General features: G+C 35.8%; 7 protein-coding genes across 9 annotated transcripts; 4 read left to right on the top strand and 3 right to left on the bottom strand.

The window, feature by feature from the left end:
• Window positions 1–37,351: 37,351 nt before the first annotated feature.
• Window positions 37,352–39,682, bottom strand: LOC112275032 (uncharacterized). 2 transcript variants are annotated; one of them, XM_024504962.3, is made up of 6 exons: window positions 39,265–39,682; window positions 39,102–39,167; window positions 38,371–38,986; window positions 38,099–38,133; window positions 37,850–37,877; window positions 37,352–37,637 (listed from the first exon to the last, which is right to left on the bottom strand). In XM_024504962.3, the coding sequence occupies exons 1-6, from the start codon at window positions 39,541–39,543 to the stop codon at window positions 37,540–37,542; spliced, it is 1,122 nt and encodes a 373-aa protein (XP_024360730.1). In that variant the 5' UTR covers window positions 39,544–39,682; the 3' UTR covers window positions 37,352–37,539. The 2 variants fall into 2 exon arrangements, with proteins under 2 accessions (XP_024360730.1, XP_024360732.1); XM_024504964.3 differs by lacking the exon at window positions 39,102–39,167.
• Window positions 39,683–41,081: 1,399 nt separating this feature from the next.
• Window positions 41,082–45,648, top strand: LOC112275033 (mitochondrial import receptor subunit TOM40-1). The gene is made up of 11 exons (XM_024504965.3): window positions 41,082–41,340; window positions 41,920–42,001; window positions 42,551–42,650; window positions 42,836–42,934; window positions 43,266–43,316; window positions 43,515–43,580; window positions 43,857–43,958; window positions 44,176–44,244; window positions 44,435–44,518; window positions 44,724–44,819; window positions 45,074–45,648. The coding sequence occupies exons 1-11, from the start codon at window positions 41,226–41,228 to the stop codon at window positions 45,128–45,130; spliced, it is 921 nt and encodes a 306-aa protein (XP_024360733.1). The 5' UTR covers window positions 41,082–41,225; the 3' UTR covers window positions 45,131–45,648.
• Window positions 45,649–45,837: 189 nt separating this feature from the next.
• On the bottom strand, window positions 45,838–48,768 carry LOC112275034 (uncharacterized). Its single transcript, XM_024504966.3, has 10 exons — window positions 48,426–48,768; window positions 48,140–48,348; window positions 47,965–48,022; window positions 47,801–47,860; window positions 47,511–47,579; window positions 47,100–47,201; window positions 46,798–46,875; window positions 46,637–46,681; window positions 46,321–46,383; window positions 45,838–46,183 (listed from the first exon to the last, which is right to left on the bottom strand). Exons 1-10 carry the CDS (start codon window positions 48,504–48,506, stop codon window positions 46,055–46,057), a joined length of 894 nt encoding a protein of 297 aa, XP_024360734.1. The 5' UTR covers window positions 48,507–48,768; the 3' UTR covers window positions 45,838–46,054.
• A 2,929-nt stretch (window positions 48,769–51,697) lies between these two features.
• Window positions 51,698–52,641, top strand: LOC149987418 (uncharacterized). Its single transcript, XM_090244240.1, has 3 exons — window positions 51,698–51,844; window positions 52,098–52,160; window positions 52,298–52,641. Exons 1-3 carry the CDS (start codon window positions 51,722–51,724, stop codon window positions 52,424–52,426), a joined length of 315 nt encoding a protein of 104 aa, XP_090100366.1. The 5' UTR covers window positions 51,698–51,721; the 3' UTR covers window positions 52,427–52,641.
• Window positions 52,642–53,251: 610 nt separating this feature from the next.
• LOC149987417 (uncharacterized) lies at window positions 53,252–54,195 on the top strand. The gene is made up of 3 exons (XM_090244239.1): window positions 53,252–53,398; window positions 53,652–53,714; window positions 53,852–54,195. Exons 1-3 carry the CDS (start codon window positions 53,276–53,278, stop codon window positions 53,978–53,980), a joined length of 315 nt encoding a protein of 104 aa, XP_090100365.1. The 5' UTR covers window positions 53,252–53,275; the 3' UTR covers window positions 53,981–54,195.
• A 191-nt stretch (window positions 54,196–54,386) lies between these two features.
• Window positions 54,387–58,953, bottom strand: LOC149987416 (mitochondrial import receptor subunit TOM40-1-like). The gene is made up of 11 exons (XM_090244238.1): window positions 58,695–58,953; window positions 58,034–58,115; window positions 57,385–57,484; window positions 57,101–57,199; window positions 56,719–56,769; window positions 56,455–56,520; window positions 56,077–56,178; window positions 55,791–55,859; window positions 55,517–55,600; window positions 55,216–55,311; window positions 54,387–54,961 (listed from the first exon to the last, which is right to left on the bottom strand). Exons 1-11 carry the CDS (start codon window positions 58,807–58,809, stop codon window positions 54,905–54,907), a joined length of 921 nt encoding a protein of 306 aa, XP_090100364.1. The 5' UTR covers window positions 58,810–58,953; the 3' UTR covers window positions 54,387–54,904.
• A 1,394-nt stretch (window positions 58,954–60,347) lies between these two features.
• On the top strand, window positions 60,348–62,683 carry LOC149987415 (uncharacterized). 2 transcript variants are annotated; one of them, XM_090244236.1, is made up of 6 exons: window positions 60,348–60,770; window positions 60,868–60,933; window positions 61,049–61,664; window positions 61,902–61,936; window positions 62,158–62,185; window positions 62,398–62,683. In XM_090244236.1, the coding sequence occupies exons 1-6, from the start codon at window positions 60,492–60,494 to the stop codon at window positions 62,493–62,495; spliced, it is 1,122 nt and encodes a 373-aa protein (XP_090100362.1). In that variant the 5' UTR covers window positions 60,348–60,491; the 3' UTR covers window positions 62,496–62,683. The 2 variants fall into 2 exon arrangements, with proteins under 2 accessions (XP_090100362.1, XP_090100363.1); XM_090244237.1 differs by lacking the exon at window positions 60,868–60,933.
• The last annotated feature ends 7,966 nt before the right edge of the window (window positions 62,684–70,649 follow it).

The raw sequence follows: 70,649 nt of genomic DNA, 5'->3' as shown, positions 1-70,649 counted from the left end.
TTTGTAAAGAATACTTGTGTAGGATAGAGATACATGGGTGCAAATAAATCATCTACAAACTCTAATGTAGATAATATGAATTTTGGATTTTTGAACTTGTTTAGTAATAGATTTGTAAGTATTAAAAGGATTAAAGATTTAGATTCTATAAATAAAAAAAAGTGAAGAAAGAAGAAACAAATTTAAAAAGAAAGGATTTAATTTCAAATATTTAAGCCATAGTTGGAGTAATAAAAGAAAGAGGTTTAAAAGATAATTTGATAAATTTTTTAGAGAATTTAGCTATTAATATGGATAGAGATGCTACAATAGAAATACATTTAAGAAGGATTTATGAAGAATTAAAAACGATAGTTACAAATTATAGACTTGCTACTAACTATGGATTAAAATATGAGGCTAAAATATAAGTTAAGTATAAAATTGTGATAAAAAAGGTAAAACATGTAGCTACTCAATTATCAATTGATACTATAGAACATATCAAACATGCAATTAAGGAACCAAGTTTAAAAGAGAGGTATAGAATTAGACATCAATTTATTCAAGAATCATTAGCAAATGTAAAGATTGGAGGGAATGATTTCTTAACATCAATGGAAGAAAATATATTTTAAAAAATACTTATTGGATATGATAAGGCATTAGTCTTAATTCCTATCAAGATTAGATGTGTAGATTCTAATATTATAGTGCCTATAGTAATGTTTATAGTACCACATATTCCATGTAATTTAAAACTTATACTTGTGTTTAAAGCTTTGCCTCCAAAATTGATAGAATTATTAAAGGAGAAGATAAAAATAGATATTTTAGAATCTTAAATTGATCCCTATTCTAATAGATGGTTTATAATATTCAAAAAATTAAAAAATTAAAAGTTTATTCAAGATATGCAACCTATAAATAAAGATGTTAGGGACCATATAAGACAAAGATTCAAGACCAAGAAATAGAGTTAGCTAGACATTAGAATAACAACTGGATACAAGGCAAGAAGGTCCTAACTAGACCACAAGAAGTGAGTTATCAAGATTGACGATCTCCTCATCCTCAACTCCTATATATACTAGGTCCTAAGAAGCTTCTTGAGAAGTTTCTATGAGACTTGAAAACAAAGCAAGCCTAAGATCCTAAATCATCTAAAGCCTCTTAGAACCTCCTATGATCTTCTAGAACTTTCTTAGAATCTATTGGAAGCTTTTGAAACCTTTTGGAACCTCTTAAAACCTTCAAGCATCTTCTTAGAACCAACTCGTACCTTTTAGAACCTTTTAAAATCTTCTAGAACCTTCTTCAGTCGTATGTCCGTGACATCACTTCCTTTGTTAGCTTTGAGGTCTCTAAAAAGCAATGTTGCAGCAAGCTAATATATGCACAAGAAGTTGAAGATCTATAGCATGGTGTCCACTATGTATTCTAATTATTTTTCACGAGATAAATGGTTCATAGGCCCTTGTAGCCATCGATAGTACCCTAAGCCTTCTACTTGTGACCAAGCATGAATTTTGGTATCTTCATTATGGAATTGTCTTGCAAACACTCCTTCTAAACGTCCTTCATAGGTAGGTTCTATCTCAAATCCAATTACCAGTGACCTATTATTAGATATCTTTCAATGTCTTTGTGGTTCAGGTAGCTCCTTATCTCAAGATCATCTCCACGAGCTACTTGGTTGACATAGTATGATCGGCAAGGCATCTATCTTTTAACTATCTATATCATATAAAGTAGACAAGACCAAAAGAATACAAACAAACTATAATCGTGAAATTAAACTACTGACTTATACTATTCTAAACATTTGATAACAATTGCTTCTTCAAAGGTTGCCTCCTTCCCTTCTTTATAAGGCCAAGAAGTAAGAATTTTCATGGTGAAGCTATCTTATCAAGCTACTATTTTTCATTTTACCTCTTTTGGACTGGATAGATGTCATTAATAGAACCTTCAAACCTTCATTTTTGCATTTATAAGATTGCTAGCATCTTCATTTGCATCTTTTCTTTTAAAAGCTCCATAAATTTAGGTAGATGTGCTTTAGGCACCAAAATTGGTCTTAAATTCCAAAGAATATGTGGAACTGTAAATATAATCATTGATGCCACAATACTTGGATCGACACATCCAATTTCTGAAGGTTCAAAAATAAAAGCCTTTCTATGTGTACTTAATATATTTCTAAATTCTATTTCTTGAACAGGTAATAGAAAATTTGTAGATCCTATTTTCAACTCATTGAGTGTGTTCTTGGTAAACTTATGGCCAATTTGTTTGGGATCCCATAAGCCCTTCTCCTTCAAAACTTGTTGAACTTGATGATTAGAATCACTAAGTAATACTATAGCTACAGGTTTTATTTTCTTCTCCACAGTCTTGTACCTAGTTTCAACTTTGACTTCATAATCTTGAAATGCTTGTATAGTTGAGTAGAGCTCTCTTGAATATATGTAGAATAAGTAGTTATTTGCTGAATTGTAGATATTTAGTTTATTGTGTAAACATAGATAGATGACTGTTGAAAAGGTAGTTCAATAGGTAAAATGGATGAATAGTTAGGAAAAGCAGTTTTCATTAGAGATGTAGCAGTTGGTATCTCGTGGTAGCATAAGGAGGATGGGAGAGAGGAAGTAAGGGCCAGACTGTGATAGTGTGAGCCGGGGTAAGCTTGATGCTACCTCTTTTCTTTTGTTTGTTATTTTCTTTGAATAAGAAGATTAAGAGTTTCTGAATATTGTGAAAGTGAATTATGGAATGGAAGTATGATTGTTATTAAATGAGAAGAAGAAAGATTGAATGCTGAAATCTGATTGTAGTTCAACAGAGAGAATGAGTCTGTGTTTGTGTGAAACATTGTAATGTGAAGGCAGTTAATGGTGAAGAACTCCAGAATTTGGATTATAGTATGATTATGTCCTGTCATTTAGGATAGTGCGAGATTACATGTTATTGTTATCAGTGATGGTGGAGTATTATTAGGAAGTGGAAAGCATTGTAGTGTTTCCTAGATGTTTTAAGTAGTGCGGAATACAGTTAATTGTGTGACCCTAATGTGTAAGCTCATGCGGTATTCTTTCCCTGTGTTCGAATTTCCCTATACAGTTTTACTCTGATTAGATTAATTAGAGGAAGTAAAATGACAATCACATTTTGGCGCTGCTGCCGGGGAAATTGATAATAGCATGGAGTGTTAGGTATTAACTGCCGGTTGAAGTAGATGGGAAATAGGTAGCAGTCCAAGAAGAATATAATGAAAGAGTATGATTATTAAGAATGAGAACTTAACAGTAAAGAAAATACGACAATCAAGAGAAAGAATAGAGAGATTGCAAGTAAGAAATTTATTGCAAAACAAGCAATAAAGAAAGTTAAAAAGGAATCATAGACAAAGCTAGATTATGCCATGGTTGCATGCCTATCGTCATATTTGAGCATACCCAAAAGCTAATCGACATCTAATATTTCAGAAGTATATATCGTTAGAGAAATTGCCAAGAGCACTTGCAAAAAATTTGATCAATAGGCCAGGGTTTCTTTTGAGACCGTTAACTAAGAGTGGGGGAATCACAAAAGAGTTGGCTACTCCATTGGGTACGTTTCTAATAGCGGAAACTGCCAATTCCGTCAAAACTGGTTCCATAGAGTGGCATAAATTATTGGTCAATAAGGGCCAATTCAGTGTATTTCAAAATCCGTCATTCTCACCTCTTATTCAACTAATAAACTTGTTCAAGGATAATAATAGTAAATTGAGCAGGGTGGAAAGTTCGGAAAATATATTTGGGAGAGACGCAGACTATATTAACAAACGATTAAGTGTCACATTGTCAAATTCAATGACGACGACAGCTCCAGCGGTTCCCATAGCAGTACAAATGGGTACTGTGAGTGATTGCACAACTAGCGTGGCTCCATTACCTACCTTTAGAGGCTTTTCGAGTGTGGATCCAGATCAACATTTGTTGCAGTTTTTCACAACATGTGTCGCCAATAATGGGAGAACCGAGGATATTTGGTTACGATGGTTGCCAGCAACCTTAAAGGATACGACGTTTGAATGGTATAATCGTCAACCAGTTGGTCAATTTTCGAACTGGGAAGCATTGAAGAATGCATTTTTGACCCATTTTCGACCAATTGGTTTTGAAGACCGTCTTCGAGGAAGGTTAATGAACAACAAAATGATCCTAGGAGAGGCGGTGGAATCGTACTATGGCCGAGTGGCTGATATACTTTGTAAGTGGCCGAACCACCAAATGCCAGAGGCATTTATATTATCTATATTAATAAATGATTTGCACCCACCAGAGCTAAAAATGTTTGTAAAAGAAGCTCAACCAGTTACGGTATCTGCATCCCTTGATAGAGCCAAGGTTTGGGAGGAATGCCATTATGATCAGTTTTTAACTGCGAGTACCACGATGATACCAGTTCAAAGCAATTATCAATATCCGGCTTTGAATGGATTAGTGGGTAGTTATCCACAGATGATCAAAACAGTGGCCCATTCAAGTGCCAATACTCAGGAGCCATTAATGTTATCCCATTGCAAGCTTTACCACCACAAGTCACAACAGCGTATACTCCATATTTTCCATACCAAACACAAGAATCAACTTTGGCAGAAAAACAAATAATACCAGCTTCAAAAGATTCCAATGAAGCCTTGTTATTGAACTTGATGAAGAAAATGAGAAATGGCCGTTAATATGGCCAAAGATAAGGAGAAGAGGCAAAAGCCAACCAATACTACGACCAATGTATGGTGCAGTAATTGTCAGGGCCACGGTCATTTGGTAACGAAATGCCCGTCACCTTCACAAGTGTTGGGTAAATGTACATTTTGTGGAGGCAAGCACTTAACTGCTAATTGTTGGAATTTGCAAAGACAACAACAATTCAGTAATCCGACCATGATTCCACCAACTCCATGAAATGTCAATCAAGTTCAAATAGAAAATACGTTTGGATGGCATGGAAATCGATCTAACCGACAAAATTGAGTAGTCAATCATTTTCAGAATTCCACTTATAATCAGGGGTTTGTATCAAATCCTCAGAACTATGGTAAGGAGCAGCATGGGTATCAGCCATATGCTCCATCGATGCTATTGAACCAAGTACAACCGAGACAACCAGGATCATTTTCTCAACCTACATGGAACAAACCTAGTAGGTATATACCGATAGAGACACCCAATATGCCTGATGGGGGTACAAAAAGGCCATTGCATTGTTTCCGTTGTAGATAGATTGGTCATTATACCAATGAATGTCCCAATCCAAGAGCTAGTGACGATTATGCACCAGTTTGTGGGAATTGCAAGCAGTCAGGGCATACGTATCAACAATGTAATGCTCCATTCAATTTCAATAATCGAGATCAGCAGATCCAGAGTCCAGAAAAAATGGAGGGAATAAATCGAGGTGCTCAAGACTCTCCAGTAAATTGGGTGGAATGTGTCCATACTATTCTTACTAGGAGTCAGCAAAAAGAGAAAGGCCCAATTAAACATTTGGAAGATCCTAAAGCGAAGGACCAATCACACCTAATTATGGATCCATCTCATTCAGGTCTTGACACTGAAAAAGTCCTGAGCCCTGATTTGGTTGCAAAGCCCAATGAGGTCCCAATTATGGAGTCTTTAGTTTCGTCTCGGACCGGTCTGTTTCCACCGCAGTTCCAAGAAGCATCATACCCGTTGAAAGATCTCCTAGGGAAAGGTAGTCCTAAGGAAGCTCAAGCTACTGTTCCAATTCCAAGGCCAGGGTGGCAGAATAATTTACCTCACGGAGTTAAACTCAAACCCATGAAACGGAAGAGGGCATTGGGAATTACCCTAAATATGGAACCCTACGACATTTTAAAGGATTTGGACGCTATTCGACCTTCAATTTCTATGAAGCAACTTCTAGCAGTCGCACTAGAGTGTCGTTCTACCTTGAATTCATCTCTAACAAGACATCGGTATCGTAATATGGAAGTTTGTGAAGTTATTTTGAACCCTGATCCAGGCGCACCAACCATTGATGTTTCGATTGATGGTGTTCTGATCTCTGGCATCCAGGTAGATGGAGGTTCCAACGTCAATTTAATGAACGCTGATACAATGGATGCTTTAGATCTGGAACAATTAGTCCCCACGACATTGGTATTACGGATGACAGATCATAGCCGAGTTAAGCCAATGGATATTTTACGGAGTGTTCAAACTATAATTGCAGGTATTGCATATGAAATTGACTACATTGTCTTTCGCTTACAATGTTCGACTTTATCGTATCCTATTTTATTGGGACGACCTTGGTTGTATCAAGCAAAGGCCAAGAACGATTGGGGTCGGGGTACTTTAACAATTAGTAAGGGTGTAGATAAAATGGTGTTACAAATGTACTCAGTACGCTATCACGGGGAGTCTCAGTTGCGAGTATCTGAATTGACTTCGGATGAAGAGCTGTCACGGACATACATATAATTACCTATATGAATAGATAAAAGTATGTAAAAGTAGGTTAATTGTGTAATATCTTCTAGAGAAGCTTCTTAGAAGCTTCATAGACGCTGCTTTGACTTTATAGGAGTCTATTGTTGACTTTTAGGTTAGAAACTTGGTCAACAAGTTAGCCATGTGCCACGCATGTTGGAAGCTTAAAGAACAAGCTAACTACGTGGTCCATCCATAGAAAACTTGCCTTGCAAGCAAAGGCATGTGGCCTAGAAAGTCAACATATATTGGAGGTCTTATAGAACATCGCCACGTGGCTTCTAGTTAGATAGTATATATAGAGGCAAGAGTGAAGCCCTCTTCACTCTTGTCAACTCCTTTCTTGCTTCTAGTCTAGATTCAAGAGTCTTTAGTTTCTTGTCTTGTGGCAATAGCCATTCCAGTTTCCTTTTAATATACCTACTTGTTTATATTTTGACTTATTATATCGAGATAGCCTTTTTGTGTATATTTTCTCTCATCGAGTCTTTGTCCTTGACAGATTGACAAGAGTACACTTACAATATCAGAGCTTTGTCTTTTCTTGATTAAGAGTGGATTACCCCTTTTTCTTGATAAGACATAAGCGCATTAGAAGTTGCGGATTACCCTCTTTTAAACTGATATTGTTCTTAGTATTTTCTTTGTTATCAATTCCTCTTTTCTATTTGTTTTGAGCGTTGTTAGACATCTTCTCTTTTCTAAGTGCTACTATGGCAGAGCTTGTTGAAATGAAGAGTGCAATGGCACAGATGCAAGAACAATTGAGGGAGTTAATGCTTGCGATGCATCAACTCAATTTACCACCACAAGAAGCAACAAGAATGGTAGGAAGTGAAGATATAGAGATGATTGGGGCTGCTTCAACATCTGCACTAAACCATGTCCCTTCTCCCAGAATGGAACACCCTTCGAGTGTTAGAGAACCGAGAGTTGCCTTGCCCGAGAAGTTTGATGGTACCAGATCCAAGTTTCGAGGATTCATCAATCAGGTCCAACTAGTGATTGAACTTCAACCCCAGAGCTATCCAACTCTAGGGTCACAAGTAAGATTCATTGGTACACTTCTTTCAGGTTCAGCATTGTCATGGTTTTCATCTTTTCTTGAACGACGAGATCCAATATTGGATAATCTGGAGGCTTTTTTGGCGGAGTTTCGATCCATGTTTGGAGAACATGATGCAATTCGTGTTGCAACCAACAAGATCCGTATTTTGCGACAAGGCAATCGATCAGTAACATTATATGCTTCGCAATTTCGACAACTTGCAACTGATATCAAGTGGGATGATGCCGCACTTGTGAGTCAATTTCTCTACGGATTACAATATGAGGTAAAGAAATTGATGCTTAATTTACCTGATCCTCAAACATTGAGTCAAGCAATTGACTTTGCTGTGAAGTGCGACAATCGACTTTTTGAATTTCGATCCGAGAGTCGCACAAGTGGGCCTCAACGTTACTACAATTCAATGGCAACACCGACGTCTCCTCAACACATACCTTCGGAAGTAGAGGATATGCAAATTGATGCGGTACGTTTCAAACCTCTTACTGAGCAAGAAAAGTCTCGTCGTCGACAAGAAGGATTGTGCTTATATTATGGAGAACCTAAGCACACTGCTCAACATTGTCCAAAGAAGCGACGTAACTACAAAATGAGGAGTACGGCTGTCAAAGAAGACAGTATGTCAGAAAACGAGTACGTCCAGCTACAATAGGGACCGTGCGGCTGGAATCGTGTACAACTTCTAATAAAGGTCCTATCCTCTCCTCAAAACCATCTCCTTGTTTTATAATAGATGTGCGTTTAGGACCTAATAATTACAAAGCCTCTGCCTTGGTAGATTCAGGAGCCTCATCTTGTTTTTTAGATGAAGAATTTGCTAGATGTCATAGAATATCATTAATACAAAAAACTAAACCTGTACACGTAGAAGTCATAGATGGTCGTCCGTTGTCTTCTGGAGATGTAACTCACGAAACACTTCCTGTAGATGTATTAATAAATGGTCATAGTAGTTGCGTAATTTTTAATATAATTAGATCTCCCTCTAATCCAGTAATTTTAGGCTTATCATGGTTAGAAAAGTATAATCCTCGAATAGATTGGATTTCTCGTAAACTTGATTTTCCTCAGAGCATTAGTAACAGTTCTATTAACCAAGTAAAAAACCATGAGTCTAGTATAGTAAAACTCACACCTATAGGTGCAAAAGCATTTATACACGCAGCAAAAGAAGGATCAACTTTTGCTATTTATGCTGCACCTATTTCTGAAAGCGTAAAGACTTCAAGTGGCATTCCAAGTCAATATCAGGATTATCAAGACGTTTTTGAGAAAAAGAATGCAGATATTCTTCCTGAGCATCGCCCATACGATTGTTCAATCGATCTCAAGGAAGGAACTCAGCCACCATTTGGACCAATTTACAGTTTATCGCAAGATGAGTTGGCTGAACTCAAGACATATATTGACGAGAATTTAACAAAGAATTTCATACGCCATTCAAAATCTCCAGCAGGAGCTCCAATTTTATTCGTAAAGAAAAAAGATGGATCTTTACGAATGTGTGTTGACTATCGAGGACTCAACAAGATCACAATCAAGAACAGGTATCCATTACCTTTGATATCAGGACTCCTTGACCAGTTAAATCAAGCTAAGATCTATACAAAAATAGATCTAAGAGGAGCATATAATCTAGTACGGATCAAAGAAGGAGATGAATGGAAGACTGCGTTTCGAACTAGGTACGGGCATTTTGAATATAATGTCATGCCTTTTGGACTCACGAATGCACCAGCTGCTTTTCAACATCTCATGAATGATGTATTTCGTGAATTCTTAGACAATTTTGTCGTCTGCTACCTAGACGATATCCTGATTTATTCTAAGAATGTTGAAGAACATGAAATACATGTTCGTCAAGTATTACAAAAACTCAGAGATGCAGGATTGTACGCCAAGATGGAAAAGTGTGTATTTCACACTACTCAAGTTGACTTTTTAGGATACATCATTTCAAATGATGGTCTTATGATGGATTCTAAGAAAGTCCAAACAATCATGGATTGGAAGATCCCAAAGACTGTGAGAGATGTCCAATGTTTCTTGGGATTTGCCAATTACTATCGGATCTTCATCAAAGACTTCTCACGAGTTGCAGCTCCACTTACACGCTTGACTAGTAAAGATAAATTCCAATGGAATCAAGAAGCGGAAGCAGCATTTGAAGCCTTGAAGACATCGTTTGTCTCTGCACCAGTCTTATATCGTGTTGATTTTTCCAAGGCATTTTTTATGGAAACAGACGCATCGGATTTTGCCTTGGGTGCAGTTTTATCACAAATGGGAACAGATGACAAACTTCATCCGATAGCTTTTCATTCAAGAAAATTCTCAGCAGCCGAGATCAATTATGAGATCCACGATAAAGAACTTCTTGCAATCGTGGATTCCTTTCAAGAATGGCGTCATTATCTAGAAGGTGCTTCTAGTCCAGTCACTGTGTATACAGATCACAAGAACCTCGAGTATTTCATGTCAGCACGCGTGTTGAATCGTCGTCAAGCTCGTTGGAGTATGTCTTTGTCAAGATTCGACTTCATTATCACTTATCGGCCAGGAAAACAACAAGGTTTGTCCGATGCCCTGTCTAGACGTTCTTATTTTGCACCAAAAGAAGGAGATGCAGCTTTTGAGCAACAAAGAACGGTCCTCTTGAAACCGGAGCAATTTCATCTCCGAGCAGTGAAATCAACATTGATTGTTGATTCAACTTTTCTCAAGCAAATCCAGTCCAGTATGTCCTCAGACCCTCTTGTTCATGATATCGAGAATAATTCTTCCAAGTCTCATGATTCTTCTAAGTTCGAGTTCAAGAATAATCTATTATATTTTGAAGGACGCCTATATGTTCCAGAAGGAAAAGCACGTTTGCGTGTTCTTCAAGCACGTCATGACTTTCCAGCAGCAGGGCACTTTGGATATAATAAGACTCTGGAACTCATATCAAGAGATTTTTGGTGGCCACAAATGTGGAAGTCAGTCAAAGACTTTGTACAATCATGTGATATTTGTTCAAGATCAAAAATTCCTCGACATCGACCTTACGGACTTCTTCAGCCATTACCTATACCAGAACAACCATGGTCTTCTGTTTCTATGGATTTCATCACAGATCTTCCAAACTCAAGATCTTATGATTCTATATTTGTGATAGTAGATCGTTTCACCAAGATGGCACATTTTATGCCATGTACAAAATCTATCACAGGTGAAGAAACAGCTAAGCTTTTCATTGATAATATCTATCGTTATCATGGATTACCTAAAGATATCATATCGGATAGGGGAACTCAATTTGTGTCGAGATTCTGGAGGACTCTTTTCAAGATTTTAAAAGTGGACATAAAGCTATCTTCAGCTTTCTATCCTCAAACTGATGGACAAACAGAGCGCATAAACCAAGTCTTGGAACAGTATTTAAGGTGTACCATCAACTACCAACAAGATGATTGGACAAACCTTCTGCCATTGGCAGAGTTTGCTTATAATAATACGGTACATTCCTCCACGCAACAAACACCTTTCTTTGCCAATTATGGCTATCATCCACGACTTGATACTTTTGATTTTTCAAAAGTTGATAATCCTGCAGCAGAAGATATGGTAAATTGATTGTCAGAGTTACATGCAATAATGAAGGCGCAGTTGAAGAAAGCTCAAGAACGACAAAAGATAAATGCAGATGTATATCGTAAAGAGCAACCACAACTCAACGTGGGTGATAAGGTATGGCTACTTCGTCGCAATATCAAGACCACTCGACCTTGTGACAAATTGGACTATCGTAGGCTTGGCCCCTTTTCTGTTTCTGAACAGATCAACCCAGTTGCATATCGGTTACATCTACCGGAGTCAATGAAGATCCATCCTGTATTCCACGTGTCTCTTCTTGAACCATATAAGACAGTGGATATACAAGGAAGAAGACAAATGCCACCGCCTCCTATAGAAGTAGATAATAATGAAGAATTTGAGGTGGAAGAGATATTAGACTCAAGGCGGCGCCGAAATAAGCTGGAATATCTTGTTCATTGGTGCGGATATGATATTAGTGAGCGCACATGGGAGCCATCCAGGAATCTAGCAAATGCATCAGCTAAAGTCAAAGTTTTTCATCAACGACATCCATCAAAACCAAGATGAAAACCTCTCTTATAAAAGAGACAAGATTGAGGCAAGATAACATTCAGTTTCCTATCCTTGTTTGTAACTTCTTTGCATTTTGTGACGCTAATTAGATGGAGAGCCAACAATCAGCGGATTCAACTCAAGAACCTTCGTTTGCTGACTTACCGGATGAGACATTGCGATTGTCACAACCTTCAAGACGACGCAACTGAAATGAAGACCCTCAAGAACGACATGTTCTTCCTCGAATAGATGGTGAGATACAACGCGTTTGGTATCACGACCTTGGAAGAGATTCTCGATGTTTGGTGATATTATTGGAGATAGGAACGACTCCTGATGGTCTTTCAAATGTATTATTTGAAGGAAGTTATGAAGGCCTCAACAGTGATCAAATAACAGGGTGGTCTTCTCGCCCTGGAATGGGACACTATCGATGGCTAAGAGGACCCATCAACTATCTTCGAAGAGAACAAAGATCAGAGTATGTAGCAAATACAATTCGCCGCATATTAGATTTTCTCAATATATAATCACCGCTCCTCGTGGAACTCGTCCCTAGAAGGGGGGGTAATGTCACGGACATACATATAATTACCTATATGAATAGATAAAAGTATGTAAAATTAGGTTAATTGTGTAATATCTTCTAGAGAAGCTTCTTAGAAGCTTCATAGACGCTGCTTTGACTTTATAGGAGTCTATTGTTGACTTTTAGGTTAGAAACTTGGTCAACAAGTTAGCCATGTGCCACGCATGTTGGAAGCTTAAAGAACAAGCTAACTACGTGGTCCATCCATAGAAAACTTGCCTTGCAAGCAAAGGCATGTGGCCTAGAAAGTCAACATATATTGGAGGTCTTATAGAACATCGCCACGTGGCTTCTAGTTAGATAGTATATATAGAGGCAAGAGTGAAGCCCTCTTCACTCTTGTCAACTCCTTTCTTGCTTCTAGTCTAGATTCAAGAGTCTTTAGTTTCTTGTCTTGTGGCAATAGCCATTCCAGTTTCCTTTTAATATACCTACTTGTTTATATTTTGACTTATTATATCGAGATAGCCTTTTTGTGTATATTTTCTCTCATCGAGTCTTTGTCCTTGACAAGAGCTTAGTTTCGAGGATGACACAGAAGTACCGAGTACGGAGGCCAAGGTGGAGGCAGCACAGCACCTTGAGGTGGTGTACCAATGTGGAGGTCCGGGGGAGTACTTGATATACCCGAAGGATTCGGAAAACTCTGCTTATGTTAGTATTGACTAGAAACCTCGGTACGATGTGCACCATGTTAGTGCCTTTGAGACGGGATTCGTTACTTCGCATATGTCGGACATACCGAGTAACTTTAAATCACTGCGAGAATTGAAACAGAGTATTGTTGCTGAACCTGTATGTCAAACTATTAACTTAGTGACCACGGCCGAACCTCGGCTAATTAAGGTCTACGAAGGTATTAAGGAATAAGAGTTGACCTGTTGGATAGACTTTTTCTTATATCATAAATCCGCTTTTGCTTGGACTTATGATGATCTACAAGGTATCCCCGCTGATGTCTGTGAACATCGTATCATATTGGAAGAAAACGCTAAACCGGTACGCCAAAGGCAACATCACCTTAATCCTAAATATTTCCTTATGGTGAAGGAAGAATTGGACAAGCTGCTTGCTGTGGATTTCATTTACCCAGTACCGAATAGTGAGTGGGTTTCTCCAATTGTGATGGTGCCGAAAAAGAACTGAAAAATTTGAATTTGTCAAGATTTCCGAAAACTTAATGCAGCCACCAAGAAAGATTACTTTTCGTTACCATTCACAGATAGTATATTGGACACTGTTGTTGGTCACGAATGCTATTCGTTTCTCGATGGTTTCTCCGGGTATAATCAAGTTCAAATTGCAAAAGAAGACCAACTCAAGACAACCTTTACTACGGATTGGGACACATTTGCTTATCGCGTGATGCCTTTTGGATTATGTAACGCCCCAGCCACGTTCCAATGCGTGATGACTCAGGCTTTTTAAGACTATCTCCGGATGTTTATGGAGATCTTTTTAGATGACTTTTGTACATTCAGTACCAAACAAGATCATCTTCATTGTTTAGTCAAATATTTAGCTCAATGTACCAAATTTGGGATATCGTTGAATTCGGAGAAGTACCAATTTGGTGTTCTGTCCGGAAAATTATTGGGCCATATTGTTTCCAGTCGTGGTATTGCTACGGATCCTGACAAAGTGTAGCATATCATGAACTTGCCCAGACCGGAGACAGTCTCCGGTGTTCGAGGGTTCGTTGGTCATATCAGTTATCATCGATGATTTATAAGTTCGTTTGCGGTTATTTGTCAACCTTTAACGAACTTACTGAAGAAACCTCCATCCGATGGTACTAGTCCCCTCTGGACCAAAGAGTGTACCATAGCCTTCGAGGTCTTAAAGTCAAAATTGGTCTCTGCACCAATATTGGTGGCTCCTTGTTGGACAAAGCCATTTCATGTGTATGTTGATGCATCCAATGCTGCTATTGGCTTGGTGTTAAACCAGAAGGATGATAAGGGATTAGATCATCCCATATATTATGCCAATCGACAATTGGTGGCTGCCAAACGCAACTATACTACTACTAAACGAGAGGCGTTGGATATGATATACTCGGTTGATGAAATTGGAGGAATTGGATGAAATACGGGCTGTCGCTCTATTCCACATGGAAGCCACTCAAAAATGGAGGAAGAGTTACTATGATAGTAAACTGCGGCCGAAGTGTTTTATGCCCAATGATTTGATATTGCTGTATGATAGTCGATTCAATCATTTTTTGGGAAAATTTTAAGTTCGCTGGCATGGGCCATATCGCGTAATTGAAGGATTTTCCAATGGGTCTATTCAATTGGAGGATTTCACGGGCCATCGTTTCAGTACCCGCATGAATGAGAATCATTTACGATTATATAATACCTAAAACCCGGGACGGGTTTTATTTCATTTGAGGGGAGGAGACTTCAAATGGACTCAGGAGGGACGTAATTATGGTATAAGGCGTAGAGGCGACTAGAAGGATATTTAGTTATCACTATTGTGTCAGATGCGAAGGAAGTGAGAAATGGACAGCATGGGTACCATGTTGTCATTCTCATCACTAGGTAATAGAATAGGAGTGGGGCTCCTATTAAGGGTTATTCTATGGTGTTATATTTTGTTGTTGCTTATTTGTGTTTCATTTTAGTGTTTCCGGCATATTGGAGAGTCGCATTGATGGTTAGGACCTGTAAGCGTTTGAGTCATGGCGATTGAAAGTACCAAGAGAGTTGTAGATAGAGATGAAAGTGGCCGAAATGTGAGAGCTAAACGCATAGCAAAACCACCGGTTGTGATAATCGTTACTAATATGGAGCCGATGAAGTTAGAAATCTGTTGGACGCGGAGAAAAATAAGGGATTTTCAGACTGCGAAGCTGTTCCAGTTTTTGTACCATTCAAAGCGTTTACCATCAATCAATGTGTCATTAGTGGAGGAATACATTGAGAATTACGTCCCCGAGGATGGATCCAGGTGTCGTTCAAGGGCGAATTATTGGGATTGATGAAATAATCTTGGAAAAGGTGTTGTTTCTTCCCATTGGAGAGATGGCAGTAGGGACTGATGAGTCAAGCGATTTCAGCCTAGGTTGATATTTCAAGGGAAGAATGTCATCCTTTGAAAGGAGCCAAGGATGGCGGACTCAGGAGGCGATTACATCAGAATATGTGGAATAGTTGCGGTTCGTGCTGAGGATTGTACTGACACCCCACATATGTGTCAAAACGATTATTATATGCAGCAGTAGGGGCGTTTGAAGGGATGGTGTTCAACTGGGCGGCTTACGTAGCTACTCGTATTCATGCAAAGATAGGAGCCAAGTTCAAATTGAGGAAGTTCACATCCTTGCTTTGTTCAAATTATGTGTATGTTGTCATCGCGCACACATTGCATCAACCACCGTCAGAAGAGGAAAACCCTATACCAGTGTCAGCACCTTTGCAGAGAGAACGAAATTTGTTGGCACAGAATCACAATGCAGTGGATGTAATACACGAAATTGGAGAATCAAGTCGTACAGTGGTTCAAGTGGTAGTTCTGTTTATCGAAGCGGGACGAGTTCCAAGTGGTGTTGCGGTGGAAGAGGAGAATCAAGTCCCATTATTGATAGATATCAACCAATTGGTGTTTCCAGAAGGTCGATTACCTAAAGGAGTATCTCTTAAAAATACCATATTGAAACACATTTTGCAAATACATTGTATGGTACGAGCATTGGATGTAAAAGATAGAAATAAACGGGATTGAGAGGACAGTAAAAAGAGGATATCAGATCAAAATAAAAAAATTAGGGAGCAAGAACTGAGGATTCAAGAAATTGAAGAAGCCAAGTTGGTCCTGGAGCGGAAATTAGTTCTCCAATATGAGGCTTGGACAAAGAAAAAAGAACAGATTTCAAGGATTGTGGAAGGACAACGGGACGAATTGATTCAGAATAGGAAGTCATGGGATTTAGAACGGGAGAAGTTCAAATGCCAGTTGCAAGTGGAAGTGGACAAGACAGAGTTATTGGAGACAGAGAAAGCGTTATTGTGTGACCAATTGAGATGTGAAACGGAGAAAATGAGGTCTGAAATTGAAGTTTTACAAAATGAGGTGTCAAAATTGACGGAAGAGTTAACTGTGAGGAGCCAATCTCAAGTGTCGATTGAAGATGTCCCAGAAGGGATGAGTCCGCAGCAACATCAGTTGGAACTTCGCGATGCCCAGATCCTGAAACTAGAAGCTCAGGTCCGTGAATGGGGAGAATACAATGAAGATCTTTCAGCTCAGTTGAGAAAGGAGTCGCTTGAAATATTGAAAGAAGATGAAGATGTACCACTAAAGCCAGAATCGGTGGAACCAATAACGGATAATGTAGTAATTGATCAATTGGGTATATCAGATAAATAGAAATTTTGGAGAAGTTTTTTTTTAGTTATGTATCGGTTCTATGTTTGCGAGGACGCTGCACAGGTTGGAGTCGGGCTATGTAGAATAAGTAGTTATTTGCTGAATTGTAGATACTTAGTTTATAGTGTAAACATGGATAGATGACTATTGAAAAGGTAGTTCAATAGGTAAAATGGATGAATACTTAGGAAAAGCAGTTTTTATTAGAGATATAGCAGTTGGTATCTCGTGGTAGCATAAGGAGGATGGGAGAGAGGAAGTAAGGGCCAGACTGTGATAGTATGAGCCGGGGTAAGCTTGATGCTACCTCTTTTCTTTTGTTTGTTATTTTCTTTGAATAAGAAGATTAAGAGTTTCTGAATATTGTGAAAGTGAATTATGGAATGGAAGTATGATTGTTATTAAATGGGAAGAAGAAAGATTGAATGCTGAAATCTGATTGTAGTTCAGCAGAGAGAATGAGTCTGTGTTTGTGTGAAACATTGTAATGTGAAGGCAGTTAATGGTGAAGAACTCCAGAATTTGGATTATAGTATGATTATGTCCTGTCATTTAGGATAGTGCGGGATTACATGTTGTTGTTATCAATGATGGTGGAGTATTATTAGGAAGTGGAAAGTATTGTAGTATTTCCTGGGTATTTTAAGTAATGCGGAATACAGTTAATTGTATGATCCTAACGTGTAAGCTCATGCGGTATTCTTTCTTTGTGTTCGAATTCCCCTATACAAGTTTACTCTGATTAGATTAGTTAGAGTAAGTAAAATGACAATCACAATATACTTGCACCACTTGATCTTCATTTCCTTGTTCAACCTCTAAAAGTTCTTCCATAAAATCTTCTAAACCAGTTTTCCTATATATACCTACTATCTTATCATCTCCATCAAGCACATCCACTCTTTGTAGGACTTTTTAAAATTTTTGCACAACTTTTTTTTCTCACTTTGGTAGATCATTAAGTTGTGTATAGATAGAAAATCTATTCTTAGATAATTTTACAACACCTATATAAAAAGTACTTTTTTTTTATGCAAGAGTACCTTCTTTGATGTACCACTACATTCTCGTTCTATAGTGGTACCCTGCAAAAATCCATAAACTCTTCACTAACCCTTCGTAATAAATCACTTTCTAAATAAGCTTGATTGCGCTCATGGTTTGTAGGTACTGTTAGAAATTGCATTGCCCTTTTCCATCTTGATTTCTAATATGGGCCCATATTGATCCGTCATCTAAAACCTTGGTCTCCATCTTCACAGCTGTAATATATGGTTGACTAAGAATCACTGAGTATGAAGTAGTGTCTTGAATAAAAAAAAATTGTTCTATTGTCACATCTCCAATTTTCACCTTCACATTGGGGCAAGCACTATAAAGATCTCCTCGTGTATTATTTGCTGCCCAAATCACCCATCCATGGTTAATATCAATGAACCACCTTCCACATTTATAGACTTCTTTTGACATGATATTAATTTCAGATCCATGGTCAATGAGAGCAATTACTAGTTCTACCAAGTCTTCTATTTTTACTAAAGTCTCTCTGGTGGCTCTTGCCTAATGTCCCTTGGTATAGTGTCCAAGGCCTTTATCATCATCCTTGTATTCATCCAAATCAAATTATCCCTTTTTATTGATACAACATTCTATCAATTCATGTTCCTCTTCTTCAATCAAGATTATATCCAAATCATTGGATACAGCAAATTTTCCTGTCAATTATCTCTTTTGCTTAATGGTATCGATGATGATTTCATGAAACTCTCTCTTTGCAATGCCTAAAATTTCTCGTAGAGTAAATTTAATTTTAGCATTCAATACTCTTTCTTCCAAGACTTCTTTCAAATTTGTAACTGCCTCAATATATGATTATAGCTTATAAGTAACATGCTTACTCTTTCCTTTGTCTTTATTAACTTCCATCCATTCTTCCCATTTCTCTTTTGGTAGTAGTGGTTTTCTAAGGTGCGATATCAATGGCCCAGCCTTGGATGGTCTATTAGCATGTGGTATAGGTATTTCTTTATTTTGTGTTGTTTTCGCATGCCTTTGAGATCTCCTCTTGTTGGTTGGCTCTTCAAAATTTTCTTTTATTTCATTTCTTCCCTTTTTACCTCCATTAGGACTTCATGTTGAGACTTTGCCAAATAAACATGTACAAAGATAGTATCTACAGGATCATCCTATCCTATAGCATTTCTAATTATTGTTATTATATTAAGTAATTCTTACCTTGTTATTTTTCTTTTATTCATACTAATAATAGTATAATTATATAGATTCCCTATATTTATATGCTTATCCAAAATATTCTCTTTTTTCCTTATAGCCTCAATGCCATAAGTAATAGCCTCTCTTGATGCCATAGCCTGTTGAGATAAACGCTCTTTCAAAACCTTCTTCATTTCTCCCTTTCCAAAATTGATTTTGAAAAACTCATCTATATCTTGCAATGCAATTTTTCCATATTTCCAAAAAGTTACTTTCTATCATAGAATATCAGCAAAATCTCCATACTCCCTTTGAGGATGCTCCATACTATCGCACCAAATACATCTTTGTATATATCCTGGCTTTGATATAGATTTGCTCTCAGATAATCCTTCTTTCTCCTCTAGTTTTGCCAGTTTGATTTGTAAGTCTCTCATTCCTTTTACCAATTCATCAATTGCATCTTTCTGCAATACAATTGTAGACATAGGAATTGGAATAGTACTTACTAGTATAGCAGGTTCTGGCAATTGCCTACAAGGTAATGTAGTTGGTGGAGGTCTAATCTCTTGCCTTACTACCACCTTATCCCTTCGGTACTCTCTTTTAGCAAGTATGTCCATTAGCTTCAGAGACTTTCTTCCAATCAGTAGTAAGTCTATTGTCCTTTGTATTATCTTCCAATTATAATTCCAACTCCCTTTGTAAATCATTGCTAGTTGATTGAAGAAATAACTCTACTTTATCATTTTCAAGTGTAAGCTTTTCCACTCAAGGCAATTGAAGAAACTATTTTTCAAATTCTCGGAATAACTCTATTACAATCAACTCCTTGTTGGATTTATTGATCCATTTGATAAATGATTTTCTTGTCACCCTTTCTGTATCTTCCAAAGAATACTCTTCTTTTAGCTAAAAGATAAAATCCTCCCATTTCTCTCCATGAGTTTCAATAATTCCCTTTATATGCTCACGAAGCTTTGGTATAATTGCAAGCTCAAATGTTAGGATCATATCTTTCTCCAGCACTTTATTGAACTCCATCTCTCGAGAATAATACTTAAGATACTTGGAAATATTTCTTCTATCAAATTGAACCAATAAACCAACAACAGATTGTAAGGCTTTAGTAGCCATTGCTTCCTTGCGTTCCACTGCTTGCTATTGTTGCATAAAAAGTATAAATACTTGAAACATTTGAGTTGAAGCAAGTCCAAGTTACAATAGAGATTCCCTAGTGCCATTCCTACTACCTTTTCCTTGCCTCCCTTCCATAATAGAAAGCCAAAAATATTTCTTCAAAACTCTCTAATTTAGAAATTTTTATGTCGGGTTCATCAAGTCTGTCGTATGGCATGATTTACTATTTGGAAATACATTGGATATCTAGCCATAGAGATTTTAGCTTAAATCTTTATATGAATCTCATCTTAGCTTCCAAAACTCTTTTATTTTGTATAAACTCAAAATATAACAAAATCCCTTCATAACATATTTTTCCCACAAAAGGTTTTCTTTTCTCAAACTTTAGAAATTCATAACTCTTGTTTTAACCATTCAGTTTGTCTAAAATTTATATGATAGGTAGAATTCATCCTTAAGTTTTATCACAAAAAAAAACCAACTACAAATTCACTCCCAATCTTTTGATATCTAAGAAATCCTATCAGATGCTCTAAACCCTAATTTACAAGTACCCGAGCACTATTTTCTTAATATCTCAAGAATCCAATACTCAAATATCATTTAACTTATGTATAAAGTTTATTAACATGAATTTATACATTCTCTGAAATTTTGAATCAAATTGCTCAAGATATAGCTCAAGACACAACCATTAGTAAATCGGGTCACTAACTACTCTTAGATTGTATATATTGACTTCAAAATTCAATAACTCCTTCATTCCAACTTAGAATCCAACAAAGGTGTTCTTTCCAATGGCGGTCGCCGATCCTCAATTGCTGTCCGTATGCATACGTTATGCCAAAAAGAGTGACAGTAGCTCCCAAATCAACACCTAAACTTTGAACGCTTATATCTCCTTCATATAAACTCCAAACCACATAAAATTTGCACCAAAACCATAGTCAAAAACCTAAACTTGCTGATCCTAGCCTTCAAAGCTCAAATGGCTTCAAAAAAATTAACCCTAATCTCTAATATGGCCTCAGGCAACGTCCTCAAAGCCTATTGGTCATGATTTTTTACCAATAGGAATGGAAATTTTCATCATCCATCTCCATTCATCTATATTGGTGCCTTAATTACTCCTTTTTCTACCAAAATCCTTCTTTAATCCTTTTTTTTTATAAGATTTACATAATTTATGTTCTAAACACCAAATAAAAGAACCAAAATAAGTTTCCAAAAGGTCACCAATGTCTAACAAAGATGACTCTAAATATTTAGAAGTTACTATCAACGAAAACCAATCTTAAAAGCCACTATCAAAAGGAAATTAAAATTATACATATTCTATAGTAATCTTTTTAAACAACCTCTTCTTAAGGTAATAATCAAATTATATTCTACAATCAACTAAAATCTACTAACATGGCTCTCACCATGTTACTTAATAAATTATATATTAAGTACATAATTACATTATTTTCATATAATAGCCGAACCACAACATGACAATATGGCACATACCGGAGAATTTGTAGGTTGAAGGGAATGGATGTCATACTGGAATTGCTTATAGTATGTAAAAATTAATTAAAGCATATAACATGTTTGTAAGTCTTGATGTAGATTAGAGTGGTTAGTAAATAAATTTAAAGAGAATTGACATAAGAAAATTTATTTGGAGATTTATCTATTTTGATTATAGTTTTTATATTATGTAGGATTTAGATATTTAGTATAAAGGTTAAGAGAAGGTTGGGACCTAAAGAAGAAAATTTTAACTGATAGGAGGCTTATAGAAAGGGATGAAAGCAAGGTATGGTTGGATGAAGGCAAAGAATGAAAAACTTCATTCCTATTGGTCAAAGGCCATGCCCAATGGGCTTTAAGGAGGCTGCTTGAGGCCTTATTAGGGATTAGGGTTTCTCTTTCGAATTCATTCGAGCATTGGAGGCTGAGTCAGAAATTTCAGGGTTTTGGATATAATTTGGGTGAAGAGTTTGTGTGATTTTGAGTTTTTGTGAATGAGATATAGGTATTCAAAGTTAAGGTGTCAAATTTGTACATACTATCACTCTTTGAAGCATAACATATGTGTACGGAAAGCAATTAAAGATCGGAGATTTGAGTTGAAGAAGACACTTTCTTAGCTATACTTTACATATAATGTTTGATGAATTTCAAGTTTGGATGAAGGAATTATAGACATTTGAAGACAGCATATGTAATTTAAAGGTAGTAAGTGAGTCATTTTGTTGATTGTAATGGTTGGAGCCATATCTTGAGTTTCTAGACGAATTTTTGGCTCAAAATTTTTGTAAGTGTGAATTATTAAGTTAAAAAGCTATAGATCAAAGTTTCATGGTATTTGAGTATTTATTTTGTGAGATATGAAGAAATTAGCATGCAGATATAAATAAGCTAGGATTTAAAGCTACTATTAGGGTTTTGGCAATATCTCAAGATTCGTAACGAATTTACAATTAATTATTTTTATGAAAGTTTTTAAAAGTATATGAGTACTTTTTGTGAAATTTAGGATTTTTTGGACAGTTTGATTGTGAGATATGAGCTGTTGAAGTTCGGAAAATATCTTTCATAAGGATATATGAGGTTTTAAGATCTTTATCATACATTTGGATGTTTCTTTAGTACTTGGGCTTGTGTTTTGATGTAATTTCCCAAAAAAAGAAAATATTATATGTATAAATTTGCTTATAATATGTACAAATTAGTTACGACATATAATATGTTCATAAGTCTTAGTGTATGTTAGAATCGTTGATAAATTAATTTATAGAAAGTGGATGTATATAATTTTATTTTGAGTTTTATCTATTTTGATTATAGTATTTTAAAACAATTATAAGACCTAAATGTTTAATATGAAGCCTTGAGAGGAAATTAGAGTCTAAAGTAGAAAATCTTATCTAGTAGGAGGCTTATTGGGAGGGATGAAAGCAAGACATGATTGGATGAAGGCAAGGAATAGAGATCTTCATTCCTATTGATCGAAGGCTATACTAAATGGACTTTAAGGAGGTTGCGTGAGGCCTTATTAGGAATTAGGATTTTTTTTTTGAGGTTATTCAAGCTTTGGAGGCTAAGACCATCAATTTTAGGTTTTTGGATATAGATTGGATGCAAATTTTGTGTGATTTGGAGTTTTTATGAAGGAGTTATTGGCGCTCAAAGTTAAAGTATCAATTTCAAACCTACTGTCTCTCTTTGGGCATAACATATGTTTACGCAAAACAATGAAAGATCAGCAATTGGAGTTGAAAGGAACACTTTTTTGGCTATACTTTTTATATATTTTTTGATGAATTTGAAGTTTGGATGAAGAAGTTATAGAGGATTGAAATCAGTGCATTCAAATCAAATGCAATAAGTAAGTGATTTTCTTTATAGTAATGGTTGGAGCCATATCTTTAGTTTTTGGATGAATTTTTGGCTAAAACTTTTAAAGGAGGTAGATTATTGTATTAAAAAGCTATATATATATAAATTTTTTTGGTATTTGAGTGTTTAGTTTGTGAGATGTGAAGAAAAGTGCATGTAGATGTATATCAACTAGGGTTTGAAGCTATTGTTAAGGTTTTGGTGATAACTTAAGATCCATGATGAATTTGTAATTGAAATTTTTTGTGGTAGTTTTTAAAAGTACATCAATAATTCATGTAAAATTTGAGTATGTTTGAACAATCCGATTAGAAGATATAAGTTTTTGAAGTTAAGAAATAATTCCTCATCAGGATAAATAAGGATTTAGAGTTTTATTTATCATATTTTGGATATTTTTGGAAACTTAAGACTTATATATTTGGTGTAATAGAACCTAAAGATATTATATATATATATATATATATATATACAAACTTCGTCTTTCTTATCTCAAGACTTGATTGAGTAATCAGTGGCAGCGAGGAGTCCAATGATTTCTTGAGGCAAACTCTTTCTATCCCGACACCATGCGGCTAGAATCATATACAACACCTAGTAAAGGTCCTATTTTCTCCTCGAATCCTTCACCTTATTTTACAATAGATGTGTATTTAGGATCTAAAAAGCATTAAATCTTTATCTTATTAGATTCTAGAGCCTTAACTTGTTCTATAGATGAAGATTTTGTGAAAAAATAAAAAATAGCTTTAATCAAGAAAACTAAACCTATACATGTAGAAGTCATAGATGGTCATTTATTGTCTTTTAGAAATATTATCTATGAAACTATTCCTTTAGATGTAGCAATTAAAGATCATAACATAGTAGTATTTAATGTAATAAGATCTCCCTCCAATCCGATTATTTTAAGATTATCGGGGCCAAAAAACTATAACCCTCAAATAGATTGGATTTCTTGTAACTTTAACTTTTCTAATAGTATAATCTAAAATTAAGTTAGTGAAGTAGAAGTACAAAAGTCTAGTACATCTAAACCTTTACTGGTATGTGCGAGAGCTTTCATGCATATTATAAATAAAAGACCATCTTTTGCTATATATACTATGCCTATTTTTAATGGTGGAAAAATATCAAGTGGTATTCTTAGCTAATATGAAGAATTTCAAGATGTTTTTGAAAAGAAGAATGCAAATATTTTTCTAAAGCATTGACCTTATGATTGTTCAATTGATCTGCAAGAAGGAGCTCAACCACCATTCGGACCAATCTTTAACTTATCTTGGAATGAGTTGGCTACATTAAATAAGTATATTAATGAGAATTAGGCAAAGAACTTCATACACCATTCTAAATTTCCAACTAGGGCTCCTATCATATTTGTGAAGAAGAATGATAGATTTCTATGGATGTATGTGGATTATCGAGGACTCAATAAGATCACTATCAAAAATAGATATCTTTTGCCTTTGATTTTAGGACTTCTTAACTAACTCAATCAAGCAAAGATCTATACCAAAATAGATCTACAAGAAGCATATAATTTAATTTGTATCAAAGAAGGAGATGAATGGAAGACTTCTTTTGGAACTAGGTATGGAAATTTTTAATATAATGTCATGCCTTTTGGACTCACGAATGCACTGGCAACTTTTCAACATCTTACGAATGATGTTTTTTTGTGAGTTTTTAGATAATTTTATCGTTTGCTATTTAGATGACATTCTAATGTACTCTAAAAATACAAAAGAACATGAACTTCATATTTGTCGTATGTTACAAAAACGTAGAGATATAAGATTATATGCTAAGTTGAAAAAGTGTATACTTCACACTACTCAAGTTAACTTTTAAAGGTACATCATTTCCAATGAAGGCCTTATGATGGATCCCAAGAAGGTCCAAACTCTCATAGATTGGAAGATTCTAAGAACAATACAAGATGTACAATGTTTTTTGGGCTTTGTTAATTACTATTGAATCTTCATCAAGAACTTTTTTTTTCAAGTTGCAACTCTACTTATATGTTTGACTTGTAAAGACAAACTTAAGTGGAATAAAGATGTTGAAGCATCTTTTCTTGCTTTGAAGAAGGAATTTAGTTCTGCACTAACTTTGTATCATGTGAGTAGATTTTTTTTCTCACTTAAATTTGATTTAATTAGATTATAACTTAAATTAGAGTCCAATATTAATTAATGTGGAGATGCAAATTATCTATAAGATAGGAAAATAAAAATAATATAATAACCAAAATCAATTCAATAACACAATAAGTTAGTTACACCTTTTTATGATTTAATTTTTAGTATTTGTAGTTCATTTAGTTAAGTGCATTCTAAGACTTATTCCATCAAACTTAAACTCTAAAAATTAAGAATTAGAATAAAATAAAATAAAATAAAATAAATACCATACTAGAGTATTAGTCTAGGGCTTTCCAAGGAGGTATTAACCATGTAAATCGGAGTTCTATATAAGAAGTTATCTACAGATGAAGTTTTTATGACAAAACATCATGTAGAATTAGAAATTCAATAATAAATAGCCTTAAATAATTAAGTTCAGTACTAACATGATGTTAAGATTTTTTTAAATTAAAAGATGAAAGTTGGAAGATTAAAAAATTAAAAATTAAAAATTAAATTAAAATTAAAGTTAGAATTAATAATTAAAAATTAAGTAAAAGTTTAAAAGTAACAAAAATAAAAGATTAAGGTTAAAAGTAAAATTTTAAAGTTGAAGGTTAAAATTAAAAGTTAAAAGGTTAAGATTAAAAGAAACTAGAAAAAATTAAAAGATCAAATTAGTTTTTATTTATTATTATTATTATTTATTCTTAAAGGATAAGAATGGATGGAAAGATAAGAATTTAAGATTAATTTCCAAAGTGAGGTAAAAATTCTTTGAAACTATTAAATAATATTAATTAATTATAATAAGAAAAATGAATGATAATATAGCATTTTAGATGCTAAGGGATGTGATTAGAGGATGATTAGGGAAGGAAATCTTACTTAGAATATGTCAAGTTGAGGGCAGCAGATCCCTTGTCGTTCAAAAATTTGCTAACATTTCCAATCAGCTTCTATACACTTGAAATTATTTTTTGGTTGGGGTTGACTTAGAGTTGATCTTATCTACAAAATTTCATGGTGATCCGAGGTTTGACATCCGAGATGTGTGTTTTCAAAGCAAGGCGATTAGAGCTACCTAGGTAGCAGATCCCTTCCTACTTAAAAATTCACAAAAATCAGTTAATAGTTTAAAATTGTCAAGTGTAATTTTTTCCTAAATCACACTTAGTAGAGTTCCTTTTCCAACAAATTTAAGCAAAAAAATGGAAGTAAGTACTAAGATACAATTTTTCAAAGCTGATTATTCAACATTACCGAGGTAAGAGATCCCTTTGCATTTAAAAATTCATTAAAAATTTGATATATATTGGGAATTAGTGATTTAAATTTTTTAGTAAATTAAGCTTTAGAATTCATTCATTTCAACAATCTACATCAAATTTGAGTCAAAGATCACCAAATTATAGATTTTTTAAGCTGACGCTCCTACTTTGCCAAGGCAGTAGATCCCTACCACCTTGAAAACTCGCCAAAAATTCATCACAACTTCAAATCAAGTGTGCTTTATGCTGTTACAAAGCTAAGAGTGAGTAAAATCTGCTTACAAAGTTTCACAAAAAGAAAATAAAAATAGATAGACTGAGCAAGTAAAAACTGAGGACATACAAGTTTAAAGAAGAAGATTTGCATTAACAAGATGGGGAAACATTTTTCCATGGCTTCACCACAAGAAGATGGAGAGAGAGGGGGAGCTCGGTCACCCAAGCCCTCTTAATTAGGTAGGAAGAGGTGCAAAAGTAGTGGATAAATCTCCACCATCAAAATCAAAAAATTCCTAACCAAGAAGATGAAGAGAGAGAGTGAGCTCGGTCACCCAAGCTCTTTTAACCAAGTGGGAGGAGGCCCGAAAGTGGCGGACACATCTCCAACATCAAAATCAGAAAATTCCTAACCAAGATTAAGGATCCTCTATAACTTTTAGCACAAATCCGATTTCAAGGCTGGAAATGCCTAGAACTCAAAAACAAACATCTTTTTGGTGAAACTAACACCACCAATATCTCTAAAACATATTTTTATCATAATATCAACTATTCACAAGTCCAAATCTGAATTCTAAATCATAAGAATCAATTAATTTGATAATTTAGTTGTAAATTTAAACTATAATTCTAATTCTAATTAGCCTGCTTAGAAATCAGTAAGGATTCTTGCCATTAAAGCCTTTATAATCACCATTCTTCAATTTAAACTCCCTTAAGCATGAACTCTTGGCAAATCCAAAAACTAATTGCAAATTGGCCTTGAATTTGTGATTTTTTCTAATTTTTCCTTTTTTTCAACTTCAAGTAGTGATTAAAATCACTCTGAGAGGAAACTCCACCAAAAATTTAGCTTGTCTCTTTTTTTTTTAATATCATCATTAATTTAACAATTAGACTTTATATTTTTAATCTAATTAAATTACAAAATGAAATTAAGCTTAAAAATCTCAAAATTAATTAAGAAGATAGAACAATTAGATTTAAGGAACTTTTTAACCATAGTAAAATTAGAAATTGGCTTTTGGATTGAAAATTAAGATTGTGGATTAATTTAAGATATAATTCCTAAGAATTATAAGAGAAATTCTACTAAAATTATAGTTTTATTACTAAATTTTTTTTTTAAGTAATTGAAGAAAAAGAAATCATAGACCTTCTAAATTTACTATTTTTTTTCTTTTAAAATTTAAAATAGTCAATCAATCCACTAATTAGAAGTATCTATCTAATCAATAATCTAAAGATATGATCAAAGTTATAATTAACTAAAAAACTAATTTAAATCTATTAATTAGTTATATTAGCATTAAAATTAGTAAAAATATATTAAAAATTACAAAAAAAATTATAACTAAACATTGAAGCTTTTAATTATGTTCACATATCATATGAATTTTTCTAAGACATTCTTTATAGAAACAGATACATCAGAGTTTGTCTTACATGTAATATTGTCACAAATAAGAACAAATAATAAACTCCATCTAGTAGCTTTCTATTTGAGGAAATTTTTAGCACTTGAGATTAACTATGAGATCTACAACAAAGAACTTTTTGCAATTATGGATTCATTTCAAGAATAGCATCATTATCTAAAAGGTGCTTCAAATCTAGTCATAGTATATATAAATCACAAGAATCTCAAGTATGTCATGTTGACACATATTTTGAATCGTTACCAAACCTATTGAAACATGTCATTAAGAAGTTTTGATTTCAAGATCTTTTATCGACTCAAAAAACAACAAGGTCTATTAAATGCTCTTTCTAAACATTCTTATCTTGTACCAAAAGAAAGAGACACATCTTATGATCAACAAAGAATGATTCTCTTGAAGCCCAAGCATTTTCATCTTCAAGCAATAAAATCAACATTGACTATTGTTTCAACTTTTTTCAAGCGAATTCAATTAAGTATGTCCTTTGATCTTCTTATTCATGATATTAAGAATTTTTTCCCTAAGTCCTATGATACTTCAAAGTTTGAATTCAAGAACAACCTATTATATTTTAAAGATCTCCTATATATTATAGAAGGCAAGGCATAATTACGTCTCTTTTAAGCTTGTCATGATTTTCTAGTAGTTGGATATTTTGGATAGAATGAGACTTTGGAGCTAATATCAATAGATTTTTGGTGGCTTCAAATATCGAAGGCAATCAAAGACTTTGTACAATCATGTGATATTTATTTCAGGTCCAAAACTCTTTGCCATTGACCTAATGAACTTCTTCAAACATTACCAATTCTAGAATAACTATGGTTTTTTGTTTCTATGGATTTTATCACGGATCTTCCAGTTTCAAGTTTATATGATTCTTTATTCATAATCATAGATTGCTTCATCAAAATGGTACATTTTGTATTATATATAAAATCTATTTCAAGTGAAGAAATAATTAAGCTTTTTATTGACAATATCTATTGCTATCATGGATTGCAAAAGGATATTATATTGGATAGAGAGACTCAATTTGTATCAAGATTCTAAAAAATCTTATTTAAGATTTAAAAGGTGGATATAAAGCTTTCTTTGACTTTCATCCTCAAACTGATAAGCAAACGAAACAAGTGAATCAAGTTTTGGAGTAGTATTTAAAGTATACCATCAACTATCATCAAGATGATTGGACATTTCTTTTGCCATTGACAGAATTTATATATAATAATTTGGTACATTCTTCTACTCAAAAAATATCTTTTTTTGCCAATTATGGTTATCATCCATGATTTAATATTTTTGACTTTTCAAAAGTTGATAATCTTATAGGGAAAGATTTAGCAACTCATTTGTCAGAGCTACATGCAATAATGAAGACACAATTAAAGGAAGCTCAAAAATAACAAATGACCAATGGGGATGTTTATTGTAAGGAACAAATACAATTCAACATAGGTGATAAGATATGGTTACTTCATTACAATATCAAGACTAATCATCCTTGTGATAAGTTGGACTATCTTAGGCTAAGACTTTTTTCTATTTATAAACAAATCAATTTTATTGCTTATCGATTATATCTATTAGAGTCTATAAAGATCCAGCATATATTTCATGTATCCCTTCTTGAGTTGTATAAGACAATGAATATCTTAAGAAGAAGACATATGCCACCTCATCTTATAAAAGTGGATAATAATCAAGAGTTCAAAATGGAAAAAGTCTTAGATTCAAAGCGGTACCAAAATAGGTTGGAATATCTTTTTTTTTGGCGTGAATATGATATTAGTGAATGTACATAGAAGCTAGCAAAGAATCTTATAAATGCAATAAAAAAGATTGAAGCATTTTAACGACAATATCCATCAAAACTAAGATAAAAAAGTGTAAAGATCCATGAAAGATGATGATCGCTCCTCGTGGAACTCATTCTTAGAAGGAAAAGTAAGGTCACAATTATATATATTTATCCCGATTGTACTTATATGATTAGATAGAAGTAAATAAATATAGATTAATTCATAAAGTTTTTTAGAGTAGCTTCCTAAAAGCTTCATATATGTGGTTTTGATTTTAGATGTGTTTGTAGGTTAAAAACTTGACCACCAGTTAACCACGTATTGATATCTTATAGAACAAGTTAACTCTATGTACTAGCTTATGGAACAAGCTAATTATGTAGTACATTCATAGATAACTTGCCTTGTAAGTTAAGACATGTAACTAACAAAGTCAACACATTTTGGAGGTCTTATAGGACATTATCATAAAGCTCCCAGTTAAGAGTAAATATAGAATAAGAGTGAAGCCTTCTTCATTCTTGTCAATGCTTTCTTAGTCTTTGAATTTGTTTTAAGACTTTCTAGACTTCTTGTTTTTGCCAGTGGCTATTCCAGTTCAATAATGTATCATCTTTGGGTGACTTTTTAGTTCTTTTTAATGAGATAAGAGTGTAGTGAGGATTTTCTTTCTTTGAAATTCATATCGTTGACACTCTAACAACTTTTTTAATCTTTAATCTTATTTCCAGACTTTCTAATCATAAAATCTTCAGTAATAACCATTCTAAATTAATATTATTCCATCTTTGAATGATTTTCTAGTCTTCTTGAGTCACACAAGAGAATATTGATCTTCTTATTCTTAAAATATTATATCCTCAACATTTTGCCAAGAATGCTAACATATGATTCTTGTATTGTTTTTAAAAGAAAATAAATTATTATACTTCTATTGTTATATTATAATTTATCTATCTTCAAATTAAATTTTAGTCTTTTAATATTATATTTTTTTTAAAAAAGAAAAATTATTTCTCTTTACAAAAATATTTACTTATTATTAAAGGTTACAAATTACCTTCCATTAATTTGACTTATAGATTTGTTTGAATTTTCTATGGAAGAAAATATTATGGATGTTATTTTTCTTAGAAGTAAGAATGGATTTACAACTATTGCAGATCTTCACTAATTTGTCAATACCTTAATGATAGAAATTTTATATATTTTCAATGTGAATCATAGAAGCACTATTTCTATAGCTATGGAAGGAGTCAATAATGAAGGTTGGAGACCACGCCAAAAAGTTTTGCAATTAAGAGAAGCAAGTAGATCAATTTAATAATCAAAGCTAAGAAGCCTTATTGCTACAAGTATGAAGAACTTAAGAATAAGTATATCAGAGAAGTTTGACAAAACTAGATCAAAGTTTTGAAGGTTTTTACAACAAGTAAAGTTCTATCTAAGGTTGCATCCTTTCCAATATGCTTATAGATTTACTCAAGTTGGATTCATAAATATGTTTCTATTTGGGAGTATTTTTTCTTGATTTGTACCTTTGATAGAAAAAGATTCATAACTATTCTATATTTTGAATTCATTTTTGGAAGTGTCTATGCCCAAATTTGAAGAAAGTAATTGAAAAAGAAGAGCAAAGATAAAAACTCATATTTCTATGATAAAGATTGCATTCAGCCACTATATATGCTATTGAATTCCAAAACTTTACCTACAATATGAATTGAAATGACAAAATATGTATCAATCAATTTCAATATAGATTAAAAGATTATATTAAAGATTTATTGTTGATAATGTCAAGAACAAAGTCATTAGAGTAGTTTATTACTTAAGCCATTGCATGTAATAATCAATTCTTTAAAAGATGCCAAAAATAAAGATTTTGTATGAGAGATATAAGTAAAGTCAAAGCAATACTTTTTAAGCTTCTGGAAGCTTATTCATCCAAGCCAAAGCTTATGCAAATTGACATAATATGTTTTAAACTTCTTACTGACAAAAAAAAGTCCCAATAGAGTCAAAAAGGTTTGTGCTTATATTGTGGAGAATTCAAGTACATTATTCAATATTGTCCAAAGAAGCAACGTAATTACAAAATGAAAAGCATGGTTACCAAAGAAGACAATGTATTAAAAAGTAATTTTTTTTTTTTTACAATAGAGACTATGCAACTAAAATCTTATGTAACATCTAATAAAGATTCTATTCATTCCTCAGATTCTTCACCTTATTCTACAATAGAAGTTTATTTTGGATCCAAAAATTTAAAAAAAATATTGTCTTGTTAGATTTAAGAGCCTTTATCTATTTTATAAATAAGGATTTTGTCAAAAAATTAAGAAATATCTTTAATAAAGAAAATCATATCTATGTGTATAGAAATCATAAAAATTCATTTGTTATCTTTTGGAGACATTATTCATGAAATAGTTCTTTTAGATGTAATAAATAAAGATCATAATAACTTAGTAATATTTAATGTCATTAGATCTCCCACCAACATAATTATTTTAAGACTATCATGATTAAACAAATAAAACCCTCAAATAGACTAGATTTTTTATAACCTTGATTTTTTCCATAATTTAATATAAGATTTTCCTACTCAAGTAAAAATTCATAAGTCTAATACAACCAAATTTTTATTGGTAGGTGTAAGAGCTTTCATACATGCTACAAAAGAAGGGTCAATTTTTGCTATATATGCCATACTTATTTTTGATAGAAAAATGAATTTAAGTAGCATTCTAAGCCAATATTAAGATTATCAATATGTTTTTGAAAAGAAAAATATCAATGTTTTTTTAGAGCATTGTTTCTATGATTATTTTATTGATCTTTAAAAATGACCTCAATCACCTTTTGGACTAATCTATAGCATATTACAAAATGAATTGGCTACATTCAAGGAATACATTGATAAGAACTTAGCTATAAACTTCATTTGTCATTTTAAATCTTGTATAAGATCTCCTATCTTATTTTTGAAGAAAAAAGATGGATCTTTATAGATGTATGTTTACTTCAAGGATTCAACAAGATCACTATAAAAAATAGGTATCTCTAATTTTTTATTTTAAAACTTTTTGATCAATTCAATCAAAAAATTATCTATATAAAAATAGATATATAAGAAACATATAACTTAGTATATATCAAAAAAAAGAAATAAATAGAAAATTGTGTTTTGAACCAAGTATAGGCATTTTGAATATAACGTCATTCCTTTTGGAGTCACAAATGTACCAATTATTTTTCAACATTTAATAAATAATGTCTATTCTAAATTTTTTGATGATTTTGTTGTTTGATATCTAAACAACATTTTAATCTACTCTAATAATATAGAAGAACATGAGCTTTATGTTTGTTGTATGTTATAAAAATTAAAAAATGTAAGATTATATGCTAAGAAAGAAACATGTATATTTCACACTACTCAAGTTGGCTTCTTAGGATATATCATTTCAAACAATGGCCTTATGATGGATTCTAAGAAGACTTAGACTATCATGGATTAAAAATAATTCAAAAATAATCAAAGATGCATAATATTTTTTTTAAAAATTCCAATTATTATCAAATCTTCATCAAAACTTTTTTTCAAGTTATGGATCTTGTTACACATTTGACATGTAAAGACAAACTTAAGTTGAATAAAGAAGTTGAAACACCTTTTGAAGCCTTAAAGACAACATTTATTTTTACACAAATTTTGTATTGTATTGAATTTTTTAAGGCATTTTTTATGGAAAAAAATGTATCAAATTTTGCTATAGATGTAGTGTTGTTACAAACAGAAGCAAATGACAAGCTCTACTTGGTAGTTTTTCATTCTAAGAAATTTTTGCAACCAAGATTAGCTACAAGATCTACAATATAGAACATCTTGGGATTATAGATTCATTTTAAGAATGTCGCTATTATATAGAAGGCATTTTCATTCCAATCACCATGTGTATAGATCACAAGAATCTTGAGTATTTTAAAATAATATGTATTTTGAATTGTTGCCAAGCCCATTAGAGCATGTCTTTATCAAGATTTGATTTCAAGATCACTTATTGACCTAAAAAATCCATAAGGTTTATTAAACATTCTTTTTAAGTGTTTTTATCTTGCATCCAAAAAAGAAGATGTACCTAATGATCAACAAAGAATAATTTTTTTAAAGTCAAAGCATTTTCATCTTCAAGCAATGAAATCAACATTAATCATTGATTTAATTTTGTATAGTAAGTTTAGTCAAATATGTCCTTCGATCTTCTTATTCATGATATTAAAAATAATTCTTTTAAATCTCATGATACTTCTAAATTAGAATTTAAAAATAATATATACTATTTTAAAAGACGATTATATATTCTAAAATATAAAGTAGAATTACATATTCTTTAAGTTGGTCATAATATTTTGGATATAATAAGACTTTCAAGCTAATATCTAAAGATTTTTGGTCGTTCCAAATGTAAAGGATAATCAAAGACTTTGTGCAATCATGTGACGTTTGTTACAGTCAAAAAATTCCTCATCATTGATCTTATGAATTTCTTTATCTATTTTAGAACAACTATGGTCTTTTGTTTCTATAGATTTTATGATGGATCTTCCAGTCTCAAGTTCATATGGTTCTATATTTATAATAATAGATCATTTTATTAAGATAGCGCATTTTGTACTATGTAACAAATCTATCATATGTAAATAATAATAATAATAATAATAATAATATTTTTTTTATTAACAATATCTATTACTATCATGGATTGTCCAAGGATATTATATTAAATAGGATGACTAAATTAATATCAAGATTTTAGAGAATTCTTTTTAAAATTCTATAGATAGACATAAAGCTATCTTTGGCTTTTTAACTTCAAATTTATAAAAAAACAAAGTGCATAAACCAAGTTTTGGAGCAATATTTGAGGTGAACCATCAACAATCAACAAAATAATTAGACAACTCTTTTACCACTGGCAGAGTTTGTTGATAATAATATGATACATTTTTTTTATTCAAAAAACATCTTTTTTTATTAATTATGGTTATCCTCTATGACTTGATGCTTGATATGGTGATATTATAATAAATGATTTATTATATTACAAGTGATTTTAATTTTTGGTTTTGTGAATTTTATTCACCTTTTAAAAATATTAAAATTACAATCATAAATCTCATATTAATATAAAGAGATTCTCTTTTATTTTATTTGCACATCTAGGTTTTGTTCCATGATGATAACTAGCTTGGTATAAAAGACAAAATAACTCATAATAAAAATAAAATCTAATATCAAAAATAAAATCTTATAAATAATTCTTTAATGTATATATTTTTAATTTAAAAATATTATTCAATTTAAAAGTATCAAAAACCATAAAAAAATAAAAACGCCTTCATATAATCTTATAATTCTAAATCCTAAACTTTGATTATTATATCTATAGATTGTATTTCTTGAATATTTTAAACTTAATTTGCATATATTATATTATATTATATTACATAAAAGTTTTTACTTTTAAACCATGAATAAGAATATTTTATTTTAAAATCTAAATTTATTATCAAATTGATTTAGAAGTACTTTGATACTATAGATTTTTTTTTTTTTAAGTATTATGATTTGTTTTAGTAATTCTTTATTTTAGATTTTGAATAAAATCATTTTCAGAATTTGACTTATAATTTTGTACATCAATTGATATTATTAATTGTGAATGTAAAAAATAATTGTAATGAAAGAATATAATTTTATTAATATTATAAAATAGATTGAATTAATAATTTAAGTTTTAAGGCTTTTGATTAGATCATTAAAACTTTTGAAGAATTAATTTGAGAGATTAAATCTTTAAAGATTTTATGTAATAGAGAGGTCACTCTCTCTCTCTCTCTCTCTCTCTCTCTCTTTCTATATATATATATATATATATATATAACTATTTTTTATTTTGGATTTTATATGTATATTATATGTATATATTAGATTATACATCAAGTTTTAGATTATGATAATGTGATTTTAATAAAATATTAATATGATAAATACATTTATATCTTTCTTATTGGTGTATGAACTTATTTGTAAAATATTTAGATTAGTTATTCTACCATATCATATTAAATTTACCCTTTAAAATTTTAAATTACATTTTCAATATTTGATTTCTTACAAAATAGATGACAATTTTCTTGAAACAAAGATCAAATATTTCATATTATTAAACATTTATTGCATTTTATCTATATCTTCTTTTTTCAATAGGAGCAATATTTTAGGTGCATTGTTTTTAAAACATCTTATAAACTCTGTAAAATCTCTAGTGCCCTTCTTTGAGTTGTAGAAGTGTCACTTGTTTGACAAACACTCACATCAAATAAAAAATAGCACTTGATTAATAATCATGATCACATATTTCTACATATTGTTGAGAAAAGAACTCTTTAAGTAGTTGCTAATGGTCAATAGAGAACAAGTGTTGTTAAGGACATCCCATAAGGTAGGATGCTGGTCTATAGTACATTAGAGTACAAGGGGAGGGCTAGTCCTAGGAGATATCCCATATGGATTGTAGCACTTGGTACCTTGGTACTAGTATATAAAGAAAGGGTTGGCATGGGAAGAATTATCTCATACCACACTCTATTTGTTATAGTGCAACCTTGCTAGTCCTAACTTACTTGTGTGGAGTATGCTTTCTATGTTTCAATACATATTTGTATTACAATCATTGTAAATGTTAAAAAGCAATGTTTTCTATTTCTCATTAATGCTCAGGGGTGAAGCCTTCTAATTTGAAATGAATGCCATGATCGTAAATCCGCTTCAGCTGATCCAACTGATTGGTTACATCTTTCAATTTCTTGACGCGCTTCAGCCAATGTCTGCAGTGACTGTGGAAATAGTTGGCTAAAGGATGTCATGTGGCAGATAGCTATGTATGTGAGCTTCCTAGATGTAACTAACATTGTGTCGGGCATCATGCCGAAACCTTGTGCTAATTGTTTCTGGTAATCATTCATTGCTTATACACTTTCTGGTAATCATTCATTGCTTATACACTTTCTGGTAATCATTCATTGCTTCCACACTTTTAGCTAGAAAATAATTCCAATGGTTCACTTACATCTAAATCGTTCAGCTAAGGCCAGTTGCCCAAGAACTTTCGAGAAAAATTGGTTTATATCTCCACAGAAACTACTGAAATATGTCGAAAGCCAGGCCGTAATTTCAACCCGTACGGCTATCTTGACAACAAATCCTCATGGACGAAGCGCCAAAAAATCAGCAACAGTTATCAAATCAATGTTTGCGGGGTTATTGATATCCCCAAGTATTCCTTCGACACTCTCCACAAGGGCTGTACCACCCAGGAACATGGATTAGTCATGTAAGACATTCCAAGCAAGAGAAATATGGAAAGAAAGCGGTGCAAGACCATGTTAAGAGTTATGTTGCTCTTTCTGAAATGAAACACGTAGTGCATACAAATTGACCTTGACTCCGAGTTTCTCATTTTTGATGAAATTAGTCTTAAAACATCGTTGAAACTTGTCACTGTCAGAAACTTACATCGGAAGGACGGATCCAGGAGACAACCCTGCATGTCACGTCACCAGGTCAATGTTTTTCGACACAATGCTGCCTAGTGCCACAATACCAGAAAATGAGAATGCTCCAATTCACAGCCATTGTTTACATTCTTCTAGCAGCCTACAAATTCTGTAATAACTCGCAGGTAAATGCGAGACAAGAAAATTTAGTAGCTCTGATTTCCAGCAGCTTCTGTTTAAAAGCAGCAACATAAAATGTAGTATGTACCAAAAGTTCATCTGGGAGGTCGCCAAATTCTGAATCTGTCGAACGACATCAGAAAACAAATTGAACTGCTTTTCAGTTATTGCAAATTTGAGTGACAGCGTATGCAATCATATGTTTCGAAAGTAGGGAACATGATAATGGAAGAAAGAACCAAGGCAAACGTGAATGTACAAAGGGTCAATTAATTTGATCAACTTTTGGTAAAATTACGACAATGATTTGGAGATTCCTTAAAGTGAAACTGGAAGGAGAAATTTGCACAAGTTGCAGACCTTCGGATGCATGCATGTTGAACATATCTGCCGTCGTCCTTATGTCCAAATCGCACTCTGACGACTTGAATGATGGATTCTGAGACCAATTCAAACCATTATTAACCGGGGAAATGGTCGGAATAGAAACCACAACTTCTTCGCTTACACGGCCATCCACAACATCTCCACAGCTAGACTGTTGTCGATCTTCGACTTGGCAAGTTCCTGGGTCTTTGTCGCGCATCTGCCACCGAAGAACGTCGTTCTGATTTTGCGAATATCTAGGTGCTGAGTATAAAGAGCTACTCATGGTTGCTGTTGGTGCGGTTGGACACCGAGTCACAGGAAAAAACTTTGAGGTGGAAGAATTGCAGATTTTGCGTCTCATTTTGAGTCTTGGCGCAACTCTCTGAGTGTTCAAATCGCAGACAGCAGCAGCATTTAGTTCGATTGTGCTTGGCGGTAGAGGTCCACTGTTCACTACAGGAGCTTGTTCAGAGTACTCCCGTAACAAGGAACAGTCATTCTGCCGCTGTTCTTGAGCCACTGTAGGTAGGAGCGCGCGAAGGCCGTGGCAATCGTGTTCAAGATCCAGGGTAGGGAAATTCCAGAGATCTCCGTATGTGGTAGCCGACTGCAGAGAGGGAGAGAGAACATGAGCAGAATTGCCTCCAAAACTTAGTAAGACTCATTAACCGGGAGGAAGATGATTATAAGAGGAATAAAAATAGCTGGTGCAGTGGACGTGCCTGAAGAACAGTGACGCAATCAGTGAGGTGTGATGCAGATTCGAACCGAATTACAAATTTGCGCTTCTGAAGTTGAGAGGGTTGAAGGTTAATACAGTGTCGATGACCAGGAGCTGAGGAAGACATGAAGGATAGGAAAGGGAACTCAGGTAAGAGAACTTACCTGATCGAAACGAATTTGAAAAAAACCGGCGGAGAGGCAGGGAGCTGTGGAAATATTTGTAGAGGAGGGCATGAAGATAGAGAGGCTGTGGAGGGGGAAGTCCAGGGGGCAGCGGAAATTTGGGGAGAGGAATCGGAGGAAAGGGTGAATAAGATGGAGAGAAAGAGGAGCACCGGAGACAAGCCAACACCCAGAGCACGGCACGAAATAAGCGAAGGTGACAATTGTCCAGCAAGGCTGACACAAAGACGACGACGGTGATGCACATGTGGGAGCCATGTCTGCTGCAACAGATGTGATAACAAGTAAAAAGATGGAGTGAAACAATCCAATCTAGCACGAGCCAGCAAGTGGAGCATATAAGTTGGACAACGCAATTTTAATACAAGAAAGAAAGTGGAGTCAAGTTGCTGTAGGATAGAACATAACCCTTCCCCCTCCCACCTTCAATCTCTGGCAGTTAAATCACATCCACTTTCACTCATTTGAAATCCCTTTTCATCACTCCCGCCACTCTGCCTGCTGCATTTCCACGTCGCGGTCCAAACACCAAAACAATCTATTTCTAATCCATTTCATCATCAACACATAACACATTAACACTAAAGTCAAAAGTCTTACAACAGGTTTCAACAGAGACGGTAAAAATCAATCCACACAACAAAAACTTCTTCTCCCAAATTACATTTCTTCTAAAGGAAAAGACAAAAGCCAATGAATTTGAGTAATTTGTTACACAATAAATAAAAAATACTCTTATCACGTGGTAAATACTAACAATATAATTAAATAGCATGATAACATTGCTACATTCACACTATAAAAATACTAATCTCCAAAATTTATTTACTCAATACAACAATCTCAATACTCCAATTTGAGACATTAAAAATAAAGTAAAATAAAAAATAAACAAAATTTAGGAAACTATTCAGGATTTCCACAAATAATTATGTAAACAAATATAAATCTATACGTATATATATATAAGTCTATATGCCTATAATAATAGAGTACACATAGTAAAAAAACAAAACATAAACATGAGTGTAAGTATACATATCAAATAATAATGAGCACTTGCAACTTATGAACATTCTATACCATCACATCTTCTTCTACCAATAAGTTCCATAAAAAGTAATGATGATCCAATTCTTTACAAAACTCTACAGGAAACAAACCTGTAAGATACCAACGCTTTCTTGCTTTGAGGACATCTGATGCAACTAGAAGTTAATTCTCTAGTTGATAAAATAAAAATAAATCTTTGACCAATGAGAGGACTGATTTACGTCCTTTGTTCGTTTCATTCCTTCATCGTGTGTTTTCTTGAATGAAGCACTTCCTTGTAAAGGCTCAAATGAATCCATGAACCCATGAACCGGAGGAACTCTGTAGACTTGCTACTGGTTAGAACATGAAGCAACAAGGTGCGTGGGGCCTAAAAGTAAGTCAGTGACAGGTATGGAGGGGGCAGTGAGTGAGAGAAGGGCGAAGCGAACAGCAGGAGCGGGGGGAGGGCAGAAACCTAGCGATGGCACGGGCACCACCGCGATGTAGAGTGGGAGTGACATGGTGACCCAGCAACAAGAACGAGAATGGGTGACTTGGCCCCCCCGCCGCATCAGGCTCCTCTGTCGCATGCTCGCTCGCTCGCTCCGTCCCTCGCTGCCTCACTGCCTCACTGCCTCACTTGTACGCCCGCTCCCCTCCCCTGCCCCGGAACCCCACACACATTGTCTTCTGTTTGGCACTGCCTTCCTTGCCCTCCTTTTCTTTGACCCTCCCACCTCCGCTGGATCATTCCCTCCTCCTCCGCCCTGCCCCTCTGGGTTTAGGGTTTATCTCTGCGGTGGTCATGTCCTCCTCGCCTCGTTCCACCTGCTGATCGCCCGCTGCGTCCCTCGCCGCTCCCCGCTTCCGACCCCTTCCACCTCCCTCTCGCCCATTCCTCCACCATGGGCGCCGTTTTCGCCAAATCGGATTCCCCCTCCCCTGATCGTTCCCCTTCTCCTGACTGGCTCAATTTGCCCTGCCCCGTCAAATATGATGAAATCCAGCGCGAGAACATTAGTAAGTCTCCTCTTCTCTTTATTCCTCGACCTCTTTCCGTGCCACCTCCGTGTTCATTGCCGCACTCCCTCATGTTAGGTCGTTACGGCCTCTCTCCGTTCCTTCCACCCCCTGGTGCACAGCATTGCTTGGTTTCGTGGTGTTTCCGTGGGGAACGCCCGTCGAAAAGCGGAAATTCACCCTTTCCGTCGCTTGCGGATTTTGTTTTTATTTTCATATTTTATAATTTTTGAGTTTTATGACGCTGTCAAACCTTGCGTGCATGTTCGAGTCCCGGCGAGATTTCGCAACTTCAAGGGGTTTGTTTTTTAATTTGGAAAGAAGAACAAAAAAAGGAAAAAAGAATCCTTAGCTCAGAACCGAATCGCTTGTACTGGCGAGGTAGCTTTAGCTGGAGCTCTAAGGCTGACCGAGGAGCTAGCTGGGCAAATTCCAATAGCCTCACCTATTATCAGATTCTCTTTCTGGGTAGTTTTGCCAGCTTCCGAAGCGTGCATTGCCATGTTTGGTGACAACTTTCGCTCTAGTTCCAAGCATGATTTGTTATATTTGCTAACAGCATCTCTTCTGGATCTCTAGTGTCCCTTAAGCCGGAGCTGTTCGAGGGCCTTCGATTCGACTTCACAAAGCCACTCAATCAACGGTTTTCACTAAGTCACAGGTGAGGAGTCCGGTATCTCTGGGTGGAAAATTTATGTGAGTACATCTTAGCCATGTTGCCGATAATTGCTTGGTAGCGGACGTATGTGTTGCCACCAGCGGCATGTTTAAAAGAAGGTTCAATCTCTCATGCCATGAATTGGTATTCCGTTGGGGTCCGCTGTCTCTGTGAGGTCGGAGTCTGTTATTTCTTGTCCTCAATTTCACAGCGAGGGTCAGCTTTATGTCGTGTCTCTAGCAGCATCGGAGTTTATGGGACCGTTCTCAACGTTGGGCAAACTCAGGAATGTCCGAGATGGGAATGACCTGCGTGTATGCACCAGACTAACCTTTCTGGAAAAAGTGACACAATGAACCTGAATTCGTAGTTGCCAGGACGGCTGATTTGGGTCAGAGCACTCGCTCTAGCTGTTTGATGACGTTGAACTCATCATCCGGATTCCGTCATTCGCTGGATAATGCCGGGGATTGTTGAGAAGCTGAAATGATTTCTGTGGGGCTTCTATTGCGTGTGCAAAGCGTACTTGATCAGCCTTGTTGATTGTTGCAGTTTGTTTATGGGCTCAGTGGAGGTGCCATCCCAAGGGGCGCAGATCATCAAAGTTCCAGCGGCTCATTATGAGTTCGGAGCAAACCTTATCGACCAACGGGTCATACTCTCGCCTTCCCTCTGTTGCTCTCCTCGATGCCTGCAACAACCGATTCACCCTTTCGCACTTGCACTTGCATCGTGGGAATTATGTTCGATGAGATCGGTGGCTTGAAACGTATCCGTCCGTTGTTGAGCACATCCGGTGGCCTGTAGTTGATGGTGTTGAGACTTGTGTGACCTCAGATGATGATGCTTATTGGGCGTATTTTGACGGACGGTCGTATGAGCGCTCGAATCAAGTATGACTTCACCGATAGATTTTCAGTAAAAGTGAACGCGCAGGTAAATGATGAGATGTCTTCGCAACTCGCTAGTTTTTTGACTATTGGCTGGTGCCGCGTTGATAGTAATCAAGTTCGCCCAAGTGTGAATTCTCTGGAATAGGCATTCTCTGGTCTCGTTGTTGGGCACAAAGTTCATGTGGACACTGAGCCAGGGAATTGTAGAAGACGTTAGGGCGGAACTTAATTTTGGATGTGATATTTTGCTGGTACGATACCGACACTGGTGCGTGCGTACAAGTGGCATTTGCGCTAGGAAATACAGTTATGGTGATTCTTCTTCTTGTCACGTGCTGACTCTAACTGCTTGCCTCTTTCCATTGGTGTTACAGCTTACAAATGAACCGCACTTTTCACAAGGAATGTTCCATTTCGACTACAGGGTTGGTTCCATTACCTTGCATCGTTTTGTGCCATGTCGTCGACCTGGTTTCTGGAACTGGAGTTGCGGGAAGCTGGATTGGAGGAGACAGTGAAGTTGCTTTTTGGTCGAGGGGGCCACTGTATCATGTACTGTCCGCATGGTTTCGGCAACTTGCCTTGAGATTAACGGCGTATTTGCGCTTGAATGATATGTGCAGGGGAAAGATTATCAGACTCAATTACAGCTAGGCAACAATGCTTTTTACGGGTTCAATTATATTCAGGTTCAGTGCCCGGAGTTTGTCTGTTGACCTTGGTTGCTTTCTGCTTGGAACACGTGAGAATCATGTTTGGGTTGAGATTTCATGGTGTTGGGAGGTACAAATGTATAGGATGTGCCGAGCAGCTCTAGGCATGATGCTCATAACGCCTCCGGGTTGGACAGTTGCACCTCATATGTGACCTATTTGATCAGTGTTTATGCCAGCGTTAGTTGCACTCTTGGCAAGGCACGAGATTTTATCCCTGTGCTCATAGAATATGGCGTGGTTGGGAAGCAGAGTGTAACGCCAACAGTGGCTCTGGGAGGTGAAGTGTTTTGGTTGGGCCATCAGCGGAAGTCGGGCATTGGATTTGCTGGCCGATACAACACAGACAAAGTGGTATGGATAACCGTCCTTAACTTCGGGTGCTGCTGTTAGGAACCGTTAGAGCTCTTTTTAACGGCAGTGGTCATTTCTGCTTGGTGCCAGCTTCAGTAGCAAATTCTGGCGAGTAGCATCCTAAGTTGTCCACTTAGAATGTCTGCTTTAAATGGTTCTGTGTGGTCATGGTCCGCTGGCCCAGGAGGTCGATCACTAAGAGTGTCTGTTTGTCCAGGTGGCAACGGGGCAATTTGCAAGCACTGGCATCGTTTCGTTGACCTATGTTCAACGAGTGTCAGACAAGGTACTTTTGATTTCTCGCTCAGTACTATGCCGGCTTTGCAAAATGACATGGTCAAGCCCACATGGAAATTGGGTTATGGTGTGAGGTGCTTGTTCTTGTCAGTTCATCCTCGTTTGGCCATTTTGCATGTTTCCATGTGTCAGAACTATCGGTGGGTAGTCCATAAAGTAACGCTGTTCTGACGCTTCAGGTATCTTTGGCATCGGATTTCTTGTATAACTGGAATTCAAAGGAGGCAACCACTAGTGTTGGATACGACTACCTCCTTCGTCAGGTGAGACGCTTTTAAACATATGCGTCCATGGTATGGGCTGTATCGTTCAGACGGTGTATGGAAAGCAGAAGCAGAGTGTGGCACCCAGTTGCTGTTGATCTTCTGTGGCCAGTTTGCGTGTGTTTTAGCGTTAGCTTATAACTAGCCGAATATGACTTGGACATTCTCGACCTTGTGCTTCATGTATTTTTGGGTGATTTTGCAGTGCCGTTTGAGGGGAAGGTTGGACACAAATGGTTGTATCGCAGCTTATCTTGAGGAGAGACTTAACCTTGGTGTCAATTTCTTGCTTTCTGCGGAGGTTAGTGTTCCAGCCTCTTTTGGGCGACCGTTGGACGATTTGTCCCGGCAGCAGTCGGGTTTTGAAGATGTTTATAGATATCCCAAAGAGCAGTTTGTGTGTTGTACTGGGTCTTGTGTTGGGTTAGTAATGAGTGGCAGCGTGTATTTGCACATGACTTGCATCGATAGTATCACGGATGAGACCTGCACAAGAAACCCTTTCTGTTTTCTGATGGAGGAGGAATACTGACTGTCCCTGGTTTGTGATGCCAGATCGATCACTGGAAAAAGGACTACAAGTTTGGGTTCGGCATGACTGTGGGCGAATAAGACTATGATGTAGGGTTAGGAAGGCACTGAGGTTATGATCATTGTTTGCACCCATATGCATCTCTTCGGGAAGTGAAGTGAAAGTATTGAACTGTCATTTCTGTCGCCTTGCTCTAATTTTCAGAGTGAGCGATGGCAATTTTATTGATTGGTCCTCCTCCTCTGGGGATGGTGCCCACTTTTACACCATCAAAGCTGATCCTAATTTGCTGTTGCAATGTCGAAAGGTGCTGGAAACACCCCTTTGGACTCTGAACTGATTGACGAGGAACAGTGAATGTTATTGTAAGGAGATTGAACTGCTTCTGCTTCTTGTTCTCGAGTATATGACTTCATCAGGGTAGAAGCGACACAATTGGGTTGCACCTCCACGGTATTTTTTCACTTGGCTAGGAGGTTTGTGCAACTTACTTGGTTGGGCATGTTAGCGGTAGGTTAATAGTGAACACTACATAGATTATCGTAGGAGTTGGGAGCTGAAGTTTTTATAATTTGAAGTTGGACGTTATAATCTGCAAGTTTCGTTTTGTTTCCGGTTGTTATGTTTTTTGTTTGTATGGACATGTACGATATAATGATTATTGTCTTGTTATTGTTCAGAGATTAGCGTGTTGTATTTTTTTGTAGTTGTAGTGGAATGTGGGGTTGGACCGCAACTTCCATTACTGTTGATTAGTTGGATGACATTTGGAACGTCTGCGTGCCTCTCTTTTACAACAGTTTGAAGCAGTTTTATTTCTCTGGGAAATTTAGAATCTACTTGTGGCACTGAACTGCACTGCTCATGGTCTGACCTTTTATGAACTGAATTTTGCCTACATTGTCCTTTCTATTAATGTTGTCTGCCTTGTCTAGTCCTCATCGGTTCAACCTGAAGTCTGGCATTAGCATCTCTAGAACGAATTGTTTAGTATTGCAGATCAATTAGGGGTTACTGTCACGTGCAAATCGCACACGATATTTGTAGACTGTCACAGGTTTGTCCATTGCCATAATGTCGGTCAAATCCATGCCCTCCTTTGGCAGTGGAAACATTGCTATTCTTTGAATTGCCTGTAGCCGGTCAACCATCAGACGAAATGAGTATCCAGTAGACGTCATGCACTGCAAAATGATTCAATACTTGCGCAATACAGTCACTTCAAGATTATCCCCTTGTTAAGAACTAACATGGTAAAGGATTCACAGACCTCGATTTCATTCGGAGGATTTTCTGTCGGATCCCAGCGATATCGTGTTAAATTCTGGCTAGCCTGCAAACCGAAGTAATAGATTCTGTTAGCATAAAGAAAACAGTGGCACGTGATTTTTCAGAACGACTGTCGGACAGGTGACACCATATTTAGGTTGAACCAAAGAAAGAAAACAAAGAATTCGATATTCATCGAGATCATCGCCAGTAGCAAGAAGAGGAAAGCAACCAAATAGGGAACGTATACAGTGCTGCAAGAGCGTTAAACTAGCTGGTGATGTGTAGTTTTAGCTAAATACACTTTATGATGATACCTTGACTGAAGGTGGTCCATCTTTCATTGCGCTATTATCAAAAACCTGTTTGCCATCACATGTCATGAGCATGCCATATAAATAAATATTAATGACAGATGTCTTAAAAAATATAGTATCCATTCCTCTCTTGTTTAAACTTTCACATCGGCGAGGTATACCTGCTTCGAGAACTCGGACGTGTCAAATTGACCTGGCCCTGTGACTTCTGCAGACCGCTTGGTGACAAGGTTCTCCACCTGCAATTTAACAGTGGAACAACTTGGTGAACTCTTTAATAGATAACTACAAGAAACAGTTGCATGTCCACAAGTCACTACGTAAAGTCAGTGAGCTTGTCCACTTCAAAGGGATTTGAAGTTTTAATGCTACAAACTGTGTGTTGAGAGCTCGGAACAAACGCATTTACAACGGTCCACTTTACACACAAATGGTTTGTAACATATCAAAATACGCATCTTACCTTCACTCCACCACGAATCATGAGGGACAACCGGTTAGGCTTTTCCGGATCCCATGAGGATCCCTTTATTACATCCTTCCCCATTGTAGACTCCACGAGAGACTGGCCGCATGAGGATAAGAGCATGCTTAGTCAGTCACCAATCTCCACAACACCAAAGTAAATTCAGTTAGATTTACATCACCAAGACAATTGGGATCAAAATTACGTAGCAATATTCGGGCATACTAGGAGGCGAAACACATTAAAACAAAGCTCTGGCATTTACATTAAAAAAAAAAGTAACGAAGTGCCTTAATCCAGTGTGAATGCATGCTTCTTGATGACCGACTGAACCTCATTCGTTCCACTAAAAAGATGTTTATGACGTGTGGAAACGTCAATCCAGGAGCAAGAAGACAGAAGACTCACGGAAGTAGTAAAGTTCCTATCACCAATAACATTTCCTTGAAACACAACAAAGCGGGCCTTGTACTCCACCTGGTGATCTCCATTCCAGAACACCCCACGATCAAAAACGTTTTACATTCAGTAGTGCCCAAGTTTTACACAATACTAAGTAGGAATGTAAGTTGACAAGTTCAGAAATACCGATTTTGAAGTGGTTACAATAAGTTAACAAAAAGCACTCTAAAAACAATCATCACAATTCATAATGATGAATGCAAACATCTCGCACTTCAGAAAACAAGCCATAATACCGTGTAACCTAGTTGCTTGCGCGAGTACTCCAAGCTCTTCCGATCTGCTTTGTCTTCACCCTACACAACTCTAGTTTGCCATCTTGTCAGAGTAAAGCCGTGGAGGATACAATTCGAAATGGAACGTTGACCTCCAAATGAAAGATATGTGAGAAAGAAGGTACCTGGGGTGTTTCAACAGCAATAAGTGTAGAAAAACAATTCCAAGTTCCCTCGAAGAAACTGTAAAGCGTAGCAACCAGAGTGAAATTCAGCATAGCGCCAGCAGAGTAAGAGTTTGCAAAAGAGTTGAGAAGAGAACACACAAGGTGGGAGGGAAAGGACTTGAGGCAGGTATACCTGGGGTAGTATATATCAGCATCGCCGATACCTAGGGAGCGCAGGAAGGAATTGGGCGGAGCTGGGAAAATGGGCTGAGGGGAAGCGTGAGAAGATGGAGCAGGGAATATGATGGAAATGGCGAGCGGTGGAAATCCGAGAAGAAATTGGCGGCGTGCCACAATGGAAGCCCATGGATGAGGAGAATGACGAAGAGGAAGATCTGCAATCTACCCCACGACGATAAGCAAGAAGAACGCGATGCAGAATAGAGAAGGGAGTAGGGAACTCTGGGGCAGGGACATACCTGGGGCTGCAAGGGGAAGGCAGGTAGGAAGCAGGAGTGCAGGGCAGCAGTAGAAGCGTATGCCATAGCGGAGGCGATCATTGGGAGTGTTGGGGATGCGCGAGAAAGGTGCAGAGGGGGGGCTGCAATTGGGATTCACTCCAACAACAGTTCCATAGTGCAACTGAAAGGCGATGGGGAACAAGCGCTGACCTGCCTCAAGAAGACGAAGCAGGGGAGTATGACGATGACAACGAAGACGTTGATCGAGCAGAGGTCAAGTGAGAGAATTCATGAATCAGATTGGGACGACCCCGACCTCGTGTTGATGTTGGGGTGATGCTGGCGCTGCGTCTGCACACTGACAATCGCATTTGGATAAGGAGCAGCGGAATCCTCTCAGGGTATTACAACTTCGTAGATATCTCACTCCATTTCAAAAGTTAGCAACTATCCGTCAATTAACAGTAGCCGACTAACGTCGTATAAGATTGCAATAGTCATTTCAATTAGATCCCCCAGACGCAAATGCATTCAACTTAAAATTGGAAATTCGATCCTTAACAAAACAAATTATATAAAAACTCTAAAACAGTGTAGTTTTCTTAAATGATGGAGAAAATTTGATAATGCACTGATAAATAACAAATGAAATCTCATTTCTACTTCCTTTGATAAAAAATCAACAGTTAAAATATATAGAAAGAAAGATTTTGTGTATAAAAGAAATTCAAAATGAAAAATAAATAAATAAGATACTTTATGTAAACTTTTTTTAAAAATTTGAAGTGAAATTCTTTTAGCTTTGGTTAGTATTTTGATCTTAAATTATTACTATAAATCACTACTTCATTCTTAAATCTTACAAGCCAACTGCTATCTTAAGAGGTAAGTGCAACACACTAAATTGATTTGTTTTTTTACTTGCACTTGAATGTTGTTTTGTACAACTCCACTTTAACAAAATGCATGTAAATAAACACTTGACATTTGCAATAATGGGTGTAACTTCTAAACTAATTTTAGACTCCAAAAAGAATACAAGGGCTTTATGTGAATCAAAATCAAAATAAACCTTAGGTTCATTTTCTGCTTCTAAATAAACAAATTAAACTTTGACTAGAAAGACTTACCATCTTTGCTTTCTACTCTTTTAAAATCATATATAGACATAGTTCTTAAATAATATTGTAAATTATGTGGAATATGAAGATTATGGCATAGAAATTTATAATAATACATTACAATAATTTATGATGTGATGTTAGATAGACATGTATAGATATTATTGTTAATGCATTCAAATATTCAAAGATTGGTTTAAGTCCAAAACCATAACCTCAACTTGTTCTTTTCAATAAATACTAGTCTCTCCTATCTACTATGTTCCAGACTTATAGACATTTAATTTACACAACTTCCCAACACTAGTACTATCAAAATTATAATTTTGATAAATTAGTATTCAAAGGATGTGATGATAAATTTAAAACCAACAACTATCACTCCATTCCTGAACCTAGTTTTGTAAATTCTTTCCATGCCAAAACTTTCAAAAATCTTATTACTGTTGTTTAAGCTAATTTGGTACAACTTGCATCCTCCCAACCCTTTATGCTGTACATCACAAATGTTGTATTAGGATTACCTTCTCTCACCCCTATGCTTGCACATTCATGATGGAACTTTGGGGTGATTACACTCAAATTTTGCAAGCACACTATTTGTTCCCTTGGTAACTGAGATCATTGTACCAGTTTGTCTGCTTATTGCAAACTCTAAAACACTGTAAATAGTACAAAACACGGAGTAGCGCAAGCTCGGATGGGAAAACACAATGTGAGCTTCTGCCATCCTGTTCACCAATGATGTGTCATGGATGAATCCTATAGATTGTCCTTTGGATTTGGTCCTTCATACAACCAAAACAAGGACGAACAGGTCAAAATAACTTCTGCTTCAGCCCTATCTGTCATCACTAGTGCAGCTTCGAGGCCATGATATGATGGCGCTTCTCTGACTTCTACGACCCCACATTCATAGCCTTGAAAGAGAATAATTTCGGCACGCAACCCTCCGTGTCAACTAGAAGGAACAACAAATCTGTTATTGGATTCGGTAGCTTAGCCACTGTGCACCACAGCATTCCTAGCGAGTCGCAATCTGCCGTCAAATTCATGTATCATAATGAAACACTCAACAGTAATCATATTCAACCCCTGCACAACGTGAGTTGATAGGACAACCCGTGCGTTCCTAAACTGAACTAAGGCTCGCCATAGTTCCATTCCCCATCATCGTAAGTTTCATTAATTGAAATAGACTCAAAATTAACTACCACACAAAAGTACCGTCCCACTGCTCTAACATCGAAGGACACGCTGGTTAAGAGAATCTACTGACTATCCTATACAGGCGTAAAGTTCCAAGAATCCAACACTCTAATTTCCAACAATCATACGAAAACCCATTCCATATCGAGCAAGTCGTAAGATCATTGAAACGCAAAATTCCAACACCCAACCGCACACAACATAAAAACAACCAAAACAAAATCCCCATCGGCAGCCCTAGTGATCTGACGCAAAACGACACTTCACATTCCTGAATCATAAGGATTCGAAACATCCCAAATCAGAAGAAACACCATCAACAACCATCAAAACATTCAGCCTCAAAAATCCATTCGCAAGAAGATGTATCCATCAAGTCAACTTCCAAAATACGTCTCCAAGTAAGCTACTGCTGAACATGCTATGAAGCAAACATATACTGCGAAAGTCCCTCTAACAAAAGGTCCTCGTGGTAACCTACTCAAAAACAATATCCCTCTCCACTTCCGAGATATCATCAGCCCGGCGACTGAAGACCTCCTCTGCAAAACATGCCGAATAGCTTGAAGTCACAGAACCCCGATTCCCAATTCCTACGATAATCTATGTAGTGTTCACTATTAACCTACCGCTAACATGCCCAACCAAGTAAGTTGCACAAACCTCCTAGCCAAGTGAAAAAATACCGTGGAGGTGCAACCCAATTGTGTCGCTTCTACCCTGATGAAGTCATATACTCGAGAACAAGAAGCAGAAGCAGTTCAATCTCCTTACAAAAACATTCACTGTTCCTCGTCAATCAGTTCAGAGTCCAAAGGGGTGTTTCCAGCACCTTTCGACATTGCAACAGCAAATTAGGATCAGCTTTGATGGTGTAAAAGTGGGCACCATCCCCAGAGGAGGAGGACCAATCAATAAAATTGCCATCGCTCACTCTGAAAATTAGAGCAAGGCGACAGAAATGAAAGTTTAAACAAGAGAGGAATGGATACTATATTTTTTAAGACATCTGTCATTAATATTTATTTATATGGCATGCTCATGACATGTGATGGCAAACAGGTTTTTGATAATAGCGCAATGAAAGATGGACCACCTTCAGTCAAGGTATCATCATAAAGTGTATTTAGCTAAAACTACACATCACCAGCTAGTTTAACGCTCTTGCAGCACTGTATACGTTCCCTATTTGGTTGCTTTCCTCTTCTTGCTACTGGCGATGATCTCGATGAATATCGAATTCTTTGTTTTCTTTCTTTGGTTCAACCTAAATATGGTGTCACCTGTCCGACAGTCGTTCTGAAAAATCACGTGCCACTGTTTTCTTTATGCTAACAGAATCTATTACTTCGGTTTGCAGGCTAGCCAGAATTTAACACGATATCGCTGGGATCCGACAGAAAATCCTCCGAATGAAATCGAGGTCTGTGAATCCTTTACCATGTTAGTTCTTAACAAGGGGATAATCTTGAAGTGACTGTATTGCGCAAGTATTGAATCATTTTGCAGTGCATGACGTCTACTGGATACTCATTTCGTCTGATGGTTGACCGGCTACAGGCAATTCAAAGAATAGCAATGTTTCCACTGCCAAAGGAGGGCATGGATTTGACCGACATTATGGCAATGGACAAACCTGTGACAGTCTACAAATATCGTGTGCGATTTGCACGTGACAGTAACCCCTAATTGATCTGCAATACTAAACAATTCGTTCTAGAGATGCTAATGCCAGACTTCAGGTTGAACCGATGAGGACTAGACAAGGCAGACAACATTAATAGAAAGGACAATGTAGGCAAAATTCAGTTCATAAAAGGTCAGACCATGAGCAGTGCAGTTCAGTGCCACAAGTAGATTCTAAATTTCCCAGAGAAATAAAACTGCTTCAAACTGTTGTAAAAGAGAGGCACGCAGACGTTCCAAATGTCATCCAACTAATCAACAGTAATGGAAGTTGCGGTCCAACCCCACATTCCACTACAACTACAAAAAAATACAACACGCTAATCTCTGAACAATAACAAGACAATAATCATTATATCGTACATGTCCATACAAACAAAAAACATAACAACCGGAAACAAAACGAAACTTGCAGATTATAACGTCCAACTTCAAATTATAAAAACTTCAGCTCCCAACTCCTACGATAATCTATGTAGTGTTCACTATTAACCTACCGCTAACATGCCCAACCAAGTAAGTTGCACAAACCTCCTAGCCAAGTGAAAAAATACCGTGGAGGTGCAACCCAATTGTGTCGCTTCTACCCTGATGAAGTCATATACTCGAGAACAAGAAGCAGAAGCAGTTCAATCTCCTTACAAAAACATTCACTGTTCCTCGTCAATCAGTTCAGAGTCCAAAGGGGTGTTTCCAGCACCTTTCGACATTGCAACAGCAAATTAGGATCAGCTTTGATGGTGTAAAAGTGGGCACCATCCCCAGAGGAGGAGGACCAATCAATAAAATTGCCATCGCTCACTCTGAAAATTAGAGCAAGGCGACAGAAATGAAAGTTTAAACAAGAGAGGAATGGATACTATATTTTTTAAGACATCTGTCATTAATATTTATTTATATGGCATGCTCATGACATGTGATGGCAAACAGGTTTTTGATAATAGCGCAATGAAAGATGGACCACCTTCAGTCAAGGTATCATCATAAAGTGTATTTAGCTAAAACTACACATCACCAGCTAGTTTAACGCTCTTGCAGCACTGTATACGTTCCCTATTTGGTTGCTTTCCTCTTCTTGCTACTGGCGATGATCTCGATGAATATCGAATTCTTTGTTTTCTTTCTTTGGTTCAACCTAAATATGGTGTCACCTGTCCGACAGTCGTTCTGAAAAATCACGTGCCACTGTTTTCTTTATGCTAACAGAATCTATTACTTCGGTTTGCAGGCTAGCCAGAATTTAACACGATATCGCTGGGATCCGACAGAAAATCCTCCGAATGAAATCGAGGTCTGTGAATCCTTTACCATGTTAGTTCTTAACAAGGGGATAATCTTGAAGTGACTGTATTGCGCAAGTATTGAATCATTTTGCAGTGCATGACGTCTACTGGATACTCATTTCGTCTGATGGTTGACCGGCTACAGGCAATTCAAAGAATAGCAATGTTTCCACTGCCAAAGGAGGGCATGGATTTGACCGACATTATGGCAATGGACAAACCTGTGACAGTCTACAAATATCGTGTGCGATTTGCACGTGACAGTAACCCCTAATTGATCTGCAATACTAAACAATTCGTTCTAGAGATGCTAATGCCAGACTTCAGGTTGAACCGATGAGGACTAGACAAGGCAGACAACATTAATAGAAAGGACAATGTAGGCAAAATTCAGTTCATAAAAGGTCAGACCATGAGCAGTGCAGTTCAGTGCCACAAGTAGATTCTAAATTTCCCAGAGAAATAAAACTGCTTCAAACTGTTGTAAAAGAGAGGCACGCAGACGTTCCAAATGTCATCCAACTAATCAACAGTAATGGAAGTTGCGGTCCAACCCCACATTCCACTACAACTACAAAAAAATACAACACGCTAATCTCTGAACAATAACAAGACAATAATCATTATATCGTACATGTCCATACAAACAAAAAACATAACAACCGGAAACAAAACGAAACTTGCAGATTATAACGTCCAACTTCAAATTATAAAAACTTCAGCTCCCAACTCCTACGATAATCTATGTAGTGTTCACTATTAACCTACCGCTAACATGCCCAACCAAGTAAGTTGCACAAACCTCCTAGCCAAGTGAAAAAATACCGTGGAGGTGCAACCCAATTGTGTCGCTTCTACCCTGATGAAGTCATATACTCGAGAACAAGAAGCAGAAGCAGTTCAATCTCCTTACAATAACATTCACTGTTCCTCGTCAATCAGTTCAGAGTCCAAAGGGGTGTTTCCAGCACCTTTCGACATTGCAACAGCAAATTAGGATCAGCTTTGATGGTGTAAAAGTGGGCACCATCCCCAGAGGAGGAGGACCAATCAATAAAATTGCCATCGCTCACTCTGAAAATTAGAGCAAGGCGACAGAAATGACAGTTCAATACTTTCACTTCACTTCCCGAAGAGATGCATATGGGTGCAAACAATGATCATAACCTCAGTGCCTTCCTAACCCTACATCATAGTCTTATTCGCCCACAGTCATGCCGAACCCAAACTTGTAGTCCTTTTTCCAGTGATCGATCTGGCATCACAAACCAGGGACAGTCAGTATTCCTCCTCCATCAGAAAACAGAAAGGGTTTCTTGTGCAGGTCTCATCCGTGATACTATCGATGCAAGTCATGTGCAAATACACGCTGCCACTCATTACTAACCCAACACAAGACCCAGTACAACACACAAACTGCTCTTTGGGATATCTATAAACATCTTCAAAACCCGACTGCTGCCGGGACAAATCGTCCAACGGTCGCCCAAAAGAGGCTGGAACACTAACCTCCGCAGAAAGCAAGAAATTGACACCAAGGTTAAGTCTCTCCTCAAGATAAGCTGCGATACAACCATTTGTGTCCAACCTTCCCCTCAAACGGCACTGCAAAATCACCCAAAAATACATGAAGCACAAGGTCGAGAATGTCCAAGTCATATTCGGCTAGTTATAAGCTAACGCTAAAACACACGCAAACTGGCCACAGAAGATCAACAGCAACTGGGTGCCACACTCTGCTTCTGCTTTCCATACACCGTCTGAACGATACAGCCCATACCATGGACGCATATGTTTAAAAGCGTCTCACCTGACGAAGGAGGTAGTCGTATCCAACACTAGTGGTTGCCTCCTTTGAATTCCAGTTATACAAGAAATCCGATGCCAAAGATACCTGAAGCGTCAGAACAGCGTTACTTTATGGACTACCCACCGATAGTTCTGACACATGGAAACATGCAAAATGGCCAAACGAGGATGAACTGACAAGAACAAGCACCTCACACCATAACCCAATTTCCATGTGGGCTTGACCATGTCATTTTGCAAAGCCGGCATAGTACTGAGCGAGAAATCAAAAGTACCTTGTCTGACACTCGTTGAACATAGGTCAACGAAACGATGCCAGTGCTTGCAAATTGCCCCGTTGCCACCTGGACAAACAGACACTCTTAGTGATCGACCTCCTGGGCCAGCGGACCATGACCACACAGAACCATTTAAAGCAGACATTCTAAGTGGACAACTTAGGATGCTACTCGCCAGAATTTGCTACTGAAGCTGGCACCAAGCAGAAATGACCACTGCCGTTAAAAAGAGCTCTAACGGTTCCTAACAGCAGCACCCGAAGTTAAGGACGGTTATCCATACCACTTTGTCTGTGTTGTATCGGCCAGCAAATCCAATGCCCGACTTCCGCTGATGGCCCAACCAAAACACTTCACCTCCCAGAGCCACTGTTGGCGTTACACTCTGCTTCCCAACCACGCCATATTCTATGAGCACAGGGATAAAATCTCGTGCCTTGCCAAGAGTGCAACTAACGCTGGCATAAACACTGATCAAATAGGTCACATATGAGGTGCAACTGTCCAACCCGGAGGCGTTATGAGCATCATGCCTAGAGCTGCTCGGCACATCCTATACATTTGTACCTCCCAACACCATGAAATCTCAACCCAAACATGATTCTCACGTGTTCCAAGCAGAAAGCAACCAAGGTCAACAGACAAACTCCGGGCACTGAACCTGAATATAATTGAACCCGTAAAAAGCATTGTTGCCTAGCTGTAATTGAGTCTGATAATCTTTCCCCTGCACATATCATTCAAGCGCAAATACGCCGTTAATCTCAAGGCAAGTTGCCGAAACCATGCGGACAGTACATGATACAGTGGCCCCCTCGACCAAAAAGCAACTTCACTGTCTCCTCCAATCCAGCTTCCCGCAACTCCAGTTCCAGAAACCAGGTCGACGACATGGCACAAAACGATGCAAGGTAATGGAACCAACCCTGTAGTCGAAATGGAACATTCCTTGTGAAAAGTGCGGTTCATTTGTAAGCTGTAACACCAATGGAAAGAGGCAAGCAGTTAGAGTCAGCACGTGACAAGAAGAAGAATCACCATAACTGTATTTCCTAGCGCAAATGCCACTTGTACGCACGCACCAGTGTCGGTATCGTACCAGCAAAATATCACATCCAAAATTAAGTTCCGCCCTAACGTCTTCTACAATTCCCTGGCTCAGTGTCCACATGAACTTTGTGCCCAACAACGAGACCAGAGAATGCCTATTCCAGAGAATTCACACTTGGGCGAACTTGATTACTATCAACGCGGCACCAGCCAATAGTCAAAAAACTAGCGAGTTGCGAAGACATCTCATCATTTACCTGCGCGTTCACTTTTACTGAAAATCTATCGGTGAAGTCATACTTGATTCGAGCGCTCATACGACCGTCCGTCAAAATACGCCCAATAAGCATCATCATCTGAGGTCACACAAGTCTCAACACCATCAACTACAGGCCACCGGATGTGCTCAACAACGGACGGATACGTTTCAAGCCACCGATCTCATCGAACATAATTCCCACGATGCAAGTGCAAGTGCGAAAGGGTGAATCGGTTGTTGCAGGCATCGAGGAGAGCAACAGAGGGAAGGCGAGAGTATGACCCGTTGGTCGATAAGGTTTGCTCCGAACTCATAATGAGCCGCTGGAACTTTGATGATCTGCGCCCCTTGGGATGGCACCTCCACTGAGCCCATAAACAAACTGCAACAATCAACAAGGCTGATCAAGTACGCTTTGCACACGCAATAGAAGCCCCACAGAAATCATTTCAGCTTCTCAACAATCCCCGGCATTATCCAGCGAATGACGGAATCCGGATGATGAGTTCAACGTCATCAAACAGCTAGAGCGAGTGCTCTGACCCAAATCAGCCGTCCTGGCAACTACGAATTCAGGTTCATTGTGTCACTTTTTCCAGAAAGGTTAGTCTGGTGCATACACGCAGGTCATTCCCATCTCGGACATTCCTGAGTTTGCCCAACGTTGAGAACGGTCCCATAAACTCCGATGCTGCTAGAGACACGACATAAAGCTGACCCTCGCTGTGAAATTGAGGACAAGAAATAACAGACTCCGACCTCACAGAGACAGCGGACCCCAACGGAATACCAATTCATGGCATGAGAGATTGAACCTTCTTTTAAACATGCCGCTGGTGGCAACACATACGTCCGCTACCAAGCAATTATCGGCAACATGGCTAAGATGTACTCACATAAATTTTCCACCCAGAGATACCGGACTCCTCACCTGTGACTTAGTGAAAACCGTTGATTGAGTGGCTTTGTGAAGTCGAATCGAAGGCCCTCGAACAGCTCCGGCTTAAGGGACACTAGAGATCCAGAAGAGATGCTGTTAGCAAATATAACAAATCATGCTTGGAACTAGAGCGAAAGTTGTCACCAAACATGGCAATGCACGCTTCGGAAGCTGGCAAAACTACCCAGAAAGAGAATCTGATAATAGGTGAGGCTATTGGAATTTGCCCAGCTAGCTCCTCGGTCAGCCTTAGAGCTCCAGCTAAAGCTACCTCGCCAGTACAAGCGATTCGGTTCTGAGCTAAGGATTCTTTTTTCCTTTTTTTGTTCTTCTTTCCAAATTAAAAAACAAACCCCTTGAAGTTGCGAAATCTCGCCGGGACTCGAACATGCACGCAAGGTTTGACAGCGTCATAAAACTCAAAAATTATAAAATATGAAAATAAAAACAAAATCCGCAAGCGACGGAAAGGGTGAATTTCCGCTTTTCGACGGGCGTTCCCCACGGAAACACCACGAAACCAAGCAATGCTGTGCACCAGGGGGTGGAAGGAACGGAGAGAGGCCGTAACGACCTAACATGAGGGAGTGCGGCAATGAACACGGAGGTGGCACGGAAAGAGGTCGAGGAATAAAGAGAAGAGGAGACTTACTAATGTTCTCGCGCTGGATTTCATCATATTTGACGGGGCAGGGCAAATTGAGCCAGTCAGGAGAAGGGGAACGATCAGGGGAGGGGGAATCCGATTTGGCGAAAACGGCGCCCATGGTGGAGGAATGGGCGAGAGGGAGGTGGAAGGGGTCGGAAGCGGGGAGCGGCGAGGGACGCAGCGGGCGATCAGCAGGTGGAACGAGGCGAGGAGGACATGACCACCGCAGAGATAAACCCTAAACCCAGAGGGGCAGGGCGGAGGAGGAGGGAATGATCCAGCGGAGGTGGGAGGGTCAAAGAAAAGGAGGGCAAGGAAGGCAGTGCCAAACAGAAGACAATGTGTGTGGGGTTCCGGGGCAGGGGAGGGGAGCGGGCGTACAAGTGAGGCAGTGAGGCAGTGAGGCAGCGAGGGACGGAGCGAGCGAGCGAGCATGCGACAGAGGAGCCTGATGCGGCGGGGGGGCCAAGTCACCCATTCTCGTTCTTGTTGCTGGGTCACCATGTCACTCCCACTCTACATCGCGGTGGTGCCCGTGCCATCGCTAGGTTTCTGCCCTCCCCCCGCTCCTGCTGTTCGCTTCGCCCTTCTCTCACTCACTGCCCCCTCCATACCTGTCACTGACTTACTTTTAGGCCCCACGCACCTTGTTGCTTCATGTTCTAACCAGTAGCAAGTCTACAGAGTTCCTCCGGTTCATGGGTTCATGGATTCATTTGAGCCTTTACAAGGAAGTGCTTCATTCAAGAAAACACACGATGAAGGAATGAAACGAACAAAGGACGTAAATCAGTCCTCTCATTGGTCAAAGATTTATTTTTATTTTATCAACTAGAGAATTAACTTCTAGTTGCATCAGATGTCCTCAAAGCAAGAAAGCGTTGGTATCTTACAGGTTTGTTTCCTGTAGAGTTTTGTAAAGAATTGGATCATCATTACTTTTTATGGAACTTATTGGTAGAAGAAGATGTGATGGTATAGAATGTTCATAAGTTGCAAGTGCTCATTATTATTTGATATGTATACTTACACTCATGTTTATGTTTTGTTTTTTTACTATGTGTACTCTATTATTATAGGCATATAGACTTATATATATATACGTATAGATTTATATTTGTTTACATAATTATTTGTGGAAATCCTGAATAGTTTCCTAAATTTTGTTTATTTTTTATTTTACTTTATTTTTAATGTCTCAAATTGGAGTATTGAGATTGTTGTATTGAGTAAATAAATTTTGGAGATTAGTATTTTTATAGTGTGAATGTAGCAATGTTATCATGCTATTTAATTATATTGTTAGTATTTACCACGTGATAAGAGTATTTTTTATTTATTGTGTAACAAATTACTCAAATTCATTGGCTTTTGTCTTTTCCTTTAGAAGAAATGTAATTTGGGAGAAGAAGTTTTTGTTGTGTGGATTGATTTTTACCGTCTCTGTTGAAACCTGTTGTAAGACTTTTGACTTTAGTGTTAATGTGTTATGTGTTGATGATGAAATGGATTAGAAATAGATTGTTTTGGTGTTTGGACCGCGACGTGGAAATGCAGCAGGCAGAGTGGCGGGAGTGATGAAAAGGGATTTCAAATGAGTGAAAGTGGATGTGATTTAACTGCCAGAGATTGAAGGTGGGAGGGGGAAGGGTTATGTTCTATCCTACAGCAACTTGACTCCACTTTCTTTCTTGTATTAAAATTGCGTTGTCCAACTTATATGCTCCACTTGCTGGCTCGTGCTAGATTGGATTGTTTCACTCCATCTTTTTACTTGTTATCACATCTGTTGCAGCAGACATGGCTCCCACATGTGCATCACCGTCGTCGTCTTTGTGTCAGCCTTGCTGGACAATTGTCACCTTCGCTTATTTCGTGCCGTGCTCTGGGTGTTGGCTTGTCTCCGGTGCTCCTCTTTCTCTCCATCTTATTCACCCTTTCCTCCGATTCCTCTCCCCAAATTTCCGCTGCCCCCTGGACTTCCCCCTCCACAGCCTCTCTATCTTCATGCCCTCCTCTACAAATATTTCCACAGCTCCCTGCCTCTCCGCCGGTTTTTTTCAAATTCGTTTCGATCAGGTAAGTTCTCTTACCTGAGTTCCCTTTCCTATCCTTCATGTCTTCCTCAGCTCCTGGTCATCGACACTGTATTAACCTTCAACCCTCTCAACTTCAGAAGCGCAAATTTGTAATTCGGTTCGAATCTGCATCACACCTCACTGATTGCGTCACTGTTCTTCAGGCACGTCCACTGCACCAGCTATTTTTATTCCTCTTATAATCATCTTCCTCCCGGTTAATGAGTCTTACTAAGTTTTGGAGGCAATTCTGCTCATGTTCTCTCTCCCTCTCTGCAGTCGGCTACCACATACGGAGATCTCTGGAATTTCCCTACCCTGGATCTTGAACACGATTGCCACGGCCTTCGCGCGCTCCTACCTACAGTGGCTCAAGAACAGCGGCAGAATGACTGTTCCTTGTTACGGGAGTACTCTGAACAAGCTCCTGTAGTGAACAGTGGACCTCTACCGCCAAGCACAATCGAACTAAATGCTGCTGCTGTCTGCGATTTGAACACTCAGAGAGTTGCGCCAAGACTCAAAATGAGACGCAAAATCTGCAATTCTTCCACCTCAAAGTTTTTTCCTGTGACTCGGTGTCCAACCGCACCAACAGCAACCATGAGTAGCTCTTTATACTCAGCACCTAGATATTCGCAAAATCAGAACGACGTTCTTCGGTGGCAGATGCGCGACAAAGACCCAGGAACTTGCCAAGTCGAAGATCGACAACAGTCTAGCTGTGGAGATGTTGTGGATGGCCGTGTAAGCGAAGAAGTTGTGGTTTCTATTCCGACCATTTCCCCGGTTAATAATGGTTTGAATTGGTCTCAGAATCCATCATTCAAGTCGTCAGAGTGCGATTTGGACATAAGGACGACGGCAGATATGTTCAACATGCATGCATCCGAAGGTCTGCAACTTGTGCAAATTTCTCCTTCCAGTTTCACTTTAAGGAATCTCCAAATCATTGTCGTAATTTTACCAAAAGTTGATCAAATTAATTGACCCTTTGTACATTCACGTTTGCCTTGGTTCTTTCTTCCATTATCATGTTCCCTACTTTCGAAACATATGATTGCATACGCTGTCACTCAAATTTGCAATAACTGAAAAGCAGTTCAATTTGTTTTCTGATGTCGTTCGACAGATTCAGAATTTGGCGACCTCCCAGATGAACTTTTGGTACATACTACATTTTATGTTGCTGCTTTTAAACAGAAGCTGCTGGAAATCAGAGCTACTAAATTTTCTTGTCTCGCATTTACCTGCGAGTTATTACAGAATTTGTAGGCTGCTAGAAGAATGTAAACAATGGCTGTGAATTGGAGCATTCTCATTTTCTGGTATTGTGGCACTAGGCAGCATTGTGTCGAAAAACATTGACCTGGTGACGTGACATGCAGGGTTGTCTCCTGGATCCGTCCTTCCGATGTAAGTTTCTGACAGTGACAAGTTTCAACGATGTTTTAAGACTAATTTCATCAAAAATGAGAAACTCGGAGTCAAGGTCAATTTGTATGCACTACGTGTTTCATTTCAGAAAGAGCAACATAACTCTTAACATGGTCTTGCACCGCTTTCTTTCCATATTTCTCTTGCTTGGAATGTCTTACATGACTAATCCATGTTCCTGGGTGGTACAGCCCTTGTGGAGAGTGTCGAAGGAATACTTGGGGATATCAATAACCCCGCAAACATTGATTTGATAACTGTTGCTGATTTTTTGGCGCTTCGTCCATGAGGATTTGTTGTCAAGATAGCCGTACGGGTTGAAATTACGGCCTGGCTTTCGACATATTTCAGTAGTTTCTGTGGAGATATAAACCAATTTTTCTCGAAAGTTCTTGGGCAACTGGCCTTAGCTGAACGATTTAGATGTAAGTGAACCATTGGAATTATTTTCTAGCTAAAAGTGTGGAAGCAATGAATGATTACCAGAAAGTGTATAAGCAATGAATGATTACCAGAAAGTGTATAAGCAATGAATGATTACCAGAAACAATTAGCACAAGGTTTCGGCGTGATGCCCGACACAATGTTAGTTACATCTAGGAAGCTCACATACATAGCTATCTGCCACATGACATCCTTTAGCCAACTATTTCCACAGTCACTGCAGACATTGGCTGAAGCGCGTCAAGAAATTGAAAGATGTAACCAATCAGTTGGATCAGCTGAAGCGGATTTACGATCATGGCATTCATTTCAAATTAGAAGGCTTCACCCCTGAGCATTAATGAGAAATAGAAAACATTGCTTTTTAACATTTACAATGATTGTAATACAAATATGTATTGAAACATAGAAAGCATACTCCACACAAGTAAGTTAGGACTAGCAAGGTTGCACTATAACAAATAGAGTGTGGTATGAGATAATTCTTCCCATGCCAACCCTTTCTTTATATACTAGTACCAAGGTACCAAGTGCTACAATCCATATGGGATATCTCCTAGGACTAGCCCTCCCCTTGTACTCTAATGTACTATAGACCAGCATCCTACCTTATGGGATGTCCTTAACAACACTTGTTCTCTATTGACCATTAGCAACTACTTAAAGAGTTCTTTTCTCAACAATATGTAGAAATATGTGATCATGATTATTAATCAAGTGCTATTTTTTATTTGATGTGAGTGTTTGTCAAACAAGTGACACTTCTACAACTCAAAGAAGGGCACTAGAGATTTTACAGAGTTTATAAGATGTTTTAAAAACAATGCACCTAAAATATTGCTCCTATTGAAAAAAGAAGATATAGATAAAATGCAATAAATGTTTAATAATATGAAATATTTGATCTTTGTTTCAAGAAAATTGTCATCTATTTTGTAAGAAATCAAATATTGAAAATGTAATTTAAAATTTTAAAGGGTAAATTTAATATGATATGGTAGAATAACTAATCTAAATATTTTACAAATAAGTTCATACACCAATAAGAAAGATATAAATGTATTTATCATATTAATATTTTATTAAAATCACATTATCATAATCTAAAACTTGATGTATAATCTAATATATACATATAATATACATATAAAATCCAAAATAAAAAATAGTTATATATATATATATATATATAGAAAGAGAGAGAGAGAGAGAGAGAGAGAGAGAGAGTGACCTCTCTATTACATAAAATCTTTAAAGATTTAATCTCTCAAATTAATTCTTCAAAAGTTTTAATGATCTAATCAAAAGCCTTAAAACTTAAATTATTAATTCAATCTATTTTATAATATTAATAAAATTATATTCTTTCATTACAATTATTTTTTACATTCACAATTAATAATATCAATTGATGTACAAAATTATAAGTCAAATTCTGAAAATGATTTTATTCAAAATCTAAAATAAAGAATTACTAAAACAAATCATAATACTTAAAAAAAAAAAAATCTATAGTATCAAAGTACTTCTAAATCAATTTGATAATAAATTTAGATTTTAAAATAAAATATTCTTATTCATGGTTTAAAAGTAAAAACTTTTATGTAATATAATATAATATAATATATGCAAATTAAGTTTAAAATATTCAAGAAATACAATCTATAGATATAATAATCAAAGTTTAGGATTTAGAATTATAAGATTATATGAAGGCGTTTTTATTTTTTTATGGTTTTTGATACTTTTAAATTGAATAATATTTTTAAATTAAAAATATATACATTAAAGAATTATTTATAAGATTTTATTTTTGATATTAGATTTTATTTTTATTATGAGTTATTTTGTCTTTTATACCAAGCTAGTTATCATCATGGAACAAAACCTAGATGTGCAAATAAAATAAAAGAGAATCTCTTTATATTAATATGAGATTTATGATTGTAATTTTAATATTTTTAAAAGGTGAATAAAATTCACAAAACCAAAAATTAAAATCACTTGTAATATAATAAATCATTTATTATAATATCACCATATCAAGCATCAAGTCATAGAGGATAACCATAATTAATAAAAAAAGATGTTTTTTGAATAAAAAAAATGTATCATATTATTATCAACAAACTCTGCCAGTGGTAAAAGAGTTGTCTAATTATTTTGTTGATTGTTGATGGTTCACCTCAAATATTGCTCCAAAACTTGGTTTATGCACTTTGTTTTTTTATAAATTTGAAGTTAAAAAGCCAAAGATAGCTTTATGTCTATCTATAGAATTTTAAAAAGAATTCTCTAAAATCTTGATATTAATTTAGTCATCCTATTTAATATAATATCCTTGGACAATCCATGATAGCAATAGATATTGTTAATAAAAAAAATATTATTATTATTATTATTATTATTATTTACATATGATAGATTTGTTACATAGTACAAAATGCGCTATCTTAATAAAATGATCTATTATTATAAATATAGAACCATATGAACTTGAGACTGGAAGATCCATCATAAAATCTATAGAAACAAAAGACCATAGTTGTTCTAAAATAGATAAAGAAATTCATAAGATCAATGATGAGGAATTTTTTGACTGTAACAAACGTCACATGATTGCACAAAGTCTTTGATTATCCTTTACATTTGGAACGACCAAAAATCTTTAGATATTAGCTTGAAAGTCTTATTATATCCAAAATATTATGACCAACTTAAAGAATATGTAATTCTACTTTATATTTTAGAATATATAATCGTCTTTTAAAATAGTATATATTATTTTTAAATTCTAATTTAGAAGTATCATGAGATTTAAAAGAATTATTTTTAATATCATGAATAAGAAGATCGAAGGACATATTTGACTAAACTTACTATACAAAATTAAATCAATGATTAATGTTGATTTCATTGCTTGAAGATGAAAATGCTTTGACTTTAAAAAAATTATTCTTTGTTGATCATTAGGTACATCTTCTTTTTTGGATGCAAGATAAAAACACTTAAAAAGAATGTTTAATAAACCTTATGGATTTTTTAGGTCAATAAGTGATCTTGAAATCAAATCTTGATAAAGACATGCTCTAATGGGCTTGGCAACAATTCAAAATACATATTATTTTAAAATACTCAAGATTCTTGTGATCTATACACATGGTGATTGGAATGAAAATGCCTTCTATATAATAGCGACATTCTTAAAATGAATCTATAATCCCAAGATGTTCTATATTGTAGATCTTGTAGCTAATCTTGGTTGCTAAAAATTTCTTAGAATGAAAAACTACCAAGTAGAGCTTGTCATTTGCTTCTGTTTGTAACAACACTACATCTATAGCAAAATTTGAAACATTTTTTTCCATAAAAAATGCCTTAAAAAATTCAATACAATACAAAATTTGTGTAAAAATAAATGTTGTCTTTAAGGCTTCAAAAGGTGTTTCAACTTCTTTATTCAACTTAAGTTTGTCTTTACATGTCAAATGTGTAACAAGATCCATAACTTGAAAAAAAGTTTTGATGAAGATTTGATAATAATTGGAAATTTTTAAAAAAATATTATGCATCTTTGATTATTTTTGAATTATTTTTAATCCATGATAGTCTAAGTCTTCTTAGAATCCATCATAAGGCCATTGTTTGAAATGATATATCCTAAGAAGCCAACTTGAGTAGTGTGAAATATACATGTTTCTTTCTTAGCATATAATCTTACATTTTTTAATTTTTATAACATACAACAAACATAAAGCTCATGTTCTTCTATATTATTAGAGTAGATTAAAATGTTGTTTAGATATCAAACAACAAAATCATCAAAAAATTTAGAATAGACATTATTTATTAAATGTTGAAAAATAATTGGTACATTTGTGACTCCAAAAGGAATGACGTTATATTCAAAATGCCTATACTTGGTTCAAAACACAATTTTCTATTCATTTCTTTTTTTTGATATATACTAAGTTATATGTTTCTTATATATCTATTTTTATATAGATAATTTTTTAATTGAATTGATCAAAAAGTTTTAAAATAAAAAATTAGAGATACCTATTTTTTATAGTGATCTTGTTGAATCCTTGAAGTAAACATACATCTATAAAGATCCATCTTTTTTCTTCAAAAATAAGATAGGAGATCTTATACAAGATTTAAAATGACAAATGAAGTTTATAGCTAAGTTCTTATCAATGTATTCCTTGAATGTAGCCAATTCATTTTGTAATATGCTATAGATTAGTCCAAAAGGTGATTGAGGTCATTTTTAAAGATCAATAAAATAATCATAGAAACAATGCTCTAAAAAAACATTGATATTTTTCTTTTCAAAAACATATTGATAATCTTAATATTGGCTTAGAATGCTACTTAAATTCATTTTTCTATCAAAAATAAGTATGGCATATATAGCAAAAATTGACCCTTCTTTTGTAGCATGTATGAAAGCTCTTACACCTACCAATAAAAATTTGGTTGTATTAGACTTATGAATTTTTACTTGAGTAGGAAAATCTTATATTAAATTATGGAAAAAATCAAGGTTATAAAAAATCTAGTCTATTTGAGGGTTTTATTTGTTTAATCATGATAGTCTTAAAATAATTATGTTGGTGGGAGATCTAATGACATTAAATATTACTAAGTTATTATGATCTTTATTTATTACATCTAAAAGAACTATTTCATGAATAATGTCTCCAAAAGATAACAAATGAATTTTTATGATTTCTATACACATAGATATGATTTTCTTTATTAAAGATATTTCTTAATTTTTTGACAAAATCCTTATTTATAAAATAGATAAAGGCTCTTAAATCTAACAAGACAATATTTTTTTTAAAATTTTTGGATCCAAAATAAACTTCTATTGTAGAATAAGGTGAAGAATCTGAGGAATGAATAGAATCTTTATTAGATGTTACATAAGATTTTAGTTGCATAGTCTCTATTGTAAAAAAAAAAAAAATTACTTTTTAATACATTGTCTTCTTTGATAACCATGCTTTTCATTTTGTAATTACGTTGCTTCTTTGGAAAATATTGAATAATGTACTTGAATTCTCCACAATATAAGCACAAACCTTTTTGACTCTATTGGGACTTTTTTTTGTCAGTAAGAAGTTTAAAACATATTATGTCAATTTGCATAAGCTTTGGCTTGGATGAATAAGCTTCCAGAAGCTTAAAAAGTATTGCTTTGACTTTACTTATATCTCTCATACAAAATCTTTATTTTTGGCATCTTTTAAAGAATTGATTATTACATGCAATGGCTTAAGTAATAAACTACTCTAATGACTTTGTTCTTGACATTATCAACAATAAATCTTTAATATAATCTTTTAATCTATATTGAAATTGATTGATACATATTTTGTCATTTCAATTCATATTGTAGGTAAAGTTTTGGAATTCAATAGCATATATAGTGGCTGAATGCAATCTTTATCATAGAAATATGAGTTTTTATCTTTGCTCTTCTTTTTCAATTACTTTCTTCAAATTTGGGCATAGACACTTCCAAAAATGAATTCAAAACATAGAATAGTTATGAATCTTTTTCTATCAAAGGTACAAATCAAGAAAAAATACTCCCAAATAGAAACATATTTATGAATCCAACTTGAGTAAATCTATAAGCATATTGGAAAGGATGCAACCTTAGATAGAACTTTACTTGTTGTAAAAACCTTCAAAACTTTGATCTAGTTTTGTCAAACTTCTCTGATATACTTATCCTTAAGTTCTTCATACTTGTAGCAATAAGGCTTCTTAGCTTTGATTATTAAATTGATCTACTTGCTTCTCTTAATTGCAAAACTTTTTGGCGTGGTCTCCAACCTTCATTATTGACTTCTTCCATAGCTATAGAAATAGTGCTTCTATGATTCACATTGAAAATATATAAAATTTCTATCATAAAAGTATTGACAAATTTATAAAAATCTGCAATAGTTACAAATCTATTTTTACTTTCAATAAAAAATAACATCCATAATATTTTCTTTAATAGAAAATTCATACAAATCTACAGTTCAAATGTAACAATGAATTTGGACTTTAATATCAAGGTATTGAGTAAAATGAGCAAAATATTTTCAATATCCATTCATTTAGGGACTAATTTCAGATTCTCCAATATTAATTGGAATGCTAGGATTATTTATCCTTCCAACTTAGAATATGCCTTATTGGTATATACGAGTAGAAACACCTTATATTCTTAATAGAGTTGGAAGAAGACTACTTTGACATTAACATTGCAAGCAGATAGGACATTATGCCAATGAATGTCTCAATCCAAGAGCTACTAGAAAATATGCTCAATATGTGGAAATTATAACTAATCAGGACATACATATCAGTTGTGTAATGCTTCATTTAATTTTAATAATCAAGACCAGTAAATTCAGGTGTATAATAAGATAGAGGGTAATAATTGAGATCCATAGGATTCTCTTATAATTTAGATGGAATAAATTGATGCAGTACTTATCAAAGGCCATCAAAAAAAAAAGATTTAATTTAATAATTGGATGCACCATTTACAAAGGACTACTTCAAGTCAATTATGAGAACTCCAAATCCAATACATGTACCAGAAATGTTGTCCACTATGGAATCCAGTCCATCTATGGAAGTCAATAATGTTTTTAGTACCAAGATATTGGTTTAGCCTAAACCAATACCATTATCTAGGAAGTTCTAGGAGTTTTCTTATACATTAAAAGATCTTCTCATAGATGGATATTTCAAAAAAATTTATTTAGCTATTTCACTTTTGAATTTTATAAAAAAAGATATATTATCTTTAGGAATTAATTTGAAATCCATGAAAAAGAAGAAGGCCCTAGGAATCACTACCAATATAGAAACATATGATATTTTGAAAGATTTGGATGTAATTCAGCCCTCTATTATAATGAAGCAACTTTTGGCGGTAGCACCAAAATGTTGTTCTATATTGAATTCCTTATTAATAAGACATGGTCCCGTAGTAGAGAAATTTGTGAAGTTAGTTTGAATTTCGATCCAAGAGTACCAATTATTGATGTATCAATCAATAGTATTCTTATTTCTGGAGTTTAAATAAATGGTGGTTCTAGTGTGAATCTAATGAATGCTAATACAATAGAAGACTTGGACTTAAAACAGTTATTATCCATGACATTGATATTGAGAATGGCATATCATTTTTAAGTGAAACCAATGGATATTTTATGCAATATTGATATAGTAATTACTGGAATTATATAAAAGATTGATTATATAATTTTTTGATTACAAAGTTTTACATTATCTATTTAATCTTATTGAGTCGGTCGTGGCTATATCAAGCCAAAGCTAGGAACAATTGGAGCCATGGAACATTGGCTATTGAAAAGGATAGAGACAAGATTGTATTATAAATGTATCCTATTCAATATCATGGAAAATACCAAATTTTAGGTTTAGAGGTGACATTTGATGATGATAGTCAATCTGATGTGAAATATGATGAAATTACCAATATGATATAAATTTGTGATGACCCAATTTACATGCAAAAGTAAGGTATGCTATACCAATGTGGAAGACCTGAGAAATATTTAGTATATCTGGAGGATACAATAAACTTTGATCATGCTATTATCGATTGGATGAATAATTCCATGGTTAATAAAGTCAATACAATGTAACAAAATTAGGTAGTTCTAATTTGTTAGATTTTATGAAAGATTATGAGCTAGAGAGAAAAATCAAACCAGATGTTGTTGAGGAACCCGTGTGCCAATCTATCAACTTAGGCACCAATGAAACATCAAAGGTTATCAAAGTATACAATGTAATTATGGGTATCCAATTGGAAAATTAGAAGGCTTTCTTCTTAAGTCATAAATCTTCTTTTACATGGTCATATGTGGATTTGAAAGGCATTCCTGCAAAATTTTGTAAGCATTAAATTATATTAGAGAAGGATGCTACATTAATATGTCAAAGACAACAT

This window comes from Physcomitrium patens, chromosome 18 (genome assembly GCF_059467195.1).
Source record: "Physcomitrium patens ecotype Gransden chromosome 18, ASM5946719v1, whole genome shotgun sequence".
Lineage (NCBI taxonomy): Eukaryota > Viridiplantae > Streptophyta > Bryopsida > Funariales > Funariaceae > Physcomitrium > Physcomitrium patens.
Note: the sequence above shows the minus strand (reverse complement) of the source record. Positions and strands in the feature narration are given on the sequence as shown.

Coding starts and splice junctions, on each gene's coding strand:
- LOC149987417 (XM_090244239.1), top strand. CDS start 53,276: ATGGATACTATATTTTTTAAGACATCTGTCATTAATATTTATTTATAT. Junction 53,399..53,651: donor ATGGACCACCTTCAGTCAAG/GTATCATCATAA, acceptor TTCGGTTTGCAG/GCTAGCCAGAATTTAACACG. Junction 53,715..53,851: donor ATCCTCCGAATGAAATCGAG/GTCTGTGAATCC, acceptor GACCGGCTACAG/GCAATTCAAAGAATAGCAAT.
- LOC149987416 (XM_090244238.1), bottom strand. CDS start 58,809: ATGGGCGCCGTTTTCGCCAAATCGGATTCCCCCTCCCCTGATCGTTCC. Junction 57,200..57,384: donor CAAACCTTATCGACCAACGG/GTCATACTCTCG, acceptor GTGTGACCTCAG/ATGATGATGCTTATTGGGCG. Junction 55,860..56,076: donor GATACAACACAGACAAAGTG/GTATGGATAACC, acceptor CTGTTTGTCCAG/GTGGCAACGGGGCAATTTGC.
- LOC149987418 (XM_090244240.1), top strand. CDS start 51,722: ATGGATACTATATTTTTTAAGACATCTGTCATTAATATTTATTTATAT. Junction 51,845..52,097: donor ATGGACCACCTTCAGTCAAG/GTATCATCATAA, acceptor TTCGGTTTGCAG/GCTAGCCAGAATTTAACACG. Junction 52,161..52,297: donor ATCCTCCGAATGAAATCGAG/GTCTGTGAATCC, acceptor GACCGGCTACAG/GCAATTCAAAGAATAGCAAT.
- LOC149987415 (XM_090244236.1), top strand. CDS start 60,492: ATGGCTCCCACATGTGCATCACCGTCGTCGTCTTTGTGTCAGCCTTGC. Junction 60,934..61,048: donor ATTGCGTCACTGTTCTTCAG/GCACGTCCACTG, acceptor CCCTCTCTGCAG/TCGGCTACCACATACGGAGA. Junction 62,186..62,397: donor CCTGGATCCGTCCTTCCGAT/GTAAGTTTCTGA, acceptor TGGGTGGTACAG/CCCTTGTGGAGAGTGTCGAA.
- LOC112275033 (XM_024504965.3), top strand. CDS start 41,226: ATGGGCGCCGTTTTCGCCAAATCGGATTCCCCCTCCCCTGATCGTTCC. Junction 43,317..43,514: donor TGTTCCATTTCGACTACAGG/GTTGGTTCCATT, acceptor TGATATGTGCAG/GGGAAAGATTATCAGACTCA. Junction 44,245..44,434: donor TTCAACGAGTGTCAGACAAG/GTACTTTTGATT, acceptor CTGACGCTTCAG/GTATCTTTGGCATCGGATTT.
- LOC112275034 (XM_024504966.3), bottom strand. CDS start 48,506: ATGATCGCCTCCGCTATGGCATACGCTTCTACTGCTGCCCTGCACTCC. Junction 46,682..46,797: donor CGTCCGAGTTCTCGAAGCAG/GTATACCTCGCC, acceptor GATGGCAAACAG/GTTTTTGATAATAGCGCAAT. Junction 46,384..46,636: donor ATGGACCACCTTCAGTCAAG/GTATCATCATAA, acceptor TTCGGTTTGCAG/GCTAGCCAGAATTTAACACG.
- LOC112275032 (XM_024504962.3), bottom strand. CDS start 39,543: ATGGCTCCCACATGTGCATCACCGTCGTCGTCTTTGTGTCAGCCTTGC. Junction 38,134..38,370: donor CAACATGCATGCATCCGAAG/GTCTGCAACTTG, acceptor GTCGTTCGACAG/ATTCAGAATTTGGCGACCTC. Junction 37,878..38,098: donor ACCTCCCAGATGAACTTTTG/GTACATACTACA, acceptor CGTGACATGCAG/GGTTGTCTCCTGGATCCGTC.